Source organism: Rhinoderma darwinii, chromosome 9 (genome assembly GCF_050947455.1).
Source record: "Rhinoderma darwinii isolate aRhiDar2 chromosome 9, aRhiDar2.hap1, whole genome shotgun sequence".
Taxonomy (NCBI): Eukaryota; Metazoa; Chordata; class Amphibia; order Anura; family Rhinodermatidae; genus Rhinoderma; species Rhinoderma darwinii.
In genome coordinates, this window is record NC_134695.1 from 43553932 (window position 1) to 43626020 (window position 72089).

Below are 72089 nucleotides of genomic sequence, written 5' to 3' on the forward strand. Positions count from 1 at the left end.
ATGTCATTTCTATAGAAAACTCATAATGTAACTTGTCTGCATTGTTGAACCTCAGCAAGAGAGATAAGACTATTGGTCCAAATCCAATATACAATGTAATGTTTGGATTTGGATGATAAGGAATAAATTGTTCTTCTTAACTAAGGGACAACAGCCAAGGTCAGAAACCCAAACAAAACTTACAACGGTACCTGAATAGTTCTATGAAAGGTCTGGACAAGTTGTTTTTTGCAAACCTCAGAAACGTCATGTTCTTCATATTAAAAGGGTTGTCTAATCACTACAGTTCCTTTCCATATGCCCTAATAGGTCATTTCAAGATCAATGGGAGGGGTGTTCCACTTGGAAACCTGGCCCTCGCTCTGATGGAACTGGCCCATCCATGTATTACATGGTCGCCCATGCAGTAGTACCCATTTGAGATGTCCAGGTCCCCTCAGCGATTTCAGCTGTTTTCTGTGGGTTTAAGTCCTTGACCCCAGTTGATAAGCTTATCGCCGGCTTTAGGAACATATCAATCACTGCTCGCAGGTACATAGGTACTATGGAGATTGGCTTTGCACCAGCAATGGAGCCTGTAGGGGGCTTCCGTTCATATTTGCTCCGTCCATCATGGTTAAGATGAACCTGAGAAGTGAGGAAGGGGGGCATTCCTATATGGAAAGTAAAGGGGGATTAAGCCCAGAGATAGTAGAGAATTTTTCTCATGTAACCTAGGCTTTAGAACCCAACAGTTTTTCACGGAACTGTCCCGATAATCCGACAACAAAGGAGCGGCGATTCTCAAAATGTGTATAAAAACTGTGTTTCTGTGCTGTTTTGGGGCATTACTGGACAAAGTGTTGGTAAGGTTTAGACTGCATGAGGTAGGACAGCTTTAGAGATGGGGGTAACATAGCAAACGCTATATTCCTCTATGCCAGTATTCCCCAACCGATGGCTGTCCAGCTGTTGTAAAACTACAAGTTTTGCAACAGCTGGAGAGTCACAAGTTGGGTAATATTACTGTATGCAGATATAGTACATGTATATGACATGCGCTAGGGTAACAAGATATTTTAACTTGGCCATTGCAGCCGATGGTGACCCCCAATACTAATACCAGGATACCTGTGTGTGGTCTCCTGTACATCACAAAACACATAATCTTCTGTTGTCTGTTTATGTCAACACAAGTTTATTAGTTTATAATTGTGTTTTCTCATCACATCTCGCATTCCTGTCCTTTTCTTATTTTAATTAAGCCTTTCAGTTTTTGTTTTTATATTGAAAAACAAATCTTTACAAAGTATGCAAGAATACACTGTGAATAAAATGAATATTTTCTAAGTATTTTTTACTTTGTCATCATGGATTTGAAATTAACATAATTTAGCCTGAAAAGGCAAACTTCTTACTGAAAACATAACACATCCAATCATTTCAGTTGTCAGTAGACTAATAAAAATGTTCATTCCTATAGTCCTCTGTTCTGATGAGCAACAGACCTCACAGTTGACTTTTGGGTGGAGTTACTCTTTAATTAAGAGTATTAAAACTGGTGCAATGGAAACGTGGAGTAATTGAATGTATAACAAATGAAGTCATAGGAACCTCATGGGCGTAACTAAAAAGGGGGTGAAGCAGTTGCTGTTTCACCTGGAAACTGGAGCCTGATGGAGCTCAAAATGCTTCTCTGCCCGATAGGAGGAGACCAGTGCAATATATTATTCATGATAGTTGGGGACCCTGGTATAGGTTTTGTTTTGGATCCAGGAGTATCAAGTTACACCCCTGAGGGACCAGATTGTTTGCTTTGGGCAACTTCTTTTTCCTTGTACAAGTTTTAATAAATCACCCCATAGAGTCACCCTTCACAGGTGCAGATACAGACAGTAAAGGACCCCTGTGCATGATTAGTATATGGGCCCTAATATGATTTGAAGCCAAGATTGGCAAACTAAGGTTAACATCTAGCAGGCAAAATCTTTACCATTAACTAGTGTTGTGAAAAATTGCCACCGCAGTAATATTGTGGATTAATAACAAATTGTGTCCCATTGTTTCAGCACTATTTGATAACTATTAATGTAAAGCTGCTTGCTTATTATCAATCGAACACAATGTTATGATGACAAAAATCAAGGCAGCTCATTGCAGTTCCTCAGTGATGACAGTACCCATCATCTATAAAGATAGCAACACATATCATATGTAAGGATAATGGGTGTCCCATCAGCGCTAAGGCTACGATTCAGATCCAGCAAGGACCAACACCTATTTGGACAATGCATGTCCTCTTTCGTAGGTTAAGTGGCTTCTATAAAATGATTGCTAATGTCTGTGTAAACATGTGTAAAAGTATGTTCTGTCCCGGGGCCTCTGAACATGTTGGTTCTATGTAAAAAACATACACACTGTTATTGCTGGTCTGCAGGGGGCGATGTATGACACAAGGATCCTCTCATTGGTGTTGTCTAAATCCCTGTGTCATACTCCGCCCCTCAGGCCCTGCATCAGGCATCACACAGTTTTCCCTGGAGTGTTCTTTTAAAGAAACCCATTTTCACATAAAGTGGGGGGGGGCCCTCATACAGCCCGTCAGCTATTTGCCAGAGTGGAGAACATCTACAAAGGCGTCTCTTCAGAGAATCTGGAACATCTATACCTTACGTTAACAGACCATTTATTTCAATAGGCCCTATGTAATGCTTTAATTTATGATTAGCATACACTTCTAACAAAAATAATTTATTCGAAGTGGATAACCCTTTTGATAAGAAAGTACAGACTCTGTGCAGATAGACCAACCTACTGCAAGGAACCATTGCTAAACTGTGAGTCCCATACTTCCCCTTACCTCTACCTATAGCAGTATTGTGTTGAGAAGTGTTCTTTCAGGAGACTATGTGTAGAAAAATGGCATATACAAGTAGGTCATGAATCTAAAAAGTAGCTTTAAATTGTTGAATGTGGTCTGAAATTGGATTTTAGGAGCAGGACAGATGATTATTTCAACTTCCTCAACACGCTGCAGAGATTATGGAAGCAAATACAGACCAATTTAACATTCTTATCTGCATCACAGGTGCATAAAATGGGATAATTTCACAGATCACTCAAGAGAAGAATTTATGTCTCTTCAAACCAAGGGGATATATATTTGGAGTCAAAATGTACACAGGTGAATTGCACTTTACAGGTGGTGTTAAACTCATAAAATGATGGTGGCAAGCAGAGGAAATACTGCACAATATTTAATAAAACACATGTATACACCATAATAGAGTAATAATAGAGTAATAATGGAGAGCAATAGAAGAGAAAATTCATGCATGATACATAACAAAGAAATTATTCTGATATCAATTCAAATGGTCGAGTATCTCGGTGCCCTATGCTGAGACTTTGCTCTCATCTCCCAACACTTGACTCTCCTCTACTTACCAGTTCTGGTATTGGCTGTGCCCTTTACCCTGATTTCAGGGCAATAAAAAGGTTGAAATTAATGAGTAATAGAATAGATAGGAATAAGACAAACATATCTTTTCCCTACTGTACTCAACATCTGACAAGGCACTTCTGGTGAAGTGAGCAGATGGTTAATAGATAGTGTTGTATAGTGGTACCAGCTTGAGTCCACCAGACGAAATACCTCTGGGGTCCAAATTCTATCTATGCTGTGAAAGTGTGTACATTATATAATTGCATAATGAACTTTGGTCTTAGCACTGTACATAAAGAACACATTATGTACCAAAAGAGTGGTAAACCCAAGAAGAAGGAGACCCAATGAAAAGTCCTCTTCAGATAGGTTTTTCTACAGATGGACACTATGGACTCTGTTGCGGCTTAGTCCCAATATAATTTCAAGGCCTACAACTAACATTAGTTCTTATGGTCCTCTGCTTGGCCAGGTCAACGATGCTAAGTCTGGTTTAAGGCAGTGTATCCCTACCACGTTCCACAGAACCCTGGTGTTCCTTGGAACCTGACGAGAGGTTGTCACAACAGTAACAAGAGTTGTCACTCAGAAAGGCCAAATAATCTTGGCCAACAGAAAGATTCCTATATGTTCTTTGGCAAAGGAGTCAACAATGCTCAATCATAACATAATGCTTTGTTTGCCCTTATTCAGGTTAGTTTTGGATTTAGGAAAATGTAGGGGTTCCATTATGATAAAAGGATTGGGAATCACTGATTTAAAGGAGTTGTCCTATCTGGACAATGCCTTTCTTTATGGAGGACCGTCGGCAGCTTCACATTTCTCCTGTAGTGGCCACTGCAGGACAAAAGTGGTATTACATGATGTCAATTCAGTTAAATGGGCAACTATGTAAAACTTTATATCGAAGAGTCCTCTAGTATCAGAGCTACTTTTTGCAGAGGCTTTCCACTCTGGATAATAGAGGGTGTACACGAGCGGTAGACCCCACTCTATGATGTCCATATTCCCTAATAAATCATATGAATAGGACTTATCCTGTTGAAACTACCCCTTTAAGATATTAAATACAGAGCTGGAAAATAATACATCCAATAATAGTGCTTGGTTATGGATATACTATACTCTTGCCTGCAAGCACATTACTACCCCACTTCTCCATTCCTCCAGGGATCTTCATCATAGGATCTTATCACAGCCGGTTGAAAATCAACACATTTACTATGCTGCACTAAAAGGAAAGAAATGTAAGCTTGTAAGTAGGGAAATTTTCTCACAAGGATTAGTCTGTTAAAACATGGAACAGACATTTTCTCTTTTAGTAATTTAATTTCTAAAAAAATATTTAACTAAAGCAAAGTACAGTTTTGCCCTTGATGCAAATGTTAAGTTCACATTTAAAGTGGCTTTTCGGTTTCTTGCTGTTTAATACTTGTCTTCAAGTTTCTGATTACAGATATTTTGCAGTGCAATGAGGCTTACCTGCCATTTCATGCAAGAAAATACATAATGGTGTGCCAACCTTGTTACATATAGAATATCACTCTGCCTCTGTTACATTGTGTTTTATATGGTAACAAGCATCAATCTTCCTAAGCCATGTACAATATGACATGTGAAATATAATAGGTAGCGACATAGAGAATTTTCATTTTAGACCTTAAATATTGAACGGCTTAAAGATGTAGAATTAATGTGTTGGCCCTGGAAAGATAATTCATGACCCTTGTTGGACCAAAAGCTCATATGATATTTCCACATACCACTAGTTGCGTCTTAAGAATGTTCCAACATGTTTTTTTATAAATAGCCCATAAAATTATTTGCTCCAATTTTTAATCCAATTACAAACTATACTTTCTAAACCTGTAGTCCCTAATTTAAACATTAGACGTTTATGAGGGACAGTGTCAAATGCCTTTGCAAAGTCCAAAAGCACTATATCCACAGCGGCCCCTCTGTCTAGGCTTCTACTCATCTCTTCAAAAAAACAACAAATCAGGTTGGTTTAACAACTCCTGTTCTTAGTAAAACCATGCTGGCTTTTACTTGTAATACAATATTTTGTCCCATACTCCTGTATATAGTCCGTCAATATCCCCTCCAACATTTTTTTCACGATGGATGTTGAACTTACTGGTCTATAATTAACCGGGGAAGACCTAGAGCCCTTTTTGAAAATAAGCACCACATTTGGCACTACACCAGTCACTAGAGAATCTTTGAATATTATGAAGCGGGGGACAGAAATAACTGAACTAAGTTTTTTAGGAACTCTTGGGTGTAATCCATCTGATCCCGGAGCCTTGTGCACATTTATTTTATTTAACTTAGCATTGGCCATATCAACATTCAGCCATTTCAGTGTATTAATTGATGTATTAACAGCACTGGCACAAGCTACATCAGCTGCTCTTCTATTCTACATACAGAGCTAAAGAACCCTTTTAGTAACTCTGCTTTCTCTTGATCCCCAGTGACCAACTCCCCATTCCCAGTCTATGTCCTGAATTACAGTCCTCATCCTGGAAAAATTGGCCTTCTTAAAATTAAGTGTTTTTTACAGTATAGGTAAAATATAACTATATTGTGGTCACTGTTACCGAGGTTTTCACGAACAGTGACATTCCCAACAAGCTAACTATTGTTTGAAATTACCAGATCCAACAGAGCTTCACCTCTAGTCGGGTCTTCCACAAACTGGGCCATAAAATTTTCCAGGAACAGGTTGAGGAAATTTCTCCCCTTCACAGTTGTAGCTCAACCATGACCCCAATTAATATTATTGTAATTAAAATCTCCCATTATCACTACAGTACCAGCCTGTTCAGCCCGCTCCATCTGTTTATAAAGCTGACCCTTTATATTGGTGGGGTCTATACATTACATCAAAAATATTTTTTTCAGTGTTTACCTCCCTTTGTAATTCCACCCACAAGGTTTTAACCTCCTCACAATCTTTACCTACGATTGTCTCTTTCACACTCACCTTCATATCACTTCTCACATACAGACATGTATTTGTCTTGTCTTTCTGAAACAGTGTAAAACCCTGTAGATTTACAGCTCAGTCGGCCATGTTTCAGCAACACCAACTATATCAATATGTTCCTCCAGTACCAAGGCCTCCAGCTCCCCCATTTTGCTTGCTAAACTTCTGGCATTTGTGAACATACACTTTAACTAGCTTTTCAATTTTTCACATTCAGTATCAGAAATGTGATTATTTGACATTATTTGGGCATTTTTATCTTCAATGTTGTTTTGTAACAAGAGGATCTCCCTATACTGTTGTCTAGTCCTCTCCCCACTGTCTGTTTCCCCCCCCCCACCAATTTAGCCTGACACCTCTCTAACCTAACTACCCCTTTATTTTCTACATTAACCTCCCTCCTCAGCCCTAGTTTAAATACTCCGCCACCGCTGCCAGAATTCTCTCCCTCAGCACAGCGGACCCCCTTATATTTAGGTGCAAATCATCTGCAGAATACAGTTTGTACCCCAATGTAAAGTCAGCCCAGTGCTCTAGGAACCCAAAGCCTTTTCCTCTACACCAATACTTCAGCCATGCATTTAACTCCCTGAGCTCCCACTGTCTTTCCTGTGATGTGCATGGCACAGGCAGTATTCCTGAGAATACTAAATTGGAGGTCATTCCCTTCAGCTTGTAGCCTAGTTCTTTAAAATTATTCTTAAGGCTCCTCCAACTACCATGTATTCTGTTATTGGTTCCCACATAGACCACGACAGCTGGATCATCACCAGCTCCTTCCAGTAATTTATCCACCAGTTCCACCACGTGCCGAACCCTGGCACCAGGGAGAAAGCAAACCATTCGGTTGAGGCGGTCTTGGTGACAAATTATTCTATCCGTCTTCCTGACTATAGAATCGCCTACAACTGATAATTGTCTTGCCTTACCTGCATTACCATCCCGCCGACTACTACCTGGGCTATTCTACCGGCTGTTAGGGAGATCAGTATCCACTAGGGCTGCCATTTCTGAGACTGACACCCAGCTTGGCAATTTTGCTTGGAATATCAGAAACAGGATTGGCCTTCCCTTTCTTGGACCCCTTTCAACTGCCCCTAACTACATTAACCCAGCTACTTACGTGGTCCTGCTGACTCATGTCTTCACCCTTCAAATCTACCCCACTAACTGCTTGCTCAGTGATCTGCATGCTCCGCTCAAGATTGTCTATCTTCCTCAGTGTTGCATTTTGCTCCTCCAGATCTCTAATGCGAGCTTCCAGGTGAAGAACATGTTCACATCTGCCACAGAGGTATTCACCCTGGAAGTCCTGCTCCAGTCGTGCATACATATGGCAGACTGTGCACTGAAGAAAACCTCCAATCTTGCTATCCATTATCACAGTTACAAAGAACAGTGAGAAATTGAAAAATTAAAAGAAAAGAAGAGTACTTAAAGGGACTTTAACTCTTTGCTACTCCGGTTTGACTAAGCCACTTAGTCTACCAATCTCAATGAGAGCAAGCTCAAAAATGAGTCCTGCAGATTAATTTAAATCACTTGAGAGCAATTAAACCCTCCCCTTAATTAAGTGCACAGCAGAAAAGAAAAAGAGGATTTTAAATTGTGTCAGTAGTTAGGACACAAGCTGCACACAAAAGAAACCTTGCTAGCTTCTATTTGCAAGCACTCAATCCGTTCACAGAATCACACACAGCAGCACACTCCAGTTTATTAACTCCACTTATTTCACAAGTCACTTAGTCCACCAAGCTCAATGAGGGCTCATCTCGACGCAGATCATACAGTGACTACAGTACTGATCAGTCAGAGGGAAAATAAACATTTACATTCAGTGACTCACAGGTGACATTTTCTCAGATTCTAGTTGTTCCTTTCCAGACCTCCATGGCGACTACTCCTGGCCTTGACCCATTTCTACAGAGTTTGCCATTCAGATGTCTTTGGCTTCTCACTTTTCAAACATTTCTTTACCTATAAACTAAGATAAAATTCTCATGGTACCACAAACTACGCATCTGATTATAATAACACTAAACACTATATACCTAAATACAATCATGTCACACACTGTAAAATAGTGCCACTAAAACTGCCCCCTGTTGATAGCGTTCTGGTAATGACGCCTGACTGGTAAGTATTAGACGTATATTTTCATAAGATAGTTTATTTTTACAGACTACGTGTCTCAGGACCGAACTGGTCCCTTCATCAGGTCTAATGAAGGGAGCAGTTCGGTCCTGAAATACGTAGTCTGTAAAAATAAACTATCTTATGAAAATATGCGTCTAATACTTACCAGTCAGTCGTCATGACCAGAACACTGCATGCATTTTTCTTCCTTTCGCCGAACCATATCTTCATCCCTGAACCAAGGACTTATACTCCAAGGGACCATAGTGGTTTGCAGCCGGCTATCATTGATGCCACATATACTCACGGATGCAATGCAGTAGTTTTGAGCCTACTATAGCACAACTGCACTAGGTGGGTAAATTTTTGAGGATTCTTAAAGTGTATATGCCATGCACGAAACAATATCACCTTAGAGGAGCGCCACTTTCTCTTCTTTTTTCTTCCCTTCTATATATACACCATGTAGATAGTGCCTCACATAAAGCCTCCCTGTAGATAGTGCCCCACATAGAGCCCCCTGTAGATAGTGTCCCCTGTAGATAGTGCCCCCATAGATCCCCCTGTAGATAATGTTCCACATAGAGCCTTCTGCAGATAGTGCCCCCATAGAGCCTCCTGTAGATAGTGCCCCTCATAGAGCCTCCTGTATAAAGTGCCCCGCGTAGAGTCTCCTCTAGATAGAGCCCCATGTAGAGAATGCCCCACATAGAGCCTCCTGTAGATAGTGAACCCTTTTAGAGCCCCCTGTAGATAGTGCACCTCATAGAACCCCCTTTAAATAGTGTCCCAATAGAGCCCCCTGTAGATAGTGCCCTCCGTATAGCCCCCTGTAGATAGTGCCCCTTATAGAGCCCCCTATAGATAGTGCCCCCCATAGAGTTCCTTATAGATAGTACCCCCCCATAGAGTGCCCTGTAGATAGTGCCCCTCATAGAGCCCCCTATAGATATGGCCCCTTATAGAGCCCCCTGTAGATAGTGCCCCTCATAGAGCACGCTTTATAAAGTGCCCCTCAAAGAGCCACCTGTTGAGAGTGCCCACATAGAGCCCCCTATATATGATGCCCCCATAAAGCCCCCTGTAGATAGTGCCCACATAAAGCCTCCTGTAGATAATGCCCCAGCGCTAGGAAAACTGCTCAATTGTATCCGCGTCCTAAGGACGCAAATGCAATTGAGTGCATGGGGACCGCTTCTCCCCGGTTCCGTGACCCGGCTGTAGTTTTAACAGTCAGTTTGGAAGAACTGGGGAGAACAGTCCGGATCACACCCATGGATGCAGGCCTGGTCTCTTCTAGCCAGACCTACTCCAGAGTAATGGACGCAGGCGACACGATCGCACCACCTGCATCATTGAAAAGCACTGAATGGCAGGGCAGCGCTAGTGATCTATTCAATTATATCTGCGTCCAATTGACACACATAAAATTGTAGTGCATGAAGAGGCGGCAACTGTTGGCTTCGGTGGTTCCACCATCGTGCCAGGCCGTCATTCCATCTGACTCCGCAGTGCCACAACAGGGGTATCCATTAGGAAGGGATATTCTGCCGTCAGTTGACAGGTGGAGGCTGTTCCAGTGACTCCTGTCCTCTGTTGCAGCCTTAGCTGGTTCCCCTACCCTTAACTTCAAGACCACCATATTTAATTGCATGACCATCAGGAGATCGTATTTACAGTACACACACAGCGATTTGCTGACCATACAATCAAAATATTTAACACTCCTAAAAATCTGTGACCACAATTTTCATTATCTAAAGTCTTTAGGCCCCATGCACACGACCGTATAATTCATCCGTAATTACGGACATTAATTATGTACTCATTCACTTTTATTGCCCACAGACACCTTCCTGTATATTTACAGGAAGGTATCTGGGCCGTAGAAAGCCTCCGCAAAAGATAGGCATGTCCTATTTTTTTTATTTTACGGACCGTACTCCCATATTTTAGAATGCGGTTGGCTGTCCGTGATTACAGGCACTGTAGTGTGCAGGGGGCCTGACACTTTTAAAGGATTTCAATAAACTAACTAAACTCGGAAACTGTCAAATCTTATGCATTATCAAAGTGTGTTAAGCCACTCCTAACAACATCAAGTGATATCTTAAATGACTACTGTCACAGCAAAGATGTTGGTCATAAAATTACATCTCCAGGGGTTCTCTGGTTTAGAAAACCCATTTTTATACACCATATTAGGAAATTTTAAGTTAGTCAAGTAGGGTCCACTGTTCGCGAGCCTCATTTCTTGGCCATAGTGGAGAGTGGTTACAAACAGCGTCTCTTTCTGGAGGACCTGTCCTGTCCTGCATTACACAGACGACCCATTCAGTTGAATGGGCACTATGAAATGCTTAATTTACCCAGTGGTGGTGCTACAGGGAAATTTAACACTTACTGCCAGGTTTCCCCACAGGGAGACTTTGTGAGAGGTAGACTTTGTGATAAGCTTACTTTCAAGGGACCCTTCTAACAAGTAGTGATTGTGGCAACTTCCTAGTTCCTGCTCAAGTTTTTGGCTAAGTAGGTGTAGAAGAAAATGCACAAACTGACTTGTGACAAAGGTGGCATCCTATGACAATGCCATGTTTAAAGTCACTGAGCTCTTCAGCATGACCCATATGCTACTAGTAATGTTTGTCTTTGCAGATTAAGTGGTTGTGTTCTTGATTTTATGCATCTGTTTGCAATGGTTGTGGCTGAAACACCTGGACTTAATAATTAGGAGGGGTGACCACATACTTTTGGCAATATAATGTAGATATAAGAGAGCAAGATAGTGAGACAGACAGACAGATACCGTATATCAATGCACAAGGACATGGTACAGTGCTTATCAATACACATCATACATATTTTGAAATAAGGCAGAACATTTCAATGTAGTTAAAACTATGTTAAATTAAACACAAATTTCTACACATTTGAGAAACAATAAACATAGAAAATTGCCAGAAATCCTTCATCTCCTCTTTCGATATTCATCTGTCTCATATTGCAATCAAAACAGAGAAATATTTAAAGAATTCTTCTAGATGTGTCCCATGAGATCAGTCATTTCTCCCCGTGACATAGCTATTGGGGTTGAGACCGGAACCTAAAGACACAGGCCCCTCTGCCACATCATGCCCTTCGGTCAGTGGCGTAACAACCAACCACAGACTCAAAGGGGCCTGTCCCCTTGTTCCTGATGCTGGCCACAAGTTGTGTGCAGTGGCGTATACAAGGTTCTGACGCTGCCCCATGTCAGGAGCTTATGTGCATCAGTGCCCGAAAGGGAAGAGAAACCGGGAGTGAAGAGCAGTAAGAAAATAGAAGGGTCTGAATTTATTTTTGTTGGTGTGATCTGAGAGCTGAATTTATTTTGGGGTCTGGTTTCGGGTCTGAATTTATTTTTCTGGTGTGATCTGGGGTCTGAATGTATTGTGGTATCTGGTCTGGGGGTCTAAAATAATCTAGGGGTTTTCTCTTGGGTCTGAGTTGATTTTGGCGTCCGCTTTGGGGTCTAAATTAATTTAGTCGTCTAGCCTGATGTCTGAATTACTTCTGGGAAAGAACTGGGGTCTGAATTTATTTTGGGGTCTGGGTTTGATGCCTCCTATGCCCCTATACTGCATTTCTACTTATGTTACTTATAGTGTATTTGTTACCATTGTCCCAGCATACACTGATCACTGGTCAGTTCTTGCTGGGAGTTGTACTTTCACAGATTTTTTTTTAACTGTGTGAGTCAGCTTCACCCTAACTTTCACATGGATCTGATAAATGCTGGCGGGGGCGAGGGGGGGTTGGGACTTATTCAAAAATGTATAGCTACGCCCCTGATTTTCTCACATCCATGTGTCTGGATGTAACACAACTGGAAAAGCTGCAAAAAAAGACTACCCCCACTGCTCTGACTGCAAAAAGAGGCAAAAACCCAGCAGTCATCTAGCTGAAAATGGAAGATATCTACAATTTGTTTCACATATTCATATTAGCCTGTGGATAAACATTAATAAAAATAAAAGAGTACCCCTATGATTCTGGGATCTGAGAAGCTGTAGGTAGCATAATAGGTTAATGCAGAAAAATAGATAGATAGATAGATAGATAGATAGATAGATAGATAGATAGATAGATAGATAGATAGATAGATAGATAGATAGATAGATAGATAGATAGATATGAGAAAGATAAAAACTTGACATGCTTGAAAAAGTCTCCAGTAATAGAGCCGAAATGTTGCACGAGGGCGAATAAAAACAACCTTTCTTCACTTTGAATTGGAGCGCAGCCTATTTTTGGATGTAGATAGATACATAGCTGCATGGATAGATCCAGTGTCGGACTTGTGTAGTTTGGGCCCACCAGGGGAAATCATTCTTGGGCCCACCGTTCAACTATTTTTAAATGTACATGGCCACTGTTAATTATGCAATAAAATGTGCTTATATCATGAAGGTCCAGAAGACCGCTATAATATAAAGAATGGGTGAGTAGGTTATTTAAAGGGGTATTCCCAACTTAGACATTTATGGCATATCCACAGCATCTGGCATAAATATCTGATAGATGCGGGTTCTAGCTCTGGGACCTGCACCTATATAAAAAACGGGGGTCATCCAACCTGGCGCTTGCTGCAGATTCCAGACGGGGCGAAGGCCTCTTAATACTGTTCAATTGGAGTTGCGGAAACAGCCAAGCAAGCGCTGCTCAGCCTTTTCCATAACTCCTATAAAACAAACTGTGCGGCCTCCTTTCCACTAGTTCCCAACTGAAATTGGCAGCTTGTGGCTGCTGCACCAGGCGAAACGGAAACGGGGTCTGGTGATCCCCGTTCTTGTTATAGGTGCGGGTCCCGAATCTATCAGACATTTATGGCATATCCTGTGGATGTGCCAAAAATGTCTATGTTGGGAAAACCCCTTTAACCAAAATGAAAAAAGAGATAACAAATTGTTACAGTATAAGGCCTTATTCACACATATTTCTCGTCCGTGTGTTTTGAGAGAGAGAGAGAATATTCAGTCAGTGCAGGTGGGTGTTTAAAAGTTATCCTAGGCTATCACAAAGTATGGCTGGAATGTCAATACAAAATATACATCGTAGTTTATGGAAAAGGAAATATGGGGAAAAAAATATAATTTCGTTATAGGTTAAACTGACAAGATCGCGCTACAGTGCTTGTCAATACAATTCTGCGTGGTTGTAGATTCGGTGGAGCACTTCCTTGTATCGTTCTTTAATAAAACTGAAGCTATAACAATATGCCCTTCACAGTTACTTAAAAACTATTTATGTGAGATACGTCACAGGTTGTTTAAGATCATGCAAATATAGGGGCACATTATATTACAAATCCTATTATAATTCATAGCTTCATTCTTTGCACAGGGCAGTGTGGAGGGGTTAATGTGAAGGATAAATGATAATTCATGCCTTTGGATCAATCTTTTCTTAGCAGTCACAGCACTAATGTATTTCATACAAGGCTTTATTGTCCCCTTCTGACACGACCTTCAGCATTCTATTTTGGTCCATGGTTGGGTTTGTCCTATTGTGTCCTTTCTCATTTTCTTCCGCATAACACATTAAAAAAAATTCTGTTATTTGATGTTTGTATTCATCTTATTTAACTAAATAATACTAGGTACTAGGTATGAAAAAAACTTTTCTTGTGTTGTTGGTTTCAATGTAAACAATATTTAGCGATGGGCTATACGTCGAGAGATAGAGTGCCACCTACTGTACATACAGAAAGTCCTACTGTTGATGTGTACATTTCTGAGATGTTTAACATTTGGTGGTCTTCTAAAAAAACAACATAAATAAACACTATATGGACAAAAGTATTGGGACACACGACTTAATCATTAAATTCAGGTGTTTCATTCAGTCCCCATTGCCCCAGGTGTATAAAATCCAGCACCTCGCCATGCAGTCGCTTTTACAAACATTTGTGAAAGACTGGGTCATTCCAAAGAGCTCACTGAATTACAGCACGGTCCCGTAATGGGACGCCACCTTTGTAATAAGCCAGTTTGCTAAATGTTTTCTCTCCTAGGTATTCCGCGATCAACTGTGAGTGGTATTATTGTAAAGTGGAAGAGTTTAGTAACCACAGCAACTCGGCCATGAAGTGCAGACCACGTAAAGTTACATAGTTGAGTCGCCGAGTGCTGAGGTGGATAGTGCATAAAAGTCGCCAACGCTCTGCTGACCCAATAACTGCAGAGTTCCAAACCTCCTCTGGCATTAACATCTGCACAAAAACTGTGCACCGAGTGCTTCATGACATTGGGGGCCGAGCAGCTGCACTCCAGCCTTACATCACCAAGCACAAAGCCAAGCGTCGGATGGAGTGGTATAAAGCCACCGCCACTGGACTCTGGAGCAGTGGGAACATGTTCTGTGGAGTGATGAATCACACTTCTCTATCTGGCAGTCTGATGGACGAGTCGGGGTTTGGTGAATGCCAGGAGAATGTTACCGGCCTGACTGCATTGTGCCAACTGTAAAGTTTGGTGGTGGAGGAGGGATAATGCCAAGGGGTTGTTTTCTGTGGTAGCCCTAGGCTCCTTAGTCCTAGTGAAGGGAAATATTAATACTTCAGCATACCAAGACATTTTGGACAATTGTAGCTTCCAACTTTGTGGGAACAGTTTGGGGTTCAGCCCTTTTCTGTTCCAGCATGACTGAGCCCCAGTGCACAGAGCAAGGTCCATAAAGACATGGTTACAATAAATCAACTTGTAAGTGGTTACACAATTGTCGTTATAAACATGAGTGATCCTTTTGTGGGGGCACTCACTCCATGACAAGGTGTTTTAAAAGTAACCGCCAATCAAACCAGCAACAGCTTAGTGTTAAAGAACAATTATCAAAAAGCACTGACTCCAGTGAAAATACAGAATGCTCCCATGGTTAGAACTTTACCACGACAAGGAGAAAGCTGAATTCATTTTTCTTGATTTTTCAGAAGGTTTTGAAGTACCTGAATTTAAGGGTCTAGGCTGTTGTTGGGTTGATAACCTAAAATAAATTAATATGTACAAGGAAGTTGTTAAGAGTTGTTTGGGCTTTCAATATGATAAAAAAAATTTTGGGACAAATGTCTTCCTATGGGATTTTTCTGTCTAGTGGGCATTTTTAAGCTTTTTCGAGTTTTTTTGCATTGTGTTATTGAATCGGAAGTGTCAGGTGGTAAAATCTTGCATTATCTCGATGACTTCTTATTTGTTAGTCCTACAGGTTCTATTATTTGTTCACAATTATTAGATACGTTTTTTGACATTTACGAGTTATTTGGTGTTCCGGTTGCTAACAATAAAACAGTTTTTCCTTGTTTATCTTTAGAAATTTTAGGAATAGTTATTGATTCAGAAAAAATTGAGTTTAGATTGCCTGTGGCTAAATGAGATAAAATTTGATTATTATTAGGGTGCATGATATAAAAAAAGAAGACTACTTTAAAAGAAATGCAGTCGTTGCTGGGTCTTTTAAACTTTGCTAGTAGAGTCATTCCTTATGGAAGAGTTTTTTCTAAAACATAATATTTTTCATCCAGAGGGCTTAAATACCCCTAGTTCTCACATTAGGATCACTAAGCAATTGAGAGAAGATTTAGGTTTATCGTTAGAATTTATCAACTATAATGGTCCTAGTTGTTGGCAACAGGAATTTCAAGATTCTGATTCTCTTTCCTTATACACGGACGCAGCAGGTAGTATAGGCTACGGAGCTCATTGGGATGGTAAGTGGTCAGCTGAACAGTGGCCTATGTCGTGGTTAAATAAAGGGATTGCAAAAAATATTGTCTTGTTAGATAATTATTATTAATTATATTTAATTGTTCTCAGTTGTATCAATTGTCATATGGGGATCTTATTTTCAGAATAAAATAATTCTTATTTTTTCATATAACAAAGGCGTATGTTTTGCAATTAATACTCTCTCTTCTATATCTGAGTTAGTTGTTAAATTAATGAGACATTTCGTTTTATGTTGTATGCGTTTTAATATATGGTTGAAAGCTAGTTATATTGAGGGTAAAACATTTTGTTTAGCAGATTGTTTGTCTCCTTCTCAGTGGTTGAGGTTTCGGAAATTGGCTCCAGAAGTGGGCCTAATCATAATGCAATGTCCAGTACACTTATGGGATTTGATTTGGGACCAGTTATGGATAAAATTCGTTCTTCGGTGGCTCCCAGAACATGGGCTGCTTACTCAGCCGCATTGAAAATTTGGATTACTTTTTGCTCTTCGATTCAAGCTGATACAAGGTGATGTGAGCGTTTGTTTATTATTTTTAACTGCGCTAATGCAAAAAGGAGTATCTGCTTCTTACATATCAAAAACTTTAGCAGGTATCACTTTGTTTTTGTAGTTGTTTGGTAATTAAGCAGTTTCTGCGTTTTTTTTCCGGTTAAGCAAGTGTTAAAGGGTTATCGTAGGTCTTTTTCTCAACAGGATATGAGAAGACCTATTAACTTTGGTTAATTTTAGAGAAAGATTGTTTTAATAATTTTGAGTTCGATTTATTTAGGTCTGTTTTTGAATGTCCTGGTGGAGGGAAGGAGGTTGTCACTCAGGATTTGACGGTACATGGCTCCATCCATTCTCCCATTGATGCGGTGAAGTAGTCCTGTGCCCTTAGCAAGAAACACCCCCAAAACATAATGTTTCCACCTCCATGCTTGACAGTGGGGACGGTGTTCTTTGGGTCATAGGCAGCATTTCTCTTCCTCCAAACACAGCGAGTTGAGTTAATGCCAAAGAGCTCAATTTTAGTCTCATCTGAGCACAGCACCTTCTCCCAATCACTCTCAGAATCATCCAGATGTTCATTTGCAAACTTCAGATGGGCCTGTACATGTGCCTTCTTGAGCAGGGGGACCTTGCGGGCACTGCAGGATTTTAATCCATTACGGCGTAATGTGTTACCAATAGTTTTCTTGGTGACTGTGGTCCCAGCTGCCTTGAGCTCATTAACAAGTTCCCCCCGTGTAGTTTTTGGCTGAGCTCTCACCTTCCTCAGGATCAAGGATACCCCACGAGGTGAGATTTTGCATGGAGCCCCAGATCGATGTCGATTGACAGTCATTTTGTATGTCTTCCATTTTCTTACTATTGCACCAACAGTTGTCTCCTTCTCACCCAGCGTCTTACTTATGGTTTTGTAGCCCATTCCAGCCTTGTGCAGGTCTATGATATTGTCCCTGACATCCTTAGAAAGCTCTTTGGTCTTGCCCATGTTGTAGGGGTTAGAGTCAGACTGATTAATTGAGTCTGTGGACAGGAGTCTTTTATACAGGTGACCGTTTAAGACAGCTGTCTATAATGCAGGCACCAAGTTGATTTGGAGCGTGTAACTGGTCTGGAGGAGGCTGAAGTTGGTAGGGGATCAAATACTTATTTCTCTGTGCACAATGCAAATAAATAAATATAATTTTGACTATGTGATTTTATTTTTTTATTTTTATTTTTATATAATCTATCTCTCACTGGTAAAATTAACCTAGCCTAAAAATTCTAGACTGTTCATGTCTTTGACAGTGGGCAAACTTACAAAATCAGCAAGGGAACAAATACTTATTTCCTTCACTGTATTGCTTACCAGTTGATTTCTTTTTCCTTAGGTTCTCCTTTAGTTATTTGGATACTTGGCCATTCTTATGTTTATTAGGCACAAAAAAGCGCGAAACGAAAGATCTACACTGAGAACCTATCACTTGATATCAGGAACATTAATATTTTCTGTTGCATAATCAGGGGTCTTCTCGGGGGACGTGTAATAGGAGAAATTAAGAAGCTTTTTGTTTTATGGCGTTTTCAGAATGTTATTTTATTACATGTGGGAGGGAGTGATTTAGGTAAATCCAAAACATTAGATTTATCGTGGCCAATGAAAAGGGATTTTGCTTTATTAAAATATATGTTTCCTGGTACTGTTTTGGCTTTCTCTGAAATAGTTCTAAGATTAGTGTTGTCTGACAAGGATAATGTTTTCCTTGAACGTATCAGGAAACGTGTAAATAGAGTGATTGGCAAATACCTCCCATGCCTGGGTGGTTTTAGTTACAGACACTGATTTAGAAGGTCTTATTCTTGGATTGTATAGATTTGATAGAGTGCATTTGTCTGAAAGTGGGTATTGACATTTTTAATTTGGGTTTACAGAATATGGTGGAGAGGTCACTGTGATCTCTTTTGAGGGCCTAGCTTTGTTAAGTCAAGGCTTGTGGGGTTTTTAGTCTCCCAGCTATTTTTAAACTGTATTATTATTATATGTGCTTTTAAATATAATGGGTTTTTTTCAAGTTTTTTGGGTTATTCAAGTATTTATTATTATTGATACATTATTATTTATGTTTTATGGCTTTTTGGTAACCCTTAATAAAAACATTGCGGCCTTTTTTATCCACATTTCTGTGTTTTGTGTTTTATTTATTAGTTGTATTAAGTTTTCATTTGAATTGGGCATCGTACCATCATGACAGGAGTCCCCCAGAACAGTATTGCTTGGGTGACATATTCTGGTACAGGCTCATTCAATTATTTGGTTAAATTTTGGTAATTTTCATAATTAGCTCATTGTATTCTAGGCAGTTCGGCCCATTTCCCCCTCCCCTCTTCTCCCTCTTTTGTTTCAGTTGGTTTTACCTTAAGAAGATTCTGGCAGCTTGTAGCAAATTCTAATAATCTGCCCAACACCAGGAGTCTTTTGCTGATTGGCAGTTTGAAACAAACGGTGGGAAGATTTCTCCTTATAAGATCCAAGTTCCGTCGGTCTGGTGTCAGTTCCAGTGTTCCTGTGGACTAGTGCCCCACCTTCCCTCCCCCTTTTTATTATTCTCAAGATGTTCATTGTCGCAATTTTTTATTAGTGTTTTTTTGTGTCTCCCTATTGCTGGGTGGACTGATTTATTAAACTGGATTATTTATTATATGTGCTTTTAATTATAATGTTTTTTTAAGTATTTTTGGTTATTCAAGTATTTGTTATTTTTAAACCATACAGTTTTTATTGAATTTTCAACATCATATAGTACATTATCAGTCATACACAGTGCACAGAGACCGAGCAGTATGATATCCAATAAATGTACAACCATTCAAATGATAAATACCAAACATGTTCTTTCTTATCAAAAGGTAAAGAAGGGAAGGGAAGGAAGGGAGGGGAGAGAAAAAATTAGACTGACATAGGCAATTGGTCTCTTTAGACCACAAAATGACGCATCCATGGGTTCCATACATTAGAAAAGAAAACATATCTGTGATTTCTTAGATAAAATAGGCGTTCATAGATACAATGGTTAGACACCCTTGCCTTCACTTCAACACAGGAAGGAGACGTGCAGGACTTCCAAGCATGGCAATTAGAAGCTTGGTTGTAAGAAACATGTGTCCCACCAGATGTCTAAAATCAGGTGGAAGGTCCTTTATTCCCAATGATAGGAGAGCTAAAGCTGGATTTTTTATGATAGAAGTTCCCAGTACTGAGGATAGAAGGTGAAACATGTCCTCCCACAGCTTTAATATAATAGGTCAATTCCAAAAAATATGATAAAAAGAACCTATCTGGCCACATCCCCTCCAAAACAAGGCCGACGAATATATAGATAGATACTGGCTAGCTTGGAAGGTGTATAATACCATCTCATCAACATTTTATGGTAGACTTCCAAGAGATTCATACATAATGAGGATTTCATAGTCCACTTGAGTGCCGCAGCCCATTGCTCGACAGTGAACGTTCGTACTAAGTCCCGCTACCAACCCAGAAAATAAGCCCGCTTAGTCAACTCCACGTCTCTGTTTAGGAAGTCATATATACACTTAGTAAAGTTCAGGCCTCCCTGGCTGGGGTTAGAAAAATTATCACAAATAAATCGTGGTAAAGAGGCCATAATAGTAGGAAAAGAAGCCAAATAAGATACAACCTGAACATATCGAAACAAGTCACCACCTGGTACATGATATGTGGCAACAAGATCTGGAAATAATCTCAGACTATCTCCATGGTATAACTCTGAAATATGATGGATACCACACCTCACCCATGTCTGCACCTTCAGGCCTGGGATCAGTAGCTCAAGAACTGTTAAAGGTAAGGGAAAAGGTGCCCCCCTTTCAGTGGTAGAGGTGGCTGACAGAAGAGATAACCAAGCCTGTACAGAACCCTTATTGTTGGGGCCACTGGTAGGGGCAAAGATGGTTTTATAGCATAAGCCAATAGAACACTTCTAAGAGATTTACTGCCCGTAAGACTTTGCTCAATGAAAGTCCAGTTATATAGTGAGGTCGGGGAAATCCATGCACATAATTGCTTAACTATCAACGCTTTATGGTAGGAGATAATATTTGGCATCCCCAATCCGCTCTACATCCATTTACTATCAGAGTGGATGCAGCTATTCTCGGATGTCGACCTCCCCAAATAAATGTTCTGAGTTGTTTTTGAAACTTCATAAGAATAGAGGATGGTATGGGAACAGATAGAGTACGCAGAAAATACAGTATTTTAGGTAAAATAAACATTTTATAACATACATTGCGACCCAACCAGGAAGGTTCATGCTTCGATATGCTTTTAAGATCTTCCTGAATAGTGGACAGCAAAGGTTCTAGGTTCAGCTTAGGCATCAGAGTAAGAGGAAACCCAATCTGGATCCCTAAATAGACGACAGAAGTATTCTCCCATTTGAAAGGGAACTCAGCTTGAATGGCTCTCTTCAAAGTATGGTTAATGAAAAGCCCTAACACCTGGGATTTAGTGGCGTTGATCCTATAATATGAGACCAAACCGCGATATTACATTCATTATTTCTCGTAGAGAAGATAAAGGGTCAGTAACCGTCAGGATGACATCATCTGCAAATAGGCCCAGCTTGTGTTGTTGGAATCCTACAGGTATTCCCCTTATATTTATATTGGAGCGAATAGATTCCGCAAATGGCTCCATAACTTTCAAGTATTTATTATTGATACATTAGTATTTATGATTTATGGCTTTTTGGTAATACTTGCTAAAAAATATTGCGCCGTCTTTATCCACATTTCTGTGTTTTGTGTTTTATCTATTTGTTGTATTAGGTTTTTAGCTGAATTGGGCCTTGTACCATCATGTAACAGTAACATATATATTGGTTCTGTTATTGAAAAAAACTGAATTAAAAAAAGAGTAAATGTCTTCTTGGAAATTTGAAAACTTTAACAATTAACTTGAGAAACCCCAAGGCAAATTGTATTATCATAGATGGTTTTAACTTTATTGCCACGGTCACAAAGCTTAATACTTTTTAAACAGGTTTCTCCACTTTAAAGACGTTCTTAGTGAGTCAATTTTTATCCCTCCCACTCCAAACAGAACACAACTTCTGCACGAGATGTGAGGTCTAACACTCACTGTCTCCCACATTAGGATGTCTCTTCCAGGAATTATACTGCCTCTTACAATCATTCTGCTGGGTAAGTCATTTATATAGAATTTACAGATTATGGATGATGTCCCATCCGCCTTGGGATTAAAACATTATTTGTGAGTTCACCTTTGGCAATGTTACCCTTGAAAGTTAAGGACCAGCATTTCTAACAATTCCCCGACATGCTTCTATTTTCAGAATGGCTTGCTTTATGAATGAGAACAGTTCTAATATTCCTCATCATTGCCTTACAAGTTCATTAGGAGAAAATTGGTTGCTGTTTTATGGCAGCCTGTATTCAATAAATAGTGTAGCAGGCACAAGATTATGGTTTAAGTAGCAGAAACTTTTTATTGACTTTGCTTAAAGTTGCAAAACATGATATATCTATTTGGAACTTCTAGTCCCATGTAAAAACTAGTAATGTTACAAACCATATTCTAAATATACTAGTTACTTGTAATTATTCGTATAATTCAATGCAATTCATACAATTGAATCGGTACTGTGCTAAGGACAGCCGAGCACTTCTAGAATTTCCAGACAAACCGCATTTTCACTGCAAGTTTTATTTAGTTTTAGTAAATTCTATGATATAACCAACGTCATATCCCAATAATAATGTCACATGAACATCTTATAATGAAGTTGTAAAATTAGATTGGCTGAGTTTATATTTGATAAGCCAAGGAATATAGAAGCTCAAACTGACATGGGTAGAGCTCAATATATTATTACAGTGCAGTTTATGTTCATTATGGTAGTTTTTTGGCATAAGTGTGACTTATGTATCATCCATGCCTGACAATATTTTTAGTCTACGTCAGATTCATCAACAAGGTGAGAGATTGGAGCACTACTTGAGCAGTGCGGCAGTATTGAAGTGGTTTTTTTTTTCTCTAAATTTTCAATTGATGAGCAGAATGAAGGGGCCATGGTACCCTCCGTAGAACAGGCTATCAATGTATCGACCTCCGGGACCCTGATCGAGGAGTGCCCCTGCCCCTTCAATGCAATACCCGGGACAGCAATGGCCATATGCATGTTACTTTGCCTGGTACTGCAGCTCAGCCTATTCAAGTGAATGGGGCTGAGCAGAGCAAAGCTGCATTACCAGGCACAGTCACTCACATATGGAAGTCACAGTGCCGGGTACTGCATTAAAGGGCAGTGGTGCTACACTGATCGGGGTCTCGAAGGTCAAGCCCCCACTAATCAGTTGATGACTATCCTTAGGACAGTATTAATGTAAGACTCGGCACTCAGGTTCTTGTTGAAAATTAAACAATAGAAAAAATAAAACATAATAATATCGCTAGTATTATGTCTTATTTTTTTCTCTTGTTCAATAGAATTATCTGATGATGGTGTTGCTAGACCGAAAACGTTTACATTTATTACATAGAAATACCCTTATATTCTTTATCACCAAGTCATTCCGAATTATCTGATGAAGGCTTTGCTAGACCGAAAACTTTCATAATATTGGGGATTGCAAAATAAAAAAAATCAAGTTTTGTCAGCAAACACCTGAGTCCCGAGTCTTACATTAATATTATTATAGAGTCCTACTCGAGCACCATTATTATTCAGGGTGCCGTAAATCCTCTATACATTATATTATCCTTAGGACAGGCCATCCAATTGATAATCCAGGAAAAATAAATACTTTAATAAATCTCCCCAAGGGTGTCATATTTATAAATAAAAAAACAATTGTATTTTACAAATTTTTCTTAATGAAAAGAGCGCAAAATTGGCCAAATGTTGAAAAGTGGCGCACAGACGTGAATTTCACTCAATTACTATTATTAAGTAAAATGTGTAGGCACAACTTTTTCCCTTTAGAAAAACATTTTAAAAGAGTGCCTAGTCCAAATTGGCATTTGCTGTTTTTTAGAGTACAAAAAGACATACACTTATAAAAGTGGCATAAAAACTGATGACAGGATAAAAGCATACAAAATATAGGTCTGCCATTTTGTGTTCCTCCACTTAAAAAAACGACTTTACCCGATTTTTCTAAATCGCCCCTCTACAAAATAAGTATGCAACGTGGATTTATTGATGATACACTGTAGGCAGACTAACAACCAATCAACTTCTTTATTAAACAGCAGCGTATACGTTTCGGAAAAGCGGTCAATAACCGAGGTTGGGAAACTTTACCTCCACGGGAGATCCCACTGTGACCGTTTGTGTCAAAGGATTCTGTGGACACAGAGGTCCCGCCTTCTATAGTGCTGCCACGGTTCACAGAGTCACCACTCTCTACCACACGGCTTATCCCGATGTCTTTATTTACTTATGTCACCGGGTTGCACCAGATTCCTTTGTGGAGAATGCCCTCCTACCCCTGCTACACTTACGCGGGTTGGTGTGGAGGCACCGCTACCTTTCGCGCACGGACACCCTCGGTGGTACTGTGGCTACAGTCCGAGAACCTTAGGCACAATTATTTAAGGGGATATTGTAAAGTAAGTAGATAGTCCAAAGTCCATGCAAATAAGTCCATTGAATAAGATAATTCCCGCTGCAGCCCTTTTTCAGATTTTCATTTTCGTTTTTTCCTCCCCACCTTCCAAGAGCCATAACGTCTCCGGAGGCAGGGCTTAATAGGTTCACAAAGATGGCTGATCTGGGGGACTTCATTAGGCCCCCAGGCAGCCATAGCAACCATCGCCCACCCGCAATTGCGTTGCGGGGGGCGCGATGAGCTTTTAGAGGGGGTAGCCCCCTCTTTCTAACGACTTAAATGCTGCGTTCGCTATTGACCGTAGCATTTAACGAGTTAAACGAGCGGGATCGAGCGCGATGCCACTAGTTACTCTGAAGTGTCGATGGAACAAACAGCCGACACCGGCATCGTATGGAGCGGGTTCACTCCGTGAGCCCGCTCCATATTTCCCCTACCTGACTTTGGCGTATGGATACGTCAAATGTCAGGAAGGGGTTAAGACCGCTTTGCACTGGCTATAACATAAACATACCTTGCTTGTAATTTGTATGTTTATAACCAGTAAATATTACTTCAAAGATGACTGTTCACTCAAATTACTACAAGGAGTGGAGGGATGACCAGACTTCACTTGATAATTATATTCTGGATATAATTTATTCAGTCAATATTCAGACCTTATTCTCAGGTTCCAGTGACTTGATGACACTTTGTGGTGTTAGATTCCCAGACACTCTCATGCTCAGTTTCTTTATACCTATTGTCACTCTAACTCCCTCCACTGTCATTACCTCACAGTTTCCCGTTTTTTTCTAACTCCACCCCTTCTCTCTCTCTAACCTCTTTCTATCCAGATGCTGCACAAATCACCTTGACCAGTGCGGTCACCTGATCTGTGCACTAATACAGGGCTCAATGGGAACCCCCTTAGTGCAGGGCTGCAGTGTTTCCTTGGTTGCTAGGGAAACCCAGCCTCACCCCCACCCACTGGGAAGACATAGCGAAACTAGAGGATACAAACTACCAAGACAGACACCGGGGGACACACACAAGAGGGTGGGGGAGCAAAACACGCAACCATTTACAATACCTGGTGGGTGACCAGGAAACACCCCACAAGTATAATGGATTGATCAATGTATCACATTTCTCAACATATATCACAGCCTAAGTAAACGTCTTGTTGTCCCTTGAATATATATATACGGTATATATATATCTTTTTTTAATGAGTAGGTGCAACAACGAAAAGCCTTTAACCCAACAATGATAAGGAATCCGTTCAATGACAAAAAGTGTTGAATAAACATTGGCAATGACCTTAAGACTGCACGAAAGAGTTTAGAGATGACTTGTGGAAGGCAATTATTAAAGAAAGTTCTTTTTACTTAAATGTTGATTGGATGCTAGGAATTACACTATTCAAACATTAAACTATTCTTGAATATGCTGAGAACTGGACTGTAGAAAAAGTTATTAGCCTGATCAGACCAATCATGGGACTCACAAGCCCAAATGACAACTCTACTATTTTGCTATTTTGGCATCATTTACCAAACTTCTCCAAAAACTTGTGGTTTAATAAGTTTTTGTTGAACTAAAGTGACACATAACAGAGATAATATTATCTATGTAAAGAAAAAAAAGGAAGCGAGAAAGCATGGTATGTGGACTAAACATTGTAAGAGGGGATAAGTATTTATACGGATACAGTAGTAATATCACTTTAATAAATATAAATTAAAAAATGAAGTAAGGCTCTGTTCACATCTGCGTCGGAGGCTCCATTAGGGGCCTCCGTCGCAGATCTGGCCGAGATTACCGGAAACAATAGCGCAGCATGATTGCGCTATTGTTTCTGGTAAAACCACAGACACCCCGACGAAAAGTCAACTATGGGTTCCGCTGGCAGCCGGTGGAGTTTGTGGTGCAACGGAACTGGCGCTTCAGGTTATTCCCTTGTTCCTCTCCTCTGACGGAGCAGAACAACGGAATGACCCAATGCAGGTGTGAACCCAGTCTAAGTGACCCTGTTCAGTGTCACAAATATGCAATAATAGAGAGTGGACACAGAAACGTTTTGATGTCACCGTATTTCATATTTTCATTATGCATTTCTATAAAAATATCACACTATTTTCTTCATATAATTGGGGGGTGCAGTGTTGTTCCAAGTCTTTAGAATCAGGTGCGTAACTCCAGAAAAATGACAAAAGTGATTCCGTGTCAATTCAGTTCAATTTGTGTATATACATTGTTTTCCTATACTAAGCCTATTTAATGGAACAGTTTAGGCATGAGAAATGCAGATCTATATATAAAGGGCAGAATTTCTACTGTATACATATATATACACATACCAAAAATAACACCTCATTGTAAAGGGTCCATATTACACAGTGAGTATAAGACAACGATCACACCTTCTGGGAATTGCCCAAGCTTTCTACTTCCTTCGAGCTGTTTTCAGGCAGGTTGTTTCCAGAATTTTCTGGGAGTGGTGGTGTCTTTAGAGGAGTAACGTAAATGACCCAGAGATGTATTCTGTTTGTAATGGGAGTGTAATGAAGGGGGTGGGGAAACAGACAAGTGCGCCCTAATCTACCCGCCACTCAGTCCCTGCCTACATGCAACGACCCGCCCTAGGCGACGGGGTACAACTGGGCGACGGTCCCTACGCTCAGTAAGTGCACGACAGACAAACAGACAAGGGTACACAAAGCTAAGGGAAATGGGGCAGTTGCCCACGGCAAAACCGTGAGCAACAAGAGTGGTGAACGAGCAGAGTCAAACCAGGAGTGTACGAGGTACCAAACGCAGAGCAGGAGAGTAGTGAACAAGCCGAGTCAAACCAGGAGTGTACGAGGTACCAAACGCAGAGCAAGAGAGTAGTCAACAAGCCAGCGTCAGTATGAAGCAGGGTCAAATAGTTCAGAAGCTGCAGCAGGGCCAGGAAACCAAACGAGAAGAATCACAAGCAAGGAGGAACAGGAAAGGCAGGTATAAATAGACAGAGGGCGGGAGCTAGCTCCGTCTGGCCAGGCTGTTATAGGCTCTCCCACTCCTAAGCCTGCCATCCTGAGTGGTGGAAGATGGAGTCAGTCTCACAGACATAGAAGCAGGTGCAGACTGATTACCTATGGGTGTTGACACAGAAGTTGTGCCAGGCAGATCCTTTACAGGGAGTTTTGTTTTGCAGACAGACCACTATGGGGAACAAGTAGTAGTACCCTACAGGTTATACCCTGGCGGCTCCTTTGAATCCAGAAGGAAAATCACAGACACAGTGATTAAGGAAACTGGTTTTCTTTACTCTCCATTAGAGGCAATGTTCATGAATGTTACAAATACGATAAGTCTCTTCAAACACAACTCTGTACAGTGGCTGGCAGTGATGACTTTATGTCCAACTCTGTCAACATTGTTAGGACTCTTCATGGCACCATGCCTAGCATTATGTTTCTAGCAGGCCTCCGCAGCTTCCATCCCACTGGCAATACAGCTGTTTACAGCCTTTGGCTGCTCCTGCCCCATCTGGCCTTAAGTCTTGGCACTGCTCACACACCTTTGTCTGTGTTTCGGGTGGCTGTGGATGTTGGTCACTCCACCTGTATCCTCAGGAAAACATGCCAGGGGAGGACAAGTATCTTCTGTACACCCAACTACTTGGCACCAATTCCAAGCTCCTTATATAATGTCTGATAAGGCTTCACCTCCCTTACCCAAGATGTGTGACCTTGTTGTAGCGCATGCGAGTCTCTGAACTTCAGCACTAGGGGAATAAGTACCACCCCAAAATGGTGTCCTGGACTATCACTGCCTGGGGCCCAAGTTACTCAAAGTTCACATGGCTCTCAATAGGATAGGCAGCGTTGAGTCCTTGGGGTCTCACCCAACTCCGACTATTGACCGCTTCTAACTCTCAAGATCCCACCATATGGGGTCCTTCACCAGACTAACCTCAGAGGAATTCCATACAGAAAGATCTCACTTCCCCTAGGGAAATTCATCGCCGCCATGAACACACATTATTAAATACACATTACGTACCCTACTGTTTTACCCCTATTACATGTAGATATGCAGAACATAAAGTTATGAAGTAATCCATGAAACAACTGATATCAACATACTAAATATATTGCTGCACTTTATGGAGAAGAAATTTAAACCTGGTAGGTCTGGCAGATAAAATATTCCCAATTACAATTGCTCTGCAAGTAAAATAAATTAGCAATGACCATGACACTGTCCTACTTAGCGATTTAATTGTTGTTATAGAATATTATACTTTTTCAGGTACATGCCACTGTGAAAATACCTGTAGTTTCAATGACGTACTTCAGATTACGACAAAACTCCCAGGTTCTGATGTGCGACCAGTAAGGAACTGGAAATCTCCCACCACTGTTCGTATAGACCTGTTCCTGTATGCCGTTATCAGCTTGGTAAGAACGTTTCATTGTTTTTATTGGTGCTCACTCCCAAACTTGTTACTGCATAGAGGATTTTGGTGATCTTGTATACAGTTAATGAGAGTCATTTCTATAAGCTCCATCATATTTGTGGTACCTCATTTACCAGTACAATGTCCAGAAAACATCATATTGACTTGAAAGAAACTAGATGTATAGCAATTTGGCAACATATCAAAACATACAGAGCACACTATGACACCATAGCCTCTGTCCATCAAGTAGACCCCATCTTAAGTCATGGATGTCTGTAAAATGCTTGCTTGCAGAACACTTTGCTGTGCTTTCACATCATCTAGAAGCCTTTGCAGCCTTCTCCTTGTCCCTCCCAGAGTATCCTCCTTTCACGTACACTGTGAGAGCCTAGTTAAGACACTAATTCCTGACATTTATATAGAAAAACATTCATGAATTTCCTTCCCAGATCCATCATTTCCCAGGACTGCCTTTAGACGGCCTATTGTGCCTATAGGTTAAAGTATTGGGACAGTGAGACCACCTAGAGAAATGACACTCAGTTTTGAACTAGGGTTCCTTGGACCCAACTGAGGAAATGATTCTGAGGGCCCATCCTCCATCTACAGAACATAAATACATCCTAATTTAATTTCATCATTATCCTTGTTGTTGTCATTTCACACACAAGACATACAATCAATAACGCCTAATAGTTTATATGTGAATCATCCCATAAGAAGTGGCAAGTGATCGGCTTCAAAGTCAGCATCAAATCAGGTTGTCTTCTGTTGGACCTTTGAGGCCCATTATTGAAGCACAGCCTGGGCCCACAAATGCATTTTCTTGTACTCTGGTGGACCAGTCCAACCGTGATGACATATACCCCGGGTGGTAACGTTCCACAGGTTGAGTAACCTATGATCTGGATGACTGCTCATATCTACTATAGCTGAGATGTGGAGGATTCAGAACTATGTCATCTCTTTTAGCCACACATTCATTTATCTTACGTTTTCTCTATTTCAGGACACCAGTTTGCAGACTTTGACCACATATATTTGGTTTAGCATGGTAAGTGATCACATTCACAGCACAATATTCACCAATGTCACTTAATTAATCTATTAATCGGCCTTGTGTAGTATATGGATTTGAGAACTACTGAACTGAGGGTCCGGAAGCATTATTATTGTAGGGTGCACTCACTTTCTTCACTTATATATTTAAATAGTGACTACACTTTCATCAAACTTTAGATATGTCATAGAGACATATCAAAAGTTTGGATCGGTGGGAGTCGGCTGAGACCCCCACCGTTTCTAAAACTAAGGTGCAGAAGCGCCCTGCACTTTTGGCTGTGATCGGCACTCCCTGTCAAGCTGAAGACGAGTCACTTTGATGTTCTATGTAAGGCGTCTTCAGCCTGATGAGGAGCGCTGATCACAGCTGAAGGAACAAATTGTTCAACTGAGAGCTTCTGCACCTTAGTTTCAGCAACGGTGGGGTCTCAGCTGACTCCCACCGATCCAAACTTTTGATATGTCTTTATGACATATCAAAAGTTTGATGAAAGTGTAGTTCCTATTTAAGCTGAACTCCAATTTTATCAAGCACCCCTCCAGTATTTTGTGATGCCTACAAAAAGGTAGACATGGCTTTTAAGATAGGCTGAGTGTATGATTGATAGACGTTTTCCACCAATCTTACTTGCAGAAGTAGTACCTGTGCTCTATTCCTAAATGGAAATGCAACATCTGGGGAAAATTGGTGCACCCTACACTGTAATTACATACTGGTATAGTACAGAGAGGTTAGGGTCCATCAGTACGGTCTCTAGCTGTTCGGGATTCCCTGGGCTTAAATAGTTTGGGAACCACATGCTTTTTCTTGATTTACAAAAACTACCAGGTCAGTACATTTAGATTCTCATGCAATAAGCCTTTCTTTCTCAATATAACAACATACGGCTGAGAAAGATCACCTTAGATGCATCAGGGAAAATGATTCTGAGAAGCCCACCTTCAATCTAAACAATACATGCGGACATCCACTTTTATTTGCATTATATACTTTATTAATATCATTAATACACACAGGACATTTCATCAATAGGTTCTAATAGGTTATTTATGAATCAATTCATAAAATAGAGTAGACCCTGGTGGCAAGTGAGTCATCTGCAAATGAGGGGTCTTCTGCTGGACCTTTAGACCCATTATTATGTCAGAGCCTGGACCCGCTAATGGATCCTCTGATACTCTGGTGGACCAATCTAACCTGGTTACTGTTTACCTCCTTGCTTTTGCTAGAGACAGGGGTGCTATTGCTTTAATAACCAATTCATGAGATTTCAGAATCTTCCGGACCACCATCAATTTATACAGAACATATACAACATGTGCATGAGGACTTGTTTTTAGACTTTGGCTTGCATTATAGTTACTATGCTATTTTTTAACTGCAGGCATGGAACAATGAGTTCTTATCCTGGAACCCAGATGACTTCTGCGGAATTAAGAACATTTTAATTCCTAACAATAATTTTTGGTTTCCTGACCTCTACATTTATGAAATGTAAGTGTGATTCAAGAAATAGTTCACTTGTTAAGTCTATGTATTTTATATAAAGTTGTGCGAGGTGACAAAATGTAGACAATGAGAAAAGGGACAACCGGTTTTTTTATGCAATTTTTTTTTCGTTTATTTGACATGTTATACAAGAATTATTCTCTGTTAGATCATGCAAAATATAACAGTTTTTCAATTAGAATCATTAAAAACAATGCTCCTGTTTCTAGATATTGCTGTTACAGACCTGAGAATCAATTCATAATACGTCAGAACGTCCATCTAATGTATACAGTGCCGGTGGTCACACATGCTACTGAGCTCAGACCCACCACCAAGAACCTCTTATACACAGGCAGCATTGTGCATTCTGCTATTGTGCATGCCAGCCAATAAGAATTGGCGCACTAGAAGCGTCTTCTTACCAGCACTGAATACATTAGGTGGACGGGAATTGAATGAACATCAGGAGGCGCCATAACAAGTATGTAATTGCAATATCTATACACAGGAGCATTTTGTAAGAATGATTCCTATTGAAAAATGTTTATGTTTTTTGTGATCTAACAGAGATTTGTTATGCTTTATTGTGGATTTTTTATATTTTATTGAATTAATCCATTAAAAAAAAAAGTATGCAGTCAGAATAAGGCTGAGTTAACATTTGTGTGGTGAATTGCATTTTTCTGATACGTTAGAGGAGCAAAGAAATGGAATTCAAGCTATGACAGATCCGTCACACGATGGCGTCCGTGGAGTTCCGTCATAATGTTGGACATTTTTCCAGAACAAATAGCGCTGCATGCTGAACTATATTTTAAGTCAAAAGTTACGGAATCTGCATCGGAAACTCTGAATGCAACCTACAACGCAGATGTGAAAAGAGCCTAAATTTGGATCTATTTAACATATGTTTATTTAGTTAGGCTTTTTTTGCCCGTAAATGTTTTTTTTATTATTATTCTAGATGGGTCTAAACATTTATAGTGGTTGTTATACACTGGTTACTATTTCTTATGCATTGTAAAATATATTTTCCAGGACAGAGTCTGACAGCAATATTCCAGTCATCCCATACTTCTCTGTTTCCAGCAATGGAACAATAACAAATTCAAAACCTTTAAAGAGGCTCTGTCACCAGATTTTGCAACCCCTATCTGCTATTGCAGCAGATAGGCGCTGCAATGTAGATTACAGTAACGTTTTTATTTTTAAAAAACGAGCATTTTTGGCCAAGTTATGACCATTTTCGTATTTATGCAAATGAGGCTTGCAAAAGTACAACTGGGCGTGTTGAAAAGTAAAAGTACAACTGGGCGTGTATTATGTGCGTACATCGGGGCGTGTTTACTACTTTTACTAGCTGGGCGTTGTGTATAGAAGTGTCATCCACTTCTCTTCACAACGCCCAGCTTCTGGCAGTGCAGCACTGTGACGTCACTCACAGGTCCTGCATCGTGTCGGCACCAGAGGCTACAGATGATTCTGCAGCAGCATCGGCGTTTGCAGGTAAGTCGATGTAGCTACTTACCTGCAAACGCTGATGCTGCTGCAGAATCAAGTGTAGCCTCTGGTGCCGACACGATGCAGGACCTGTGAGTGACGTCACAGTGCTGCACTGCCAGAAGCTGGGCGTTGTGAAGAGAAGTGGATGATACTTCTATACACAACGCCCAGCTAGTAAAAGTAGTAAACACGCCCCGATGTACGCACATAATACACGCCCAGTTGTACTTTTACTTTTCAACACGCCCAGTTGTACTTTTGCAAGCCTCATTTGCATAAATACGAAAATGGTCATAACTTGGCCAAAAATGCTCGTTTTTTAAAAATAAAAACGTTACTGTAATCTACATTGCAGCGCCTATCTGCTGCAATAGCAGATAGGGGCTGCAAAATCTGGTGACAGAGCCGAATCATTAGTTCCTGCAATCTAGACATCTACAAGTTTCCCTTTGATGTCCAGGCCTGTACTTTAAGCTTTGGTCCTTATATTCATACAGGTACAGTATCTTATTACATAAATCCCTATTAACGCGACTATTCTGACTTAAATGCATTGAAAAAGCGGGGCTTCAGAGTTGCCTTGAGCAAGACTCCTTTACTAAGGTTTTTCGACACTTTGCTAACTAAAAAAAGTGTCAATAAAAAAACACCAGGTCGGAACTGGCATTATATTTTGCCGATGACATATTTATCAACAGGACGTGCGCCATGTTTCTGAATTGATATATATTTTTTTTTAAACTCGTTTTATTGAAGAATTGAAGTACAAATGCAATCATACTACTCACATATTACAGAAAAAAGGGCATATAAAGTGTGAGACAGCACACATCAGTGTGTCCAAAGCAGGGGAAATGCATACATGTAAACAGTCACATATCACATAAATACTATCAACCAACCGTGTAGCGTCAATTGTGTGTCAATGACCGACGGAGGTCATTATACCGGTGTGGGGTATATTGAGTCACCGCAGAGGTACACCACGCTTCCCAAATTTTATGGAATTTATCAGGGCATTCCCTTTTTTTGTATAGTATCTGCTCGAACGGAATAATAGAATTCACGAGTTACATAGTTACATAGTAACAGTGATTTCCATTTAGACACTGTAGGAGGACGTGAGTCCATCCAACGTAAAGCTATAGTTTTCCTTGCCATAAACAGTATCTCTCTGAGGAATATTTGCAAGTAATGGGGCCAATGTTCATCCTGTAAAATACCAAACAAACAGAGTTGTGGACTAACCGGAACAGGTATATGCAGAAGGCCAGCAGCCACCCCTACCCACTTCAACCCAGAAAGTGGAAACAAATGGACACTCCCAGATCATGTGCCAAAAATCTGACCTCGGGTGCCGGCACCTGTGGCATGCCGTACTCGGGTATCGACCCATTTTATGTAATCTAACTGGAGTAAGGTAGCTTTGATGTACTATGGATAACTTGCTATCATCTTATTATTAGCAGCTGGAGACACAAATATCGGAGAGGACAGGACCTCCTCCCAATCCCCCTCCGTTAGGTCCAGAATTTGTGCAGTCCATTTGCTTTTTACCTGCAGGGGTGTGCTAGCTAATTTGGCCAATATAAGAGACGTGTATATGGCAGATATCAAACCTCTGGGGCCCTGGGATTTAAAAATGCCTATCAGAAAATGTGAGCATGTCGTGACAAGGGAGGGATACTGGGCTCGTAGAGCATGGTGTAATTGTAGGTATCTATAAAAGGCAATCCTAGGTATTACAAAGTCCGACTGCATTTGTGTAAATTATTTAAGAGCGTTGTCCTCGTACATATCCATAAGAGTACATACCCCGCTTTGAATCAAGAATGCAGGTTCCAAAACATCTGACATATGTGTGAGTAGAGGGTTGAACCATAATGGCATATCAGCTGGTACATCGGAGTACCCATAAATACTTTTCGCAGTCAGCCATACCTGGGATGCTACCCTATGAATGGGCAACACATTATTAATTGCCGACAAGGGCCCCTCTAATACTGGCCATAGAGTGCTCGATTGCATATGAAATGCCAAATGATGTTCCCTATTTAGCAAGGGCATGTTGTCGACCCATACCTTCAAATATCTTAATTGTCCCGCCAAATAATAAAGAAATAGGTCTGGCAAAGCTGCACCTCACAGGTTTTTCGGGCGCTGCAGAGTAGTTAAACTAAGCTTAGAGCGGTTAGAACCCCAAATAAATGCTGGGAATAAGGCATGTATCTGCTTGAAATAGGTTTTAAACACCGGTGTCGCTGCGTGTTCAAGCATATAAAGACATATGGGGAGAATGACCATTTTAATTAAATTTATTCTGCCAGTCACAGCCAGGGGGAGGTTGCCCTAGATCCTAAATTTAGCCTTAACATATTCTAGTAGCGGTAATATATTAGCATTGTAATCATTCCTATGGTCCCAGTTGATAATGATACCTAGGTATTTAAAGGAGGAGACCACCCTCAGGCCATGTATGGAGTCCGACCATCCCGCCCCCTGTAAAGGCATAAAAAAGTCCAATTAATATGGAGTCCAGAGAACCCCCCAAAAATCTCCAGAGTAGTGATCGCTAGAGGTAAGGTCTCATTTGCCTGGGACAGGAATAGAACCATGTCGTCGGCGTATAGGCCAATTCTATCTTCCCTACCCCCCAAACAAATCCCTCTGTACTCAGGGTGTTGTCATATACGGATAGCTAAAGGTTCAATTGCAAGGGCAAAGAGCAGTGGGGATAGGGGGAATCCCTGTCTAGTACCTCTCTGCAGACGGAAATATGGGGATAATTCTCCATTTACAAGAATTTGTGCCCTCGGTGCCTTATAGAGTATCTTGTCAAAGTCTCAACCAGATATATCCACTCTATGGAGTCAAGGGCTTTCGCGGCATCCAATGACGCCATAGCCCAGTCAGCCTTCAGGGCTCCGTCAACCTGGCTGAGGACCTGTACTCTCCGAATATTGTCAGAGGTGGACTTCCCAGGCATAAATCCGGACTGGTTATCATGAATAACCTGGGAAATAACTTTATTGAGCCGAATTGCCAAAATTTTAGTGAGTATTTTATAGTCATTATTTAACAACGATATTGGGCGGTAGGAACTACATTCCAGTGGATCTTTGTCGGATTTTAGCAGGACAATAATAGTGGCATCATACATGCTATCTGGTAACCGACCTGTCCTAAGGGCATAGGAAAACATTGCACAAAGTGAGGGGATGTGGTGATCTAAGTATTTGTGATATACCTGTATAGGGATCCCATCAGGACCCGATGCCTTCCCCTTTGACATTGCTTGCAATGCTTCCCTTATCTCATCTTCCGTCACCTCAGCTTCCAAGGCCTCCCTGCCTTCTACACTCAATGTTGGGAACAGGAGACCATCCATATAGGTCAATAGCTCTGACATGTCATAGTTTGCTTGAGAGGCATATAGCTCCTTGTAGAACTGCACAAAAGTTGCGGCTATGCCCTTTGAGTCCGTCAAGCAAGCACCAGAGGTATTGTGGATTTTGAGAATAGCTGGGCTTTTAGAGTTCTGATGTATTAAATGGGCCAGAAGTTTACTGGACTGGTTGCCCAGTTCAAAATATGATTGCTGTGCGAAAAATATCTTCCTATTTGCCTTTTCTTGTAGCAGCAATAAATATTTCTTCCCGACTTGCAACCAGAGATCTTTATTCGTGTCGGTGGGATCAGCAATGTATTTACCCTCCAGGACCATGCATTGCGTTTCCAACTCTAGTTCAACTCTGGTAGAATCTTTTTTTAAATAGGAGACAGTGGACCGAAGACACCCTCTAAGATAGGCCTTCAGAGTATCCCATGCAATGCCCGAATTTTCAAACGTACTATTTGCTAAGTTGAATACTTCTAGTTGGTCAGGTACCCTGTCTTGAGGGCCGATCAGGGTCAGTCAAAAGGGGTGTATTTTCCAACTCTTAGGTAAGGGATGGCCAGGGAGTTGAAGGCTGAGCACCATGGGGGAGTGGTCAGACTCCACTCTAGATTTGTAGGAAACAGATTCTACCAAAGGCACTATAAGTGAGTTACCCACCATATAATCTATGCGGGATAGAGAGTTTCTGCCTAAAGAGTGACAGGAATACACTTTAGTTGACGGGTATTTATAGCGGTAGAGATCCGTACACCCCAGCTCATCCATCAATAAGCCCAGTACAGATACCGCAGGTGGTACGCGATCCCGATCCAAAGAGGCGCTAAACCTATCCAGGCTGCAGTCTAAAACCATATTAAAATCTCCCATGCCCAACATTTTAGCTGTCGAATATGTTGCAGCAAAGATGGCCGCCATCTGTAAAACTTGTAGAGATGCTGGGGGGGGGGGGGGAATGTACATACCCAATAAAACATAAGGAACATTTTCAATGAGAGCATACGCAAATACATATCTGCCCTCACTATCAGTTTTAGTATGGATAGCTTTCCATCTGACAGACTTGTGAACCAAGATGGACACACCCCTCGAGTACGATGTATGATATGAGTGGCTAGCCCACTGGACCCAGGGCCTCAGAACAGTGGTCCTTTTAGCAGGCGTTAAGTGAGTCTCCTGGAGGCACAATATGTGAGGATTGACTTTACGAATGTATCCATACAATACCACTCTCTTCCGCGGGTTGCCCATACCCCTCACATTCCACGACATTACAGTTAAAGAAGACATTTATGGCATATACCAATCCCATGTAGGATAGAACCATAATGCCTCAAAAACACCAACAATCCCGCCCGTCCCATAAGCGCCTAAGAATTATACACTGCTACCCATATGCGTTTATATTTGTACAATAGTGAATTAGTAACTGCCCTCCTCCAAGGCACATTCTAACAGAAAACCATGAATAACATATTGTAAATAATATAACAATACCGGCAATGCATGGAGATGCATATTACATTGCTGGAGCATGCCCAAAAACGTGGCATTCAAGTATACGGGGGTAATACCCGCGCTAAACAATAACTCGTCAAGCTTTCACCAACAAGGGGATATACGGCAGCCCCCTCTGGCACGACGCCTCACCTATCAAAATTCACGAGGATTCGTAATGTCCAGGCAGTAGGTCTGGCCAGACTGTCGGGCCCAGTCCAAATCACCGTCAGGAAGTACCATATCCAATATCCTATGAGCCGTCACGAAAGGTCGGTGATCCAGAATAGTCCCACATCGTCAGTCAGCCATATAGGAGACGCCATCTGTGTTGTTTGGCGCTTTTTAATTCCGTCTAGGTGTGCGCCTACTTCTCACACAGTCATCAGCATCCTGCGGGGAGTTAAAAAAAAACTGATCTCTCTCCATCCACATTTCGCATCCTTGCCAGGTATGACATGGAGTAGGGAATGCCCAGTTCTCGTAAGCGCCTTTTCACTGCAAGAAATGTCGCACGTCTCTTCTGCAGGTCAGCCGAAAAATCAGGGAATATCGAGACTTTCGCCCCATTGTAGGTAATCTCCGGAATCCGGCGTGCGAGATGTAAAATCGTGTCCCGGTCGTTGCAATTAAACATGCGGGCCAGCAGTGGTCTGGGAGGTGCCCCAGGTGGCGGCGGTCTCCCTGGCACTCTATGAGCTCTTTCAACCGCCAAGGCCTGCGAGAATGGCACATCTGGTAGCAGGTCTTTAATCCATTTCAGGACAAAGTCACCAGGGTACTGACCTTCGACCCTTTCCGGCAGCCCGATTATCCGCAAGTTATTATGGCGGAGCCTGTTCTCCAGATCATCGGATTTCTGCTTCCACAGTTCAGCTGCCGACTCCAAATCACCGATGGCGCCCGGCAAGGACGCTGTCCTATCCTCCACCCCGGATACTCTGTCTTCCACGTGAGTCAAGCGCTCCCTCATGGCCTGCATGTCCTGTCGCATAAGGCCGGTATCTTTCTTTACTTCCTCAAGCTTACCAGTAAGCGAGGTCTTGCAGGCTGCAATAGCTGTTAGCAGCTGAGATGTCATCTCAGACAATGTGGGCTCAGGTGTGTCCTCCGCTGCTGTGTCCTGGCTGCCTGAGGGGTCCCCTCCTTTAGCACGCTGTGGTAGAGGAGGGCGGCCGCCATCTTGCCCCTCGCCGCGTGCAAAACTTTGCAGCTTCTCCGCGGCCGACTGACCTCTGGTGGGGCTCATCTTGGCTCCGGTAGTCACCCTCGACCGTCTGGATCTCCTGGACGGTATGTTGGCCAGCTGTAGGATGTCTGCAGGATAATGTTAGCGCGGGTTTACTGTGGAGCTCCTACTCCATGTGACTGCTCCCGCTGCGCTCTAAGCCACGCCCCACCTGAATTTATAGATTTAATTCTCTGCATTTCCTCCCCAACTGATGCGTGAAACACAGACAGCACACGGATGTCGTCCGTCTGCTGTCCATGGTTATTACGCACCTATAGACTTCAATGGGCGACCAAAACGCACCAATATAGGACAAGCAGCAAGTTTCACGCAACGGACACTCGCTGAGTGAAAACTCACGCATGTCTGAATAGCCCCACCGAAATTAATGGGTCCGTGTGCTGTCAGTTATTTCAACAGACAGCACACGGACGAGGATTACACTTGTGTGATCGGTAACAGCAGGACCCGCTGTCACCGTAGCCGTTAGTCCCGTTGACCTGACGGATTTGGGTTTGAGCGCAAGATACAGCTTCTATGTATCCAGGATACATAGAAGTTGTATCTCAAAAAGTCATTTTTATTTTTTTTTTAAATAAAAAACTATTTAAAAAGTTGTTTCAAATCCTCTAATACATAGCCTTGAAATATTTTATCCAGAAGATAAAATCAAATGTCATCTACTGCACAATAGTAACATTGCTAGCAAGATCATAAAATATGCTAGCGCCTCACTCCTAGAATCCTAGAATAGGGTGCTGTAAGCCTATGTTCCCAGTGAAGGGAGAAAAACTCTCACGTAGGCTTATTAGTCAGAGTGGTTCACTTAATTCCACTCAATAGATTTGGCAGGTTCCCAGGTGAATCTGACGATTTCGGTGGGAACGGCAAACCTTCTAATATGTTTGGGGTTGTCCCGACTTTCTCCTGACAGCAGGGGAAAGAAGGATCGGGCATGCTGGATTTCAGAATTGAAAACCCAAAAGGTATCTAGCAGAGGCTTATACCCCTCTTGCCATTGAGTACACATGCACACTAAGCCGACAGTTATACAAAGTATGGCCAACTTAATTGTAAAGAACTATTTCCTCTACTCTAGGCACTGCAGATATCTGCTTGTTATTTGCACAAGGCTGGGTGAGATAATAAGGATCTAGCAAGGTCACAGTTGGTTACTTCCATTGTTGGACTAGGGTTCCTTGGACCCACCCGAGGAAATGATTCTGAGGATCTACTCTCCATCTATACAGAACATGTGTACGTCCACTTTTAAGCACATCATAGACTTTGAAATGATCATTGTACACATAGGACATATCATCAGTAATGTCTAATAGGTTATTTGTGAATTAACTAGAAATAGACAGCACTACATTGGGTTGTCTTCTGCTGGACCGTTAAGGCCCATTACTTTGTGTCAGAACCTGGATCCACCAGAGGATCTTCTGGTACTCTGGTTGACTAATCCGTCTTGGTTACTGTTGACTTCTTGCTTCTTCTAGAGACAGAGTTCCTATTGCGCTTTACTGCATACTTTGTGATCACAAAAGGCTTACATTAATCCTCTTGTGTTTATTTTTAGTTAATGATATCATCATGGTGGCAAAATCCAATTCCAGTCAGGTCTTTCAAAATTCACAGGACATTTTTGTCAGTAAAGGAGATTGGTCTTTGTTGGACATCACTGTGCAAAATGAAACTTTCTCAACTGGAAATATGACTTACAGCCAAGTTATATACCAGGTAAGAGACTGCTTGATTCAGGGTTGAGGAATCATTTTCTTCCAGTGTCTATGAGTAAAAAAATTATAATCTGTTTCTCAATGTTTAAAGGGACACTTCCGTCAGAAAGGGGTATTTTTTTTAAACTCAATATTGATAGATAACTTTTTTTTTTTAAATTATTGCCCATTTTTTTAATTTTATTTTGGCAGTACTATGCATATAAAATTAAATACAAAAATTTGTACTTCTTTAGCAGTGATCACAAAGGGTTAAACTCCTGAATGGTAGGGGACTAGTGCCAGTTTACAATCTGCTGCAAAGGCAAGTAGCTATCTCTAGGCTAGTCTCATTATAATAGTAGGTGGATAGTCGGAATGACAGAATAACAGCTCTATTGTTCTCTTGATATGCCTATAAGACAGGGGCAATGACAAGTTGAAAAAATCAAGTAGCAGTGTCTAAAGCCCATTTACACTAGCCAATAATCGTTTGAATTAACGTTCGCTCCCAATTATTGTGTAAACAGGGCAGCGATCAGCCAGCAAACGAGTGAACGCTCGTTCGACGGCTGATCACATCATTAGTGCAGCCTATAAAATCATCATTGTTGGCAGCATTTCTTCCCGTGCAAACCGGCGATGTGTTGCCCACAATGAAGCAAACGGTTAGCGACTTAACAATCGTATTAACGAACATTCGTCCTCATACAGAAAGCCGGAACAGCTGATCAGTGCGGGGTCCAGGTGTCAAGTATCGCAAAGAGGGAAAACCGATGCCCCCATACTGTAAAATGCCCCCACTGCTTCCCTATATAGTATAATGCTCCATAGCTGCCCTCATACATTATAACGCCCCATAGCTGCCCGATACTGCATAATGCCCCCACAGCTGCCCCCATACAGCATAATTCCCCCAAAGCTGCCATTATACAGTATAATGCCCCATAGCTGCCCCCATACAGTAAAATTCCCCCATTGCTGCTCCTTACAGTATAATGCCTATAGATGCCCCCATACAGTATAGTGCCCCCATAGCTGCCCCATACAGTACAATGTCCCCTTAGCTGCCACCATACAGTATAATGTCCTCTTAGCTGCCACCATACAGTATAATACCCCCACAACTGCCCCATACATTATAATGCCCCAATAACTTCCCCCATACAGTATAATGCCCACTTAGCTGCCACCATACATTATAATGCCCTTAACTGCCCCCATACAGTATAATGCCCCATAGATGCCCCCATACACTATAATGCCACCTTAGCTGCCCCCATGCAGTATAATGCCCCCTTAGCTGCCCCTAATGCCACTGCCCACATATAAAGTGCCAGGGCTCACGTAGATAGTGCCACAGTGCCCATGTAGATAGTTCCACACATAATGCCCATGTAGATAGCACCACAGTGTCCCCTGTAGGTAGTGCCCCTATATAGTGCCAAAGTGCCCATGTAGATAGTGCCACACACCCCTGTAGATAGCGCTACCCCCCCCTGTAGATAGCGCTATTGGAACTCCCTCTAGGGGCGGAATCCTCAGCCCAGAGCCTAGCCCACACTATGGCCAGGGATTCCACCCCAGGAGGAGCCCCTGACATCACTGCCCATATATGGACAGGGACGCCAGGGGTTGCCTCTAGGAGCAGAATCCCCAGCCAGAGCGTCGGCAACGCTCTGGCAGGGGATTCCGCTGCTGTAGCAGCCACTGACGTCACTATCCCTATATGAACAGAGACGTCAAGGGCTTCCCCAGGCTCAGCACTTAAAGTAGCACTGTGCCTGGGACTTCCTTGACAAGCTCCTCCGATTACACCACACACACACACAGTGCCCCCTGTAGATAGCGCCACACACAGTGCCCCCTGTAGATAGTGCCACACACAGTGCCCCCTGTAGATAGTGCCACACCGCCCCTGTAGATAGTGTCACCCCCCCCATAGAAAGCGTCACACCCCCCCTGTAGATAGCGTCACGCACCCCCTGTATATAGCATCAAACACAGCCCCCCATAGATAGTGTCACACAGCTCCCCTGTAGGTAGCGCCACACATCTCCCCTGTAGATAGTGCCACACAGCCCCCTGTAGATAGAGCCACACACACCCCCTGTAAATAATACCCCACAAACCCCCTGTAGATAGCATCACACACAGCCCTCCTGTAAATAGTGAAACACCCCCCCTATAGATAGCGCCATAAAACCTCCTGGTAGATAGTGCCACACCCCCTTGCAGATTGCACCAAACAGCACTCCCTGTAGATAGCACCACCCCCTTGTAGAAAGCGCCACACAGACCCCCTGTAGAAATCGCCACGCAGTCCCCTGTAGTTAGTACCCCACTTACCTGTCCCCATTCTAGCGCTGTCCTCTTCTCCAATGATGCAGGCCTGGTCTCTTTGGACCAGGCCACATTTAGCAGAATGATGCAAGCGGCGCACCGTTGTCATCGCTCTGACGGTTCCCTTGCCTTTCCAGTGATGTCAATTGTATCCACGTCCTTTGGACGCAGATACAATTGATTCCATTCACGGGCCCCGGGTGGCCGCCCATAACGGACCTATGGGGATCTGTCCCTGTCACTGTGTTATCGTTCCTGTATCACATCATCATAGTGTTTCTGAGGATAACATAAGTGGCACGATCAGCGCCATTTGGAAGCATAGGAGCCAAATGTCATCACTACATGCTTTGTAATAGTTCTGATTAGCTAGTATGAAAAGGAAACGTGGGAAAAGTGCAAGTAAATCTCACTGCTGGGTAATACCTCTGCCCTCAACTCCTCTCTACCAGCAGCGAGATCAGCACTATTAGGTCATGTTCACACAGCATATTTTCAGGCGTAATTCCGAGCGTAAATCGCTTGTATTACGGTCCGAAATACATTTGAATACACCTGCAAACAGCTTCCTAAAGATTTCAATGGGAAATACTTATTTAATATGAGGCATATTTTTACGTTGCTGAATTAAAAAAGGCCTGATTTTTTTAAGTGACACTTCAAAAATTGCTTCGAAAATACGCCTCAAAATATGCTTCAAAAATGATTGCAAAAGTAAAAAATGCTTTGAAAGCCAGCTCCAAAAAACGCCTGGATTCAGAGGCTATTTACTCTAGAAATCAGCATCATATTTTTCAGCCTGAACATATTCCATGTAAACATGGCCTTACAAAGCATAGGAGCTACATGTTATCATTAGGGTAGGTACACACAGGGCGGATACGCTGCGTAAATGTACAGAGCGTATCCACCCACCACCTAACTGTGGTGCAGTTTTTCGGCCGGAATGTCCGCAACAGAAAACAGAAGAGGAAAAAAAAAAGACAATCACAGGCTGCAACGGTCACATGGGATGAAACGTCATCCCAGGAGGCCGGCCTCGATGAAGAGGCACAGAATTCTGGGTAAGTATAAGATTTTTTTTCTGGGTTGTGATTCTTGCTGCAGAATCGCAGCTGTTCCACTGCAAAAATCGCAACATCTGCTATTTGTTGCGGGTTTTACCTCCCCTTTGAATTCAATCGGGAAAACTCACAACTGAAATGTAGCAATTACACAAATGCAATTGACATGCAGGTCAATTTCTGAGCGTTTTTTCCGCTGATCATTTACACAGTGTGTGGATGAGATTTGTTCAAATCTCATCAACTCTGTTGCTACTGTATTATGCTGCGGATTTGCGGAAAATCTGCAATATTTACACTACATGTGAACCCGGCCTTATGCTTTCTAATGGCGCTGATCGCGATGCTCGTATACAGACTCTAAAATAGAAGCTGAACTGCACCTGGGGAAGCAGAAGGGGTCATGATTGAGGCACATGTAAAGGAGGTCTTGGTTCTAACACTGCACCTCCAGTGCTCATGTATATCATAGAGTCCCCCGAGGTGCAGTGTAAGGCCCCATGCACATGACCTTAAAAATTGTTTGTAATTACGGACCCATTCACTTCTATTGTCCACGGACACCTTCCTGTTTATTTACGGGAAGGTGTCCGGGCCATAGAAAGCTGCCACAAAAGATAAGACATGTCCTATGTTTTGCTTTTTACGGACCGTGCTCCCATAATGTGTTTGGAAGCACAACTCACAAATGCAAGTGGCTGTCCGCGGTGGGTCGTGATTACGGGCACGTCCATGTGCATGGGGCCTTACAGATCACAGTAATTTCGAAGAAAAGTGTCGTAGTGCTTGTAAATTTGCTATTTATGTTTTCTGTAAGACTAGGGTCAGACAACTTCTATAGCTTATTGAAACAGCAGGAGCTTCAATGCAATGGCAAAATCCCTTAGAAAAACAATTGTCACAAATAGATATAAAAGACCAGGTGTGATCCAACTATAACCTAAGGGTATGTGCACACGATAACGGCAAATACGTCTGAAATTACGGAGCTGTTTTCAGGAGAATTTCAGACGTTTTTACAAGTGTGCGCGTTTTTCACGGCGTCTTTTACGGACGTAATTGGAGCTGGTTTTCATTGGAGTCAATGAAAAACAGCTCCAATTACGTCCCAAGAAGTGTCCTGTACTTCTTTGACGCGGCCGTAATTTTACGCGCCATCTTTTGACGCGTAAAATGACAGCTCGTCTGCACAGAACATCGTAAGGCCCATTGCACCAATTGATGGAGCCATCTTTTCAGGCGTAATTCGAGGCGTAAAACGCCTCTATTACGCCTGAAAAGAGGTCGTGCGCACATACCCTTAGAGAATACTTTGAGTTCCCGGATAAGCTAAAGTAAAGCTCCACCTTTGACTAGCATTGGTTATAGTCTATGAATGTAAAATCTAACATACTTGTAATAAATCTTCATCACATTGTTTTATGTTTTCATTTGTTTTTTATTTAATTTTACTTTACTGAAGAAAAATGTTTGTGCCTGGGAACTGTCAACAAGCAGGTTCGATTCTACTGCTGACAGATATTGTTATAGATTCAGTTATATTCTAATTACGGCTAATGGAGTTTAAGGAACACAAATACCTGGAAATATGTGGATATTCAGGAACATATGAAAATTTTACGCTTATTAACACCAAAAATATAAAAAAAATATTAACACATGAATCCTTAATATTTGAATTAATGAGCCAATCAGAGCTACCGTCTATCTACAGGTGGACACCATTCTGCACTCAAAATACTAAATCGTGAGACATAACAGATCCCCCAACAGCAGCTTATTGACTGTTTCCATACAGCACAGAACACAGTAAAAACTAAAAATTCCCACGGCACAGTCACATAAAGTGAGATAGAACAGACAATGAAGATTATGTATAAAAATTTCATATTTCATATCATCAGATTTGGTAATCGAATAATGAAGCAGATTAATATGACGGGATTTATGCAATTCACTCAGGGCCGGATAATAGGGAGGGCAAAATGGGCAATTGCCCAGGTACCTCCAGCATTTTCTAGGCACTTTCAGAAGCAAGACACAAGAGCCATGAGGAGAGGGGGATAAGTGGCTGCCAGACATCAATGGCTATTCTTACCTTTGGGCAAACAAAGGATCAGGCACCTTGAAATACAAGGTGCCCAGTCTCTTTTTTTTCCCCAACAGACAATCGGGGAAAGTTGGGCTGGCTTAATTTAGTCATTCATTACACCATTCCGCCATAAGTTTAAAACCACTGAGAGGTGGAGTGAATTACATGGATTGTGTCAATACAATAGCACGTGACAATGGGTGGGATATATTAGGCAGCAAGTGAGTAGTCAGTTCTTAAAGTTGATGTGTTGGAAGCAGGAAAAATGGGACAAAGTAAGGATCTGAGCGACTTTAACAAGGGCCAAATTGTGATGGGTGGACGGCTGGGACTGAGCATCTAAAAAAACAGAAGGTCTTGTGAGGTATTCCTGGTATGTAGTGGTTAGTACCCACCAAAAGTGGTCCAAGGAAAGACAACTATTGAACTGGAGACAGAGTCATGGGCGCCCAAAGCTTATTAGTGCTCGTGGGGAGTGAAGACAGGCCTGACTGGTCCGATCCCACAGAAGAGCTACTGTAGCAGATATTGCTGAAAAACGAAATGCTAGACATGATAGAAAGGTGTCAGAACAGATAGATCATCGCAGCTTGATGCATTTGGTGCTGCAAAGCTGAAGACCCTTCAGAGTGCCCATGCTGACCCCAGTCCACCGATAAAAGTACCTACAATGGGCATGTGACCATCAGAACTGGAGCATGGAGCAATGGAAGAAGGTGACCTGGTCTGATAAATCCCGTTTTCTTTTACATCATGTGGACGGCCGGGTGCGTGTGCATCACATATCTGGGTATGAGATGGCACCAGGATGCACTATGGAAAATAGAAAAGCCGGCGGAGGCAATGTGATTCTCTGGGCAAAGTTATGCTGGGAATCCCTGGGTCCTGACATTCATGTGGATGTTACTTTGACACAAACTATTTACCTCAACATTGTTACAGACCAAGCAATTCCCTTTCTGACCACAGTATTCAATAAAGGCAGTGGCTTCTTTCACCAGAATAATGCCCCTGTCACACTGCAAGTATTGTCCAGGAATAGTATGAGGAAAATTATAAAGAGTTCAAGGTTTTGTTGTGGCCTCCAAATTCCCCAGATCTCAATCTGATCGAGCATCTGTGGGATGTGCTCAAAAAACAAGTCCGATCCATGGAGGCCGCACCTCACAACTTACAGGACTTAAAGGATCTGCGGTTAATGTCTTACTGCCAGTTACCACAGGAACCTTCAGATGTCTTTTGCCGTTCATGCCTCAATGGGTTAGAGCTGTTTTGGCCGCAAGAGGGGTACCTACATAATATTAGGCAGTTGGTTTTAATGTAATGGGTGTACGATATATATGACACTGTTACTGGTAACGGTCCCCCCCCCCCCCTTCCAGGATTTTGTGCCCAGGGAACTCCACCATCAAGCCCTGAAGACACATATTTGCTTCTGTTTGGCATTTTATTTCATTATATTCCCAAGTTCTTTGGTTAATGATCTGATTTCCTTTTTTGGATAAGTTTCTTGTTAAATATTAATTTTCAATATATTTCTATAGATATCCGTCAGAAGAGCACCTGTAGTTTACATAATAAACCTCATCATCCCAGCATGCTTCATGGTTTTACTGGACATTGCTAGTATGTTTATCCAAATGGCAACAGGAGAGCGACTTGGCTTCAAAATCACAGTGGTATTGGGGTTCTCTGTGCTTCTGCTGATTCTGAACAGCATGCTGCCCAATTCCGATAATCCTCCCGTTCTAGGTATGTCTTCTCTTTTAAAAATTATGGAATAAATGTAGTGTTTTGAGTTGCTAATATAGTTTCTGATATGTGCTCTTAAGGGACTATGACTCTGGAGTAGCAGTGCTTGTTAACATATGCTCATCCATAGCGGTCGGACCCCCACCGATCAGCATGTTAGCACCTATCCTGTGGTTAGGAGATAACTTTTAATCTTGAGACAACCCCTTTAATTACCATTATAAATCTAAAAGTGACTGTTCACATAAAAAAGTTATACTGGTTGCAATTTCACAACTCTCAAATATGTCACATGTAGGTGTTCCCTAAAATTGCCTAATATGTTGGCAGCCTATTTACGTTTGTTCCAATATACTAACGTTATCCTACATCATTGCTTACTAAAGGGCCATCGGCATAGCTACCAGTATAGCCAGCATAGCATCTGCTATGGACCCTAACAGCTAAGATATGATATGAGCTCTGATAGTGGGAATGCCTCAGAGGAGAGATGCAACCAGTGATTGCTGTGCAATTTAAAGAGGTTTGAAATTATCCAGAAAGGGTTTGAAATTATAGCTGAAATCATGCGAGATTGTTGCATACTGTTTGCACTGACGGGGAGTACACTAGAGAAGAAACTGGTCAGGCCAAGTGCTGTGTGTTCCGAACCTTCCCTGTGTTAAAGGGCAGCTTTCCTGACATGTCTGTTTTAGTAAATACTTGTCATAAAATAATAATGCTGACGCACCTTTTCTTAGAACTATGCATTGTGCCATTTCTATGTTATTCCTCCTGGAAATTTATGATTAAATTGACAACTGGTTGTTACATAAACTGCATATTGTAATTGGAAATATTTAGGTATGTACACCATTCAGCCATAAATTTAAAACCACTGACAGGTGAAGTGAATAACATTGAGCATCAGAATTGGACAATGGAGCAATGTAAGAAGATGGCCTGGTCTGAAAAAATCACATTATTTTTTTTATCAAGTGGACGGCCGGGTGCGTGTGTGTCGTTTACCTGGAGAAGAAATGGCACCATGGGAATAAGACAAGCCACAGTGTGATGTTCTGGGCAATGTTCTGCTGGGAAACCTTGGGTCCTGGCATTCCTGTGGATGTTACTTTGACAGTTACCTCCTACCTCAACATTGTTATAGACCAAGTACACCTCTTCATGGCACCGGTGTTCCCTAATGGCAGTGCCCTCTTTCAGCAGAATAATGTGCTCTGCCACGCTGCAAAAATAGTTCAGGAATAGTTTGAGGGACATGAGAATGAGTTCAAGGTTTTGACTTGACCTCTGAATTCACCAGATATTAATCTGATCGAGCATCTGTGGGATGTGCTGGAAAACAAGTCCGATCCTCACAACTTACAGGACATAGAGAATCTGCTACCGAGGTCTTGGTGGCAGATACCACAGGAACCTTCAGAGGTCTTGTAAAGTCCATGCCTCACCGGCTATGAGCTGTTTTGGCAGCACGAGGGGAAACGACACAATATTAGGTATACATAAGTGGTTTTATTGTTATGGCTAAATGGTATAAACAGTATATATATGGTATTCTTTAAATTTTTAAACTTGTGTTTGGATAAGTAGAAGTTTAAGAGCGACAAATATCTCCACGCAAAGAGATAATCCAGTTGTTTTCTTTTCAACAGGTATTTTCTGCTGCGTGTGTCTCGCTGTCATGGTGGTCAGTATAATCGGCTCTATTGGGACATCCTATATGCTAATGTTATCTGAAAACCAACCAAATGTCCCACCCTGGATAAAAATCTGGATTATGAAAAATCTAGCCCGTATTCTGTTCTTCAAAGTAAAAGCCCACCAACGAGATGACCTAGTTTCTGTAGAAACTGCTGTAAAAGGTAAGTCAAAAAATTAGACTGAGCTTTAAATGAGATGTTGTATAACCCTAAATAGTTTGGATGGGAGGTTCTCATTCTGTGCAGCCAAATCTGAGAGTCTAAATGAGTCCTAGTAAAGTCTGAATCACCACCTATGCAGCTTTTAAAAAAACAAAACTATATAAAACTTTTTGCTGGAGGTGAAGATGGAGGGGGGTCCCATCTTATTAAGTTCATTGGGGGCTCAGCATTAAGGGTCTCGGCCACTTGCGGCCTATTGTTCCTTAAAATCAGTTTTATGGCTCTTGTACGCGACCCTATTACAACTTTCTAGATGAATAGCGACATAATACAAAACCCTCATAGAAATCTAGGGGGTCCTACTGTACTGTGAATGCCTCCGGTTTCCTACTGAGGATTACAGAGGTTTTACTATTGTATTCCATAGGATGCTGTATTACAGAGGTATACTCCTGTATAAGGAAAGCTTCGAGGTTAGAATACTTCCATAATATGATGCCGTATGGAGGCCCTGTGGCCCACGGAGTGCCTACAGCTCCATAATACTGAATCGCAGAGCCTACTGGTATTAGGTTCCCCTTATCATCTACTGATATGGTTCTAAATAAAACATTACAGATTATATATCATCCTTATTTACAGATAATAGAAATTACAAGAAAACTGAGACATGTATGACAATCGAGATGAGGAAAACTGACACACAGAAAGATATAAGAATTCCTGTGGAGGTGAAGATATTAAAGAGATTATTAGCGGAGGTCCTCAAGATCCGCCAGGAAATGAAGTACTCGAAGGATCAGGATGATGTCAAGTCGGATTGGCACTTTGCTGCTATGGTGGTGGACCGGTTGGTCCTTATAGTCTATTTGCTCATAGTAATTGTTATGTTTGCAGTTGTTATCACAGTCTGGACTACATGAAGGACATCACCACAGGGAAAGAGAAAGTTTTTCTTACTTTTTTGCCAGTATGTGGTTATGGACCTCAGTATCCTTGTTTTCATTAGAAAAGTTTGGCTATAAATCTTTTAATGTACAAATCAACTTGGTGTAACATAGTTCTGGCAAAACCTTCTGCTTAGTATTTATTATAAAAATGCATATTAAAATTATGTTTTAAATGTAAAATGTAAAGTTTTGCATTATTTTAATCGTCATTGATAGATACAAAGTTCTGTGTAATTGCCAGTTGCCAATAATGTTCTTCTAGAAACCTATCATCCTGAGGACTGAGGAGTCCAATGAAGACAGGATGTTCATTTGAGAAGCTGCCTCCACAAGCCTGGACTATTCTTTAGTAGAAAAAACCTATTCCTTATTGTCGGAAGTGCTCCCCCTACAAGCGCAATCCAATAATGACCTCAGTGGGCTGCAAATGACATACTACTGTTTACACAGACTGTTGTAGAATATACTATGACTTGTGAGAAGCTGACCTGGTAGCCATGGGAATATGGACATATGTTAAAGAGCACCTGTTAGCAGCTCTATGTGTGTTTTTGTAAATACTTGTTTTCCTCATGAAATACCAATGCTGGAACATCTTTTCTTAGAACTCTGCTTTGTGCTATTCCTCTGTTATTCATCCTGGAAATGTATGAATGTCAATAGGATGCGTTCCTAAACAGTATGACATTGTTACCACTGATTGGACAGTGTCAGACTGTGTAGGGACACACCCCCAACTGGTAACACCCAGTTATCAATTTATTCATAAAATTCTAGGAGGTATAACAGAGGAACGGTACAATGTAGAATAAAAATTAAAAAAAAAGATGAAATCTTTCTTAATTTAGTTTAATCCCCAGTCCTCTTCCTGACTGACTTTTACTGTTGAAATGGCTTCACTAAACAATACATTGTGCACTTTATATAAAAGAGGAATGTGTTTTCTCGGAAGATATCAACTTCTCAACAACATTTTGTTTACTCCTGGAATTGCAACTTCCTCCTTCGGCAATTAAGTCAAGAAGCCATACTGTATTTGACTTAAACCTGACCATTTGTTTGGCCTGCCAACATATGATCGCATTACCATACAAATTACTAGACCCATCCAATGCCATGTTTTCAAAGCAGTATAAATAATGTTTTGCACCATTATGGGTAAACCTTGACCTTCCAGCGCTTTCTTCTAAGAATGATGATTCTTGGGGAAAGAGTGTATGAGCTCTGCGTTCTCTATCCATCGCTCTGATTCAATAGACACATAACCAACTTGGCGCATCTTTAGACACCTTTATATCACCTCTTGGTTTGTCTCACTTTGAACCAACTTTTTTGGCACATTTTAAGTCATGTCCCTTTTTTGTTATGTCAGGCCCTCTTTTCCTCTAAGTTACGCCTCTTTGTCTAGCGGGGCACAAATAAATAAAAATGTCAATAAATATGGCGTGTGTATATATGTATATTTCTGGTGTGTGTATTTGCGTGCGTGTGTGTGTGTTTCTGTGGAGTGTATGTACTTTACATCTGTGTTGTGTGCATGTATGTTTATTTGTGATGAGTGTATTTATGCAGCATGTATATATATATATATATATATATGTGTGTGTGTGTGTGTGTGTGTGTGTGCGTATGTGTGTGCTGCCAACGACTTTAGACTAACTAACTGCACCAGTCCTTTAGAATGCGTTGCCGCGACAATCAGATTAATTTAAAGTTTTAATTGTGCTCTGAAAATACATCTTTTTAGTCAGGCCTATCATATTCCTTAATCTGACTTCTTTTTTTTACCATCCCCCTCCCGCCCCTATTACAGTACAATATTTTTCTTAACCTGATCCCCTCATTCAGCAGCCTAACCCACATTCCTTTCACCCTAATATACTTAATGTCTGTCATACACAGATACTGGCTGGTGACGGCTCATGCACCTTTATGAGTATTATCCTATGTCTATAAAAAATGGATGAAGTATTGGATTATACAAGCATTTTTGACATGTTGTGTCTCCCTTATTTCCTCATAGATAGCGAGCTCTTGCGAGCAGGATTCTCACTCCTCTTGTTTGAATTGTTAATTTGTTTTGTCATTATATAATGTCTGATATTGTCTGGACCTGTACCTTCTGAATTGTAATATGTACTGTATAAATAAAATTATTATTATTATAGACAAAATGACTCTAGCAAAGAACATGCTCCCCTGCTGCCCGCCCTAATTGCCAGTAAATCCAGTATTTATGGTGTGGTGGTGGTGGGGGGGGGGGGGGTACGACAACGACGTGTGGTTTCGTCTTGCACATACTGGACTCACCCATGGCAATCTCGGTACACAGTTCAGTTAGTACAGCGCTGATTGGTGTAGCAGCAGTCAGCATGGGCTGCTGTCTGCTGCTTCACCTATCAGAAAAGTGAGCAGTCAGCAGGAGGAGGAAGGAGGAAACACTGCCGGACTTCTGCTGCTCGTCTACAGACTCCCGCCTGCCGACCTGTTCAACATGCATGTTAGGAAAGCCAGGAGGAAACATTGTCGGACCACCGCTGCCTCCCTTGAATACGCCTGTCTACCGATGACACCAATGAGGGTACTGTGGGGAGATGCGTAGGGATAATAAGGGTACTAGTGGAGGGGTACTATTTCCCTTACTTGCCCAGTATACAGATTGGGCAATTAGAGGGAGCCCCTGTTTAGGAGCGGAATCCCCCCTCCGTGGTAGTGCCACCTAGCCCCCCTCCCTGCTAGTGCCACACAGCCTTCCTCCCTGGTAGTGCCATACAGACCCTCTCCCTGGTAGTGCCACACAGCCCCCCTCCCTGTAGGTAGCGTCTTTGTGGCTGCCTCTAGGAGTGGAATCCACAGCCAGACAGGGAAATCTGTTCCTGGAGAAGCCCTTGATGTCACTACCCATATATAGACAGTGACGTCAGGGGCTCCTCCAGGAGAGAAATCCCGGCCAGAGCGTCGGCAATGCTCTGGCTGGGGATACCACTCCTAGCAGGAGCCTCAAAGTGCAACCTACAGGGGGTGCTGTGTGGCACTACCATGGAGGGGTTCTGTGTGGCACTACCAGAGAGGGGGCTGTGTGGCACTACCAGGGAGATGGGGCTTTTTGGGACTACCTGGGAGGAGGGTTGTGTGACACTACCTGGGAGAGGGGCTCTGTGGTACTACATGGGAGGGGGGCTCTGTGGGACTGCCTAGAAGGGGGAGGGGGCTATGTGGCACTACCTGGGAGAAGGGCTGTGTGGCACATCCTGGGAGGGGGGCTTTTTGACAGAACCTACGAGGGGGCTGTGTGGCAGTACCTATGAGGGGGGCTGTGTGGCAGTACCTACGATGGGGGCTGTGTGGCAGTACCTACAATGGGGGCTGTGTGGCTGTACATATGAGCGGGCTGTGTGGCACTACCTACTAAGGTAGCCGTGTGGCACTACCTACAAGGGGGGCTGTGTTGCGCAATCTATAGGGGAAACTGTGACACTATCTACAGAGGGTACTTAATATATGGAGGCATAAACAGGGCCTAACTTCTGTATGAGGGCACAAAGTTTTCTGCCATTTTACTAGCGCCCGTGAGTTCCCCCGCAAAAGGGCCCACTAAGTCTGGGTCGCCCAAGGACCCACTTAAACCTGGAGCCAGCCCTGCATATATATTTCCAGCAGGCTACAATATATTTATGTGATTCCTCCAGTTATCCATATCAGCCCAACACCCTCCTCCCACTCATCTTTCTTCAACCCCTTCCCGACCCATGACGTGCCAAAACATCATAGAGCGGGCGGGTGATGTTTGGAGCGGGCTCAAGAACTTTGATCGCGGCCGTTGGAGCAGGAGTCCGGCTGTCATCAGACAGCCGAGCCCCGGCTACAGCCTGTACGGGACACCCGTGCAGTTCTTAGACTGGGCCGCCGTGAAAAGGCGGCTGCCTAGCCTAAGGCCCCTTAGTGACCGCCGTGAAAAGGCATATTGGTGGTCACTAAGGGGTTAACTGTGACACAGATGTGATCTTAAATAGTGTAGGTCAATTTCTTCAGGTTGTATTCATGCTCGACCGAGCGTGCGTTGGGAAAGATAGCTGTCAGCGTAACGAGCATTTGGCCAACAGTTATCATAAGTGTATGGACAGTTTTGGGGTGCGGTCCCACAATACGATGTCTGCATGCAGCCAAAATACAAGCCACAAGCAGGGACCAATGGCTGCACGATGTTACCGGGTATATCGGCAAAATCGTGCAGCCATTGGCCACTGCTTGTGGGTGAAGTTTTAGCCCCATGTGGAAGCCGTGTGTGGGACCACACCCTCTGCCCCACTCCCTGATAGGGAGCATGAGCATCAAAGTGTCTAGGGCAGCATTAACTCTAAATACGGCCCTGGATGACGCACCTGTTTTAGAGAAGTAACACTATGATAAGAGGACAGTCACTGAAGCCTGTTACACATTCTTACTCCATAACTTCTTATCTATTCTCTCTAAGCCTGGAGCAAAGTTTGACTGCTCAGGAATCCACTAGAATGTACAAAGAATATTCAAAGAAATACACCCCCCCCCCTTCCTCTGCATACAGGTGTGTACACTACACTACCACACCGTACAGACTGTTCTTACCATGGTGACATCATATTGTAATACAACGAATGTCAATTATCCACCAATTATCAAATTGAAAATTGAATTTCCTGACTGAAGTAGAAAAGTTAAAAAACCTGTGCTTACACTAGCAATTTCCAAATGCAATGAGACAAAATAAGCCCTATCCACCTCTTTCTTACTTAGATAGACCCGTCTTCAGATCTTGTAGTCCAGACTACTCATATACAATGGAACTAATGGGTGGCAGGAACGTAGCTAGGGGGGTTGCTGTGGCATGTGCCCCGGGTGCTGAATGCTAAGGCCAAGAAGCCAATTTGCCTTAACCAGAGTATTTAGAAACAGAGGACAGAAAAGTTAGCCTTTGTCCTGGGAAAGCCTTGCTATTGCTATGATGGGTGATATAATGTTCATAGTATATACAGTACATCATTTTAAATTATAGCATACGATGCATAATTTATTCTATGTTCTCTTTAAAAGTTAGTATTAGCTCCCCTGTGTCAAAGCATGGTTGGATGTAGTATCTCAGTTGGGGGGAGGAGGCAGAAATGAGTGGCAGGGCAACTTTTTGGGGCGTTTAACCCAACGATCCCATAACTTCCCCTAATGAGCATTAATAAATATAGGACCCAAGAGACAATGTTGGAAACTCTAAAACTGCCATATTGTCAACAGTAGCACTGTTGGATCTCCAAGATGTACTCACTTTTTTGGGGTTGAGGGTGATCTATATCCAATATATATATCTATCCCAGTCAGGATCGGGACAAGCTGTCTTGGTCTCTAAGGCAGGATATTCAGAATGGACTGCACCTCTCTTGATCGTGGAAGGTTGTTAGCATGATAGCTGTCGGATTGTTAATCACTTGCCCCTTGCCCGCCATTTCCCACCAATCCCTGGTGTTCTTATTTATAGTAGATACTCTCTTTTTCCTTTCACTCCCAGTTGGACTGCAGAGATCATGACATCACATACCTTAAGGCCTTCCCGCTCTGTTTTGTTAGGGTTGGGCACAGCTTTAATTAAATTCTCCAGCATAACATTTATGTATCTCCTTAAATAGTAAAGGAGTTTCAAGCGGTATGCCGACCCCTGGACTCCCAGTGGGCAAATTCGCCTTCCATTCCACACTAAATGTTCGCAACCAACAACCGCCAGCTGTAACTTGCTATAAATAATAGCAAGGAAGAACTATAAGAAAGAAAAGAACCATCAGAGCAAGTAAATATACAATACTTCAAACTCTTAACAAAAGGGGACATAGGTCGAGATGCACCAATGAAGACAGCCGGAAAGCATCTGCCACAAGGTAATGCCTTCACATTTCTGCTACTGCAGCAGGATGGGGAACGGTGAGGAGCGGGAAGGAGCGGGCCTATATGCCCAGATGGGCCAATCCGCCCTACAGAGAGGGGTAATACAACAGTGGATGGGGTGCCCAGTCTATATTTATAATATCTCTCCCCAAGGAAAAAGGGGGGCGCAATAACTATAGGCACTGGCGAAGCTATGGCTAGGGGTTTAGCACAGGGGGGGTGAAACACATCTGAGTGGGCCCCCCCACAGTATAATGACCCATTATAGCTGCCCTCACACAGGATAATGTCCCTACAGCTGCCCCCACACAGTTTAATGCCCTTATAGCTGCCCCATACTGTATAATTCCCATATAGTGCCTCCCCACACAGTATAATGACCCCAAAGCTGCCCCCACACAAAATATGCCCCCCAAACAGTATAAATACTTTTAGTGCCCCACATAGTATAATGCCCCCACAGCTGCCCCCACACAGTATAATGCCCCTTTAGCTGCTGCCACACAGTATAATGCCCCCACACAGTATATTGCTTCATAGTGCCCCCCACCCAGTATAATGCCGCCGTAGTGCCTAATAAAAAATTATAAAATAAAAAAATACTCACCTATCCCCATTCCCACGACGCATGGGGGAGATCCCTCTACTCCTCCAGTCTGTGCAGTGTGTGGCTTGGCACAGACAGACGCTATAATGACCCTACATGGCTCATGGCCGGCTTTACATAGTGAATGGTACAGCAAGGTGCTGTCATGAGGACGCAGATACAGTTTAAACCGGGACATGCCACCGCTGGGGGACCGGCCCAGGGCCCCACCATCTCAGTGGGCCCTCTGGGCCCCCCCGCTAGCTACGCCTCTGACTATGGGTCATCTGTCTGGTACAAACTTTAAAGGGAGTTGGAAGTTAAACAGACTCATTCAGTCAGTGACACCTTCCCTAAGCGGTGTCATTCATCAATGCAGGGGGCTGATCATCCCAGCCCTGATCCCAGTTTTCAATATACCATTGTATATATTTCCAACCATTTATTTGGACACCATAGTGGGAAAACTAGATACAACGTTTTGCAGTTTCTCTAAGCTAGAAAGCTTCATATAATAGCATGCGAACCAGATCAAGTCTTTTCTGACCCACCACCTATATTACTTAGTTAGCAACAGTTGATACAACAAAACACTATGAGTATTTTTACATGTACATTTATTTAATAGAGTTATCAGACTTTCATGCTGACTTTATTCTATGCGAGGTGGGGTCCATTGATTTATGATGGACGTGTTAATGCCAAGATAAACATAAATCAATCAAACAGAAAAGTTGATCAGCTGGTCATCTCGCGCCACACATCTCAGGTTATGTTGAGATAAGGGGCTAGGTATTGTTGCCTGTGATTGGCCTCTGCAGTCACATGTCGGAATGTCACATCATACATTGCTGCACAGAACCATCAGCACTGAATTTACAGTGGAGTAAATCCTCATTTGTTGTTTTACCCCGTATATAGCTTTGAACATTTTAATGGTTATAAAACCCTGATAATTAAAATGTACCTATACTTTCAAAAAACTTTTGACATGTCATAGTGACATGTCAGAAGTTTTGATCGGTGGGGGTCCCGAGCACTGAGACCCCCACGATCACTAAAACGAGGTGGCAGCAGCGCTGAAGTGAGCACTGTGCCGCTTTGATTCTGCTCGGCTTTCCTCAGAAACCAGAGCGAACAGTTTACGGACTCATAGACCTCAGTTTTAGAAATAGGTGGGGTCTCAGTGCTCGGACCTTCACCAATCAAAACTTTTGAAATGTCACTATGACACGTCAAAAGTTTTTGAAAGTATAGGTACAATTTAAAGGCACATAGTGACGTCAGAACGATGTGCATGTTCTAGAAAGCATCAGTTTCAAGCTGTCTCCAGGTGATTTAGATTTTTTAAACTAGTTTATCCACTTTTATTACATCCACTAGATTCTTTGGTAACTAGAGCAGAGAACCTCCCTTGACCAGAATTTTGTAAGCACATGAAAATGTATAAGAAAGGAAAAGATCAGGAGCTGCACTCCCTGTGAAATGATTCCACGCAGTGTTTTTTTGCTGATTTCAGTCATCCGATGGAGTAAGTCTCTTTATATTTAATATTAGATATGTAGTAATAATACACAGTGTTATTTATTTTTTTCAGGCTGTTTTAAGGTAGTTTGTTCAATGAATGATATTTACCCCAAAAAAATTAATCCTCCAATTCTCTCATGCATCACATATCCAAATGTTTATACATTGTGTAACTTATGATGTTGCTATACCAGCGAGAACAAAAACTCTATTTTAGTTCTAAATGTACCTCCCTTTTAGCTTTAGATACAGCCTCTGTACATGAATAATAATCTTCCAAGTACAGACATTTTTAAGTAAAGGCACAAAAGTAGCTGGGGCCATGCAAAACAGACTAAAATTGGGAGCGGAGGTAATTATTTTATATTTGGGCTATCGTACATTCTGTATTACATGAGCACCTGACGCCCATGCAAAATGCGTTCGTCTCCTGCAGAATGTCTAAAATTGGTGTGTAAGTTCAGAGAGGTGTGGACAATTTTCCCCAGGCACTCTATACAAATGGCAAAATATTTAACAAGAACCCCAGTGGGTATTGGGCTGTAATTATATACGAGTTCAAGAAAAGATTGCCATAAAGGCAAATAATCCACTTAACTTCCATTCTATACTATTAATACTAATAATGAAAATTAATGTATAATATATTAAACTTTAGACACACAAATTAAAAACATGACAATATTGCTACCTCAGACCAAGAAACCTACTGTGTGTGTATCTTCCAACTTTTTCTGCCAGATGGCAGGGATTGCGGTACAGAGGATATAATCTTTATTATCGACTGCAGTTCCCACTCCACATATAATATACCACACGTGTATATATATATTTCTATATATATATTTATGTCATGATAGCAGTATGTCAGTGGTAGGCAACCTTTTTTCCATAGTGCGCCGATAAAAAAAAAAAAGCAATGACGAATTACTCAGTGTGCTACGCAAACATGAAAGTCTTATAAGATACATGACATAAACCAATTAATCAGTTAATTCATTTAAAATTTCAATGTGACCCTTGACCCTGACTTTCTTTATAAAGATGAGATGATCCATCTGTGGTGCATACGAGGCCATTGAACACCAGGTTGGGGGGTGCACATAAGAGGGACCACGGCTACTGAACACCAGCTTGGGGGGGGTACACATAAGAGAGACCACGGCTACTGAACACCAGCTTTGGGGTGAGGAGGTGCACATAGGAGGGTGAGCTGTCAACTCACCTGAGCAAACAGCTGAAAATCAGAGGCTGTTTTCCCTTGAAAATAGCTCCGTATTTTACAGCTGATTTTACTTTAGCGTGTGAACACACCCTTACTGTCTCTGCTAAACCCTCATGCCCACTTCAGTTATTTGCTTCAGGGTGCTATTCGTTTTTTTAACTGATAGCACCCTGACACATTCATTTCAGTGGGGCCAGCACACTGCGTGGCCGTCCTGTCAAAAATAGGACAGGTCCTACTCCTGTCCGTTTTTGACAGAACAGTCTCGGCCTTTATATTAATTTGGTCCGTTGAAACAACGGACTGCACACGGAAGCTACCCATGTGCGGTCCGTGTTTTCTCGCATCTGTCATTAGCGGCAGTACGATGGCCGACGGAAGTGTGCATGACGCCTTACAGTCCTGTCAAGAATTACTTTGCTTTCTACTCTGAAATCCTGCTTAGATTCATATAATCCTATAAATCACAGAGCTCCGTTTTTTCCCTCTATCATATGCTTTTCTCATATAGGGCTTTAAGATCACATATATATGCTGCCGGTAGACTTTGCTATTTTTTTTAAATTACTTCTAATAAAATTAGCTGGATCGTAAACACTTATTATCAAAGTTCCAATCTTCCAGTAGTGAACTTTCCACCAGGGACATTTATGACGCATCCACAGTATATGTCATGAATGTCATATAGATGCGGGTCCCACCTCTGGGATCTGCACCTATCTCTAGAACGGGGCCCCCTAAAGCCCGTTCTACCACTCTGTGTTGCATCTAAAGAAGGTGAATTCCAACCATAAAGAGGGTAACAGTGTAGCTCGCTGAGCTATGCTGTTTCCGTAAGTCCCATAGAACTGAATAGTAGTTACGGCAACAGCGTAGCTTGCATGCTACACTGCCTCCGTAACTGCCATTCACTACTATGGGGCTTACGGAAACAGCGTAGCTCAGGGAGCTACGCTGTTTTCGTAACTCCGGACCAAAAAATCAGGAAGTGGCAGCGAGAGCAGAAGAAGGTAGAACGAGGTTTAGGGGGCCCCATTCTAGAGATAAGTGCGGGTCCCAGAGGTGGAACCCGCATCTATCTGACATTTATGACATATCCGGTGGATATCTTCAGAAAAAGCGTGGTGAACAGCAGCACACGTCTCCCAAGTTTCAATCAATAAGTTATTTTATTGGTCAAACATCCAGTAAAAATGGCAACGTTTCGACCCGTGACAAGTGGAGGGTCTTTCTCAAGACCCTCCACTTGTCACGGGTCGAAACGTTGCCATTTTTACTGGATGTTTGACCAATAAAATAACTTATTGATTGAAACTTGGGAGACGTGTGCTGCTGTTCACCACGCTTTTTCTGAAGATTACATTACGTCAGACTGGGTTTGTCTGATTTTACAGCGTGACACCGCTCCTGATACCAGGATTTGTGCTGCTTCAAATATTGTATTTTTTGGATTATATCCGGTGGATATGTCATAATTGTCCCTGGTGGGAAAATCCCTTTAAGAGACCATCATGATCCGTACTTTAAAGGGTAACGACGTGTCAGAAGTTTTGTTCGGTGAAGGTCCGAACACTGAGACCCCTGCCGTTCGCTAAAACGAAGCGGCAGAAACGCTCGGGTGAGTGCTGAGCCGCTTCATTTCTGATCCACAGAAAATCCCTTTCAAACCGCTAATTTTACAGGAGAAGCAGTGGTCCGGAGTGGGGGAGCTCTATGACATCAATCTAATAGAACATATGGACAGGGGTTATATTCATGAGACAACTCATTAAGCAAAACACTATCTATTATAATGCTTTTATTATAATTGAAGGGGAAATGCCCTGCAATACCTGTGAATCGCCGCTGCGGTACATGTATGTCAACAATTCACAGTGAGCAAGTAGAAATTAAGGGGAAGCATCGCTCATACGAGCGCTGCCCCCGCTTCAAAACAGCTGATCAGTGGGGGTCCTGGGAGTCAGACCTCGAACGATCAGCTATGAATGGTCTTTCCTGAGGCTAGGCCATCAATATTTAGGGACTGGACAACCCCATTAAGCCCAGATGAATGCAACAATATGCGGAGAACACTTTACTTCACTTTATAATTTTACTATGTTCTTTAATACAGCAAAAAAAAAGGCTATGCTGACACATACCGCCCGAAAAAATGCCAAAAAGACACTCTTTGGAATACGTCACTTCGGCATTTCGAGGCATAATCACATAGTTTTATGCTCAGCACATGCGTGAGTACAGAAATGCATCAAACTGTTTCTTATGGGGAAAATTTTCTGATTTGTGCCAGTGATCACATCTAGATATCTCTCAACATTCTTCGGGATCCATGCAGCCACTCCACGTACAGCCATTTGGTACCTGCGTAAATGCCTCCATAATTTGCCATCCAATGGAGAGTGCCATGTTTGTGTTTTTTTTTTTTTACAGATTCTGAATAAATTAGGGAGAAAACCTTTATGTGCTATTGCATATGATCAAAGTCGCAGAGTTACATATGGGTCCATAGCAGTCTATGGACGCCCTATTTCAAATCCGGGCAACATAAAGCCATAATACAGTCGTGTGCATGAGTTCTTTCACTTCTGATCATGTAGAATTCAATATTATCAGACAAACAGGTGCCGTACTCATCCATCCAGAATCTTACTGCAGTCACTATCATTGATTTACTGGTCTTCTTCTGTTTTTTCCTAGGCACGTGCGGTGGTGAGCTAATCTGTAGCTTCTTTGACTTAGCACAAAACCTGACTAATAATGAAGATATTCCAGGACCTGCCGTTCGTCCAGTAAAGGACTGGAGAACTCCAACCACAGTGTATATTGACTTGTCCTTGTATACGGTTGTCAGCTTGGTAAGATTCCACATTTTTAAACTTCCATATATGTCTCCATAGCCTTCTACTGTGCAGACCCCTGAATACTTCATTGTGAGGGTACTGAAAAGCCTAGGCTGCTATTATTTCCACACACAAAAAATATAAGTTGTTGTTTTTATCATGAAAATCAATGGTAGATGGATCCAAGCATATGAGTATACTTTTATATACGTTTACACAATATACATTTGGATTCTTGTGAAGAAAAACACATCACACGGATTCTTTATTCAGATACCAAAAGTATCCAACTGCATCCCTTCATTTGAAAATCCATTAAAAAAAGTCCACAGTTAGTATACAATTTCCTTTGTCTGGCACAAACATGGTGAGACCTCCACCAATGAACGCCTACGCGGCACAGCGCTCTTTCTAAAAATATTTAAGAATTCAAAAAACATTGGGACAGGTTTAGCCTCTTAATAAATTTAACCCATTAAGGCTGTTCTTTCAATGGAAATTAAAATGGTCCTAAATAATAGCGCAAATCTACGCCTGTTCATAGGAGGTGTAGATTTGCGCTATCGTTTGCGCTGTTTTCTGTTGTAATTAATAATATATTTTGTTAGCCCCACCCACCTTCTTGCAATTTTTTTTAAAAGTGACAATAGGCGAGAAAAGTCACAAACATGGCAGGTGACAAAATTTGGCACTTTGCCCGCTACCAAAAGTGGCGTTAAGGTGATAATAAATCCCCTCCCCATAGATTATAGATTCAAACTAACAAATGTCTTGACTTGAGTTGATCTTTACATCTAGAAAATGGGCCTCATGTATCAAAAATGTCTCACAAAAAAAGTGTCCCTATTGCCTATAGTAACCAATCAGAGTTCAGCTTTTACTTTTCAGTGCATTTCTGGAAATTAAGTGCTCATTCAGATGAGCGTGATTCTCGTCCGTGTGCTGTGTGTTGAAACAATGCACAGAACACGGACCCATTGATTTCAATGGAGCTATTCACACATGCGTGTGTTTACACACAGCAAGTGTCCATTGCGTGAAACTCACTGCATATCCTATATTGGTGCGTTTTCATGCACCTAGCAGCTCATTGAAGTCAGTGGGTGCGTGAAAACCACGGACAGCGCATGGACGCACATCTGTGTGCTGTCCGTGTTTCATGCATCAATTACAATGAAAAAAAAGTGCTTGCAAGTGCGTGAAAAACATGCCACATGCAAACCTCACTGATGCAAAATGCAACGCACGTGGTCATATTTGCGCTAGTATTTTTACGCGCGTAAATCTGTCATGCTCGTGTGAATGTAGCCTTAAGCTGAACTCTAATCGCACAGTGATGTCACAGTACGGAGATAATAATCACAGGAATGTCACAGTACAAAGATAACGTACACAGTAGTGTCACAATACATAGATAATGAACACAGTGATGTCACAGTACATAAATTATAAACCTAGTGAAATCACAGTATAGGAATAATGCATAGTGATGTCACAGTACATAGATAGTGAACACAGTGATGTCACAGTACATAAATAATAAACCTAGTGAGATCACAGTATAGGAATAATGTCCAGTGATGTCACAGTACAAAGATAATGCACACAGTATGTCACAATACATAGATAATGAAAGCAGTGATGTCACAGTGCAGGAATAATGCACACAGTGATGTCACAGTATAGAGATACCACAGTGAGGTTACAGTACAAGTATAATACATAGTGATGTCACAGTATAGGGATAATTTACTCACTGAATTTAGATTACAGGAGTAAAGAAAAAATGGAAGTTTCCCAACATAATGATATTATTAAAATAGCTTCCTTCAGCAGACCCTCTGCTGCCTGGATGGTCAGCAAATGCTACTATTTACAGTAGTTTGTAGCCTGTCAAAGTCCACAGCTACAGGTTGTCTGCAGGTTGTTATTGAATTTTTTCCTGTGGTTAAAGGGGTTTTTCTTAAGATAGGTTATCAACATCAGATCGGTAGGACTCCGACTTCCATCACCCCCTCTGATCAGTTTGTTGAAGGGGCCGCGGCGCTCCGGTTAGTGCTACGGCCTCTTCGTTGCTTACTGTCACAGGTCCATACATGATCTTGTGGGTGCTGGGAGTCAAATCCCCAATGATTGATGACCTGTCCTAAAGATAGGTAATCAATATCAAAGTCTTGGAAAATCAGTTTCAAAGGTGTTCTCCAGGACGTAAACATTGATGGCCTATCCTAAGGATTCGAAGGATCTCTGCTGATCAACATAATGGAGCGGTTGCCTCCTCTTATTGTTTACACAGGCACAGTGGCTCGTCAGTACAGGCGCCAGGGCTTGGTACTGCAGCTCAGTCCCATTTACTTTTATTTGTCATCCATGGTACCAGACACAGCCACCGGTACAGATGTGTCGCTATGTCTGTATATTTACTACGGTACTTATTTCTGGTTATTTATATAAGATTTGACGTTTTGTTTTAGGACACAAGCCTTCAATCTCTGACAACCTATAACTGGTTCCTTATGGTAAGCGCTAAAGTCTAAACCTTTGAATAGCTTTAACTCATTATTTGATATACTAATTATACAGCACTTATATATTTACTCATAATATTTTCAACCTAACTTTTGTTTTCACTCCCATTAAAATGGACAAAATGTGCATGCATTTATAGTCAAGAATCATAATCAGTCATGATTAACTTCATAGCATACACAGATGTAGCCATATTTATTTTGACTTTTAACGCATTAAATACACAGTGCCAAGAAACTTTATTTATACTTTTTCAATGGCTTTTCAAAGGCTTTTGTTGTGTGATATCACGCTGCAGCAAGTTATCAGAGTCAAGATAAACTTGGCTACATCCGTAAATAAAACTGTTCAGCCATAACACTAAAACCATCTGCCTAATATTGTGTAGGTCCCCCCGGCCGAGATGGGGCCACCATAAATCAAACTTGTTTTTCCAGCATAGATCCTTAATCAGATTGAGATCTGGGGAATTTTAAGGCCATGTCAACACCTTGCAATCTTTATCCTGTTCCTCAAACTATTCCTGAACAATTTTTGCAGTGTAGCAGAGCGAATTATCCTACTGAAAGAGGCCACTGCCATTAGGGAATACCGTTTCCAAGAAGGGGTGTACATGGTCTGCAACAATGTTTTGTCAAACCACTATTGCTGGCAGACTGTTGCGGTGCTGCCTTGGTGGAGGGAAAGTGCGGTCTTTGACGCCACTACTAAGGTGTCACGTCCGTTAAAGTTGAACTCTGTAGTTAGTAAAACATGGATGCATGGTTAAGCCGTGCTTAGATGGCATAGGCAACCAGAATTGACAAAAGTAAGTGCACTTGGCACTAAACTCTGTTGGGCGTATGATTGTGGTGAGGTAAGTAGGCACCTGTCAGTGACCGGGTTGCAAGTGGTGGCGCAGCGGAGCAGGCTAAGAGTGATGTGAACGAGGTCTGAGCATCTGAGGCTACGGTAGTGTAAGAAGTGTCACGTGACTTGAGAGACAGAGTGACGTCGCCTCCCCCCACCACCATGTTACATACTAGTGATCTTTAATCCATTTGATTACCTTTTACTAACAATCGTTTAAATTCAGGAATGGCAAAACGAATTTATAAATTGGGATCCAGAGGATTTTTGCGGAATGGACAAAATTGTGATTCCTGGTCAAAATCTTTGGCTTCCAGACCTCTACGTCTATGAAATGTAAGTGAGTGTGCATGTCTTAAAACAGCAATTAGTTCAATCAGTACTTACGGAGTGCCAGAGATTTTCCAGGAAAAAAATGTGATGATATATGCTTAGGATAGATCATCAATGTGTAATTGGGGAAAAGAGTCTGACCCTCGAGACCCCTACTGATCAATCGAACAAAGGGGCCAATTGGGACGAAGCTGAGTTGCAATACCAGGGCCCCTTCATTCTGCTGATCAGTGGTGGTCCAAGGAGTCAGACTTCCACCAATCACATATTGATGGCCTATCCTTAGGAAAGGCAATCAATGTGTTTTCCTGGAAAACCTTCTTAGATTTTTCACTAACAGAGGAAATGTAGTGGGCCAACTTTGTAATAAAGATTTCTTTCTAGTTTGGTCCCTCTGTGCTGATTTTGGGGACAGTAGCTACAGGAAAAGGGAGCCAATGTTTGTTTACAGTGGTGCACTTAACATAGAGGAAGGGTACACGTCTGTTATGGGGCACGTGATGGGAGGGGGTCCTGACATTGAATGGCTTTCCCCTGCTTGCTGTGACATTGTAATAGTAGCTACCAGGGGCTTAACTAGGAAAGACTGGGCCCCATAGCAAACTTTTGACTGGGGCCCCCCCTCCCGTGGGTGTCACACAACCCCCCCCCCTTGTAGATAGTGCCTTTTTTACAGCCCCCCCCTGTAGACAACGCCATACAGTCCCCCCTGTGAACGCCATACAGTCCCCCCTGTAGATAACGCCATACAGTGCCCCCCTGTAGATAACGCCATACAGCCCCCCCTGTAGACTGTATGGTGATATCTACAGGGGGACTGTATGGCGTTATCTACAGAGGGGGACTGTATGGCGTTATCTACAGGGGGGACTGTGTGGCGTTATCTACAGGGGGGACTGTGTGGCGTTATATACAGGGGGGATTGTGTGGCGTTATCTACAGGGGGGACTGTGTGGCGTTATCTAGAGGGGGGACTGTGTGGCGTTATCTACAGGGGGGACTGTGTGGCGTTATCTACAGGGGGGACTGTGTGGCGTTATCTACAGGGGGGACTGTGTAGCGTTATCTACAGGGGGACTGTATGGTGTTATCTACAGGGGGGACTGTGTGGCGTTATCTACAGGGGGGACTGTGTGGCGTTATCTACAGGGGGGACTGTGTGGCGTTATCTACAGGGGGGACTGTGTGGCGTTATCTACAGGGGGACTGTGTGGCGTTATCTACAGGGGGACTGTGTGGCGTTATCTACAGGGGGACTGTGTGGCGTTATCTACAGGGGGGACTGTGTGGCATTATCTAAAGGGGGACTTTGTGGCGTTATCTACAGGGGGGACTGTGTGGCGTTATCTACAGGGGGGACTGTGTGGCGTTATCTACAGGGGGGCTGTGTGGCGTTATCTACAGGGGGGACTGTATGGCGTTATCTACAGAGGGGGACTGTATGGCATTATCTACAGGGGGGACTGTATCGCATTATCTACAGTGGGGACTGTATGGCGTTATCTACAGGGGGGACTGTATGGCGTTATCTACAGGGGGGACTGTATGGCGTTATCTACAGGGGGGACTGTATGGCGTTATCTACAGGGGGACTGTATGGCGTTATCTACAGGGGGACTGTATGGTGTTATCTACAGAGGGGGCTGTATGGCGCTAACGCCATACAGCCCCCCCTGTAGAGAACGCCATACAGCCCCCCCCTGTAGGGAACGCCATACAGCGCCCCCCTGTAGGGAACTCCATACAGCGCCCCCCCTGTAGGGAACGCCATAAATTGTACATTGTAAATTGTACATTGGTCTGTATAATTAAATCACACTCATCTAGACTGCTACATGGATAATGTACACTGCGTTCCAAATTATTATGCAAATCTAATTTTTCGCTGATTTTCCTAAATAGTCGATGCAAATGACAGTCAGTATAATCTTCAAGCCATCAACCGTTGGAGTATAATGCGAATTTTATTGAGCAAATCTCCTAATGATAACAGAATTTTTTTTAGAAGTACAAAACTCAAAATGCACTGTTTCAAATTATTATGCACAACAGATTTCAAAACATTTTGAAGGTTGTAAAGAGAACTTAAATGGTAATTTGTTGAATTTGCAGCATCAGGAGGTCATATTTACAGAAATAAAAAGCTCTTTTAATAAAAAAAAACTTTACAGGCCAAGTTACATGTTAACATAGGACCCCTTCTTTGATATCACCTTCACAATTCTTGCATCCATTGAATTTGTGAGTATTTGGACAGTTTCTGCTTGAATATCTTTGCAGGATGTCAGAATAGCCTCCCAGAGCTTCTGTTTTGATGTGAACTGCCTCCCACCCTCATAGATATTTTGCTTGATGCTCCAAAGGTTCTCAATAGGGTTGAGGTCAGGGGAACATGGGGGCCACACCATGAGTTTCTCTCATTTTATGCCCATAGCAGCCAATGACACAGAGTTATTCTTTGCAGCATGAGATAGTGCATTGTCATGCATGAAGATACTTTTGCTACGGAAGGCACGGTTCTTCTTTTTGTACCACAGAAGAAAGTGGTCAGCCATAAACTCTACGTATTTTGCAGAGGTCATTTTCACACCGTCAGGGACCCTAAAGGTGCCTACCAGCTCTCTCCCCATGATTCCAGCCCAAAACATGACTCCGTCACCTCCTTGCTGATGTCGCAGCCTTGTTGGGACATGGTGGCCATTCACCAACCATCCACTACTCCATCCATCTGGACCATCAGGGTTGCACGGCACTCATCAGTAAACAACACGGTTTGAAAATTAGTCTTCATGTATTTCTGAGCCCACTGCAACCGTTTCTGCTTGTGAGCATTGTTTAGGGGTGGCCGAATAATAGCTTTATGCACACTTGCAAACCTCTGGAGGATCCTACACCTTGAAGTTTGCTGCTTTGCAATGGCATTTTAGCAGCTGCTCTCCTAATCCTATTAATTTGTCTGGCAGAAACCTTCCTCATTATGCCTTTATCTGAACTAACCCGTCTGTGCTCTGAATCAGCCACAAATCTTTTCACAGTACGATGATCACGCCTAAGTTTTCTTGAAATATCCAATGTTTTCATACCTTGTCCAAGGTATTGCACTATTTCACGCTTTTCGGCAGCGGAGAGATCCTTTTTCTTTCCCATATTGCTTGAAACCTGTGGCCTACTTAATAATGTGGAACGCCCTTCTTAAGTAGTTTTCCTTTGATTGGACACACCTGGCAAACTAATTATCACAGGTGTATGTGATTGATTACAATGAGCCAAAGAGCCCTAAGACACAATACCATCCATGAGTTTAATTGAAAAACTAATAATTAAATGTTTATGACACTTAAATCCAATATGCATAATAATTTGGAACACAGTGTATATAAGTAACTAAGTATTACTAGTAGATGTATCTGCATTACCCCTCATACATTGCACTAGTATTTAACTTCTACCTTGCACTTTATATAAGATTAAATGTTGTATAGAAGTAATGAAGCATTGTTCTATATTTTATACAGGACGGAAGGTAGTGATAACTCTCCAGTGATTCCCTACTTCTTCATCTCCAGTGACGGGTTTATCACAGATTCAAAACCATTAAGAATTGTCAGTACCTGTAATCTAGATATCTACAAGTTTCCATTCGACAAACAGATCTGTAATTTGACCTTCGGCTCTTATACGCACACCGGTATGTTGTATGTTTTATAGGAAAAGAATATCTAAAGTATATCCCATTTACATTTCCTGTGCAGTTGACTAAATAGTTCCGTTATCAGCCAGTTCACACTAGTGTGAATATAACTGCATTGTTCTTCATCTACTTAACCTCACATATCTCCAGTTCTGAGAACCTCCAGACATAAATGTGTTTAAATGATACTAGTACTTTATTTTATAAGCTGTATATTTTATTGGTTGTATTTTTTATTAGGTTTAGTAGACCTGAAGAACTCTAAACCGTACACAATATACAAAATATACTGTATATAGCTCAATTTTAGCCTGAGGGGCAAGCACACAGCCCTGGCCCATTAGTAGCAGTCCACCTTTAACCTGTTTATCTCCACTTGCCGCATAAAGGAATCCAATGTAACTGGGCTTTATATCCAGCCGCGGCTAAAAGACGGCAGTTGGTCGGGTTTCATCCATGTTGGGATAGCACATGAATGCACAATCCCAGATACAGTACATGATTGAGCTATTGATAGCAGCTGCTCGATCAATCAGAGGGTCCAGGAACTAAAAACTCTTGGTTCATGATTCTGGGATTGCTGTAATAGCAAATCCTCTTACTATATATTACATGCAGACTAGAGTCCTCTGTTATTCTTCCAGGAAATGTATAAATAAATTGACAACTGTCCGTTAACATTCTCCATGCCAAAGAACCGTGTCTCTACACCCTCTAACACTGTCCAATCATCACTGGCAGTATCAGACTGTGTTGGGATACATTATATTAACAAGGGAAATGGTAACTGTAATGACGGGGTAGGGAGACAGACAGGTGAGCCCTAATCTACCCGCCACTCAGTCCCTGCCTACTTGCAACAGCCCATCCTAGGCAACGGGGTACAACTGGGCGACGGTCCCTATGCTCAGTAAGTGCAAGACAGACAAACAGACAAGGGTACACAAAAGCTAGGGAAACGGGGCAGCTGCCCACGGGGACACCGTGAGCAACAAGAGAAGTGAACGAGCCGAGTCAAACCTGGAGTGAACGAGGTACAAAAACGCTGAGCAGGAGAGTGGTCAGAAAGCCAAGGTCTATAACAAGCAGAGGATGAGTGGTACAAGCAGTAGCAGCAAGGCCAGGAAACAAGCAGAGAAGAATCACAGGCAAAGGAGGAACAGGAAAGGCAGGTATAAATAGACAGTGGGCGGGAGCTAGCTCCGTCTGGCCAGGCTGTGATAGGCTCTCCCACTCCTAAGCCTGCCATCCTGAGTGGTGGAAGATGGAGTCAGTCTCACAGACATAGGAGCAGGTGCAGACTGATTGCCCACGGGCGTCGACACAGAAGCTGTGTCTGGCAAATCCTTTACAGTAACACCCAGTTGTCATTTAGGCCTGGGCTAAACACACGGCCGTAGCTATAGGGGGTGCCAAGGTAGCAGGTAGCCTTAGCCACATAAGAACACACCAGGGTTATAAATTATACTGTATATGGCAGGTGGGGGCCTGGTATAGATTTTGCATTGGGACCCAGGAGCTTCAAGTTACTCCTCTGGCTACACAAGAGGCTTTTTGTAGCTCTACTGATTTATTTTAACTATCAAGTGACAGCTGCAGTCCACAACATTGCATGCAACTCAATGTATTGCTTTGTACTGCAGCTGTCGGTCTTTAGTTTAAATGTATTTGTTGCATTACAAAACTCTCCAAGTAGGTCAGGCCTTATTCATGCATTTTCAGGAGGAATACAGAGGATCGTCAAGACACGCAGTTCTGAGT

The 72089-nt window shown here is 42.1% G+C and overlaps 2 protein-coding genes across 3 annotated transcripts in view; both read left to right on the plus strand.

Moving 5' to 3' along the window:
* Positions 1-21967: 21967 nt before the first annotated feature.
* On the plus strand, positions 21968-50963 carry LOC142660336 (5-hydroxytryptamine receptor 3A-like). The gene is made up of 10 exons (XM_075836935.1): positions 21968-22013; positions 28725-28873; positions 29885-29929; positions 31323-31432; positions 32468-32554; positions 33338-33429; positions 40640-40800; positions 47822-48029; positions 49682-49891; positions 50534-50963. The coding sequence occupies exons 1-10, from the start codon at positions 21968-21970 to the stop codon at positions 50812-50814; spliced, it is 1389 nt and encodes a 462-aa protein (XP_075693050.1). The 3' UTR covers positions 50815-50963.
* Positions 50964-53154: 2191 nt separating this feature from the next.
* Positions 53155-72089, plus strand: part of LOC142660337 (5-hydroxytryptamine receptor 3A-like) — a 26415-nt gene continuing 7480 nt past the window's right edge. Inside the window, exons 1-6 of one of the 2 annotated variants that reach the window (XM_075836936.1) lie at positions 53155-53422; positions 58718-58865; positions 62784-62941; positions 65401-65445; positions 66531-66640; positions 70153-70325. In XM_075836936.1, the coding sequence (XP_075693051.1) occupies positions 58820-58865; positions 62784-62941; positions 65401-65445; positions 66531-66640; positions 70153-70325 (532 nt within the window). In that variant the 5' untranslated portion in view covers positions 53155-53422; positions 58718-58819. The remainder of the gene's footprint in view (positions 53423-58717; positions 58866-62783; positions 62942-65400; positions 65446-66530; positions 66641-70152; positions 70326-72089) is intronic. The other variant, XM_075836937.1, reaches the window with a different exon arrangement.

Excerpts from the sequence above, each read along its gene's own strand:
- LOC142660336 (XM_075836935.1), top strand. The coding sequence starts at position 21,968 with ATGTCTCTTCCAGGAATTATACTGCCTCTTACAATCATTCTGCTGG. Across the intron at positions 31,433-32,467 it reads GACCTCTACATTTATGAAAT|GACAGAGTCTGACAGCAATA; the intron begins GTAAGTGTGATT and ends TATATTTTCCAG. Across the intron at positions 33,430-40,639 it reads TGGTCCTTATATTCATACAG|TTAATGATATCATCATGGTG; the intron begins GTACAGTATCTT and ends GTTTATTTTTAG.